The sequence below is a fragment of the Syzygium oleosum genome, unplaced genomic scaffold (genome assembly GCF_021117445.2).
Source record: "Syzygium oleosum isolate NSW1041296 unplaced genomic scaffold, Sole_v2.1 Sole_v2.04, whole genome shotgun sequence".
NCBI lineage: Eukaryota > Viridiplantae > Streptophyta > Magnoliopsida > Myrtales > Myrtaceae > Syzygium > Syzygium oleosum.
The window spans coordinates 13,518,163-13,587,432 of NW_026607488.1; the positions used below are offsets into that span (position 1 = coordinate 13,518,163).

General features: G+C 41.4%; 8 protein-coding genes across 10 annotated transcripts; 3 read left to right on the plus strand and 5 right to left on the minus strand.

Moving 5' to 3' along the window:
- The first annotated feature begins 3,804 nt into the window (after nt 1–3,804).
- Nucleotides 3,805–10,020, plus strand: LOC115681876 (plasma membrane ATPase 4). Its single transcript, XM_030605976.2, has 16 exons — nt 3,805–4,111; nt 5,228–5,347; nt 5,452–5,688; nt 5,854–6,615; nt 6,727–6,849; nt 6,946–7,050; nt 7,134–7,278; nt 7,375–7,539; nt 7,661–7,899; nt 8,083–8,115; nt 8,209–8,290; nt 8,440–8,600; nt 8,700–8,873; nt 9,008–9,190; nt 9,303–9,484; nt 9,643–10,020. Exons 1-16 carry the CDS (start codon nt 4,052–4,054, stop codon nt 9,737–9,739), a joined length of 2,868 nt encoding a protein of 955 aa, XP_030461836.1. The 5' UTR covers nt 3,805–4,051; the 3' UTR covers nt 9,740–10,020.
- Nucleotides 10,021–13,098: 3,078 nt separating this feature from the next.
- On the plus strand, nt 13,099–15,270 carry LOC115681904 (uncharacterized). The gene is made up of 3 exons (XM_030606008.2): nt 13,099–13,368; nt 13,467–13,637; nt 14,796–15,270. The coding sequence occupies exons 1-3, from the start codon at nt 13,196–13,198 to the stop codon at nt 15,037–15,039; spliced, it is 588 nt and encodes a 195-aa protein (XP_030461868.1). The 5' UTR covers nt 13,099–13,195; the 3' UTR covers nt 15,040–15,270.
- A 570-nt stretch (nt 15,271–15,840) lies between these two features.
- Nucleotides 15,841–18,098, minus strand: LOC115681909 (nifU-like protein 3, chloroplastic). 2 transcript variants are annotated; one of them, XM_056310828.1, is made up of 4 exons: nt 17,741–18,098; nt 17,544–17,617; nt 16,737–17,016; nt 15,841–16,428 (listed from the first exon to the last, which is right to left on the minus strand). In XM_056310828.1, exons 1-4 carry the CDS (start codon nt 17,813–17,815, stop codon nt 16,237–16,239), a joined length of 621 nt encoding a protein of 206 aa, XP_056166803.1. In that variant the 5' UTR covers nt 17,816–18,098; the 3' UTR covers nt 15,841–16,236. The 2 variants fall into 2 exon arrangements, with proteins under 2 accessions (XP_056166803.1, XP_030461875.1); XM_030606015.2 differs by having other exon boundaries at nt 16,737–17,035; nt 17,500–17,617; nt 17,741–18,096.
- A 3,276-nt stretch (nt 18,099–21,374) lies between these two features.
- On the minus strand, nt 21,375–24,730 carry LOC115681780 (peroxidase 45). The gene is made up of 4 exons (XM_030605854.2): nt 24,125–24,730; nt 23,820–24,017; nt 22,503–22,668; nt 21,375–21,999 (listed from the first exon to the last, which is right to left on the minus strand). The coding sequence occupies exons 1-4, from the start codon at nt 24,332–24,334 to the stop codon at nt 21,593–21,595; spliced, it is 981 nt and encodes a 326-aa protein (XP_030461714.1). The 5' UTR covers nt 24,335–24,730; the 3' UTR covers nt 21,375–21,592.
- A 7,100-nt stretch (nt 24,731–31,830) lies between these two features.
- On the plus strand, nt 31,831–32,857 carry LOC115681828 (pentatricopeptide repeat-containing protein At5g14080-like). Its single transcript, XM_056310414.1, has 2 exons — nt 31,831–32,205; nt 32,252–32,857. Exons 1-2 carry the CDS (start codon nt 31,831–31,833, stop codon nt 32,855–32,857), a joined length of 981 nt encoding a protein of 326 aa, XP_056166389.1.
- Nucleotides 32,858–46,483: 13,626 nt separating this feature from the next.
- LOC130138008 (uncharacterized) lies at nt 46,484–47,373 on the minus strand. Of its 2 annotated transcripts, none has more exons than XR_008816434.1 (2): nt 46,993–47,373; nt 46,484–46,841 (listed from the first exon to the last, which is right to left on the minus strand). XR_008816434.1 is itself a non-coding variant. In XM_056310852.1 (2 exons), the coding sequence occupies exons 1-2, from the start codon at nt 47,273–47,275 to the stop codon at nt 46,688–46,690; spliced, it is 507 nt and encodes a 168-aa protein (XP_056166827.1). In that variant the 5' UTR covers nt 47,276–47,300; the 3' UTR covers nt 46,484–46,687. The 2 variants fall into 2 exon arrangements, 1 of the variants encoding a protein (XP_056166827.1); XM_056310852.1 differs by having other exon boundaries at nt 46,484–46,911; nt 46,993–47,300.
- A 5,962-nt stretch (nt 47,374–53,335) lies between these two features.
- LOC115663567 (spermidine hydroxycinnamoyl transferase-like) lies at nt 53,336–55,525 on the minus strand. Its single transcript, XM_030585559.1, has 2 exons — nt 54,959–55,525; nt 53,336–54,139 (listed from the first exon to the last, which is right to left on the minus strand). The coding sequence occupies exons 1-2, from the start codon at nt 55,523–55,525 to the stop codon at nt 53,336–53,338; spliced, it is 1,371 nt and encodes a 456-aa protein (XP_030441419.1).
- A 10,254-nt stretch (nt 55,526–65,779) lies between these two features.
- On the minus strand, nt 65,780–69,046 carry LOC115663568 (spermidine hydroxycinnamoyl transferase-like). Its single transcript, XM_030585560.1, has 2 exons — nt 68,480–69,046; nt 65,780–66,580 (listed from the first exon to the last, which is right to left on the minus strand). Exons 1-2 carry the CDS (start codon nt 69,044–69,046, stop codon nt 65,780–65,782), a joined length of 1,368 nt encoding a protein of 455 aa, XP_030441420.1.
- Nucleotides 69,047–69,270: the final 224 nt, after the last annotated feature.

Sequence of the window (69,270 nt, forward strand, 5' to 3'; positions counted from 1 at the left end):
TGGATAATATGCCTTTTTCTTCTTGTAGTGGGAACTCAAAAATACATCAATATGTGTGTTACAATCTATGAATATTAAATTACTTTTTCATCTAACAATTTAAGCTTTTAGAATAGTTGATCCCATAAAATTTGTCAATGTGCACATGATTTTGACAGGCTAGTAGAATAGTTTTTTTTCATTAAGATATTAGGTTATTCACCGTGGCAACACAAAATTCAAAATGGTATTAGGATCGATCATATGTGTAAATTTTTTTTAAACTGTTGACTCTGCGTCCCTTTTTATTTATTTATCATTATTTAGCGTATTAGTAAAAATCTCGACTATATCTGAACTACTCGTGAAATCAAGTACTAAATTATTCAAACAATAAATTGCACCTTAATTGACATGCTTATTTGTCTAGAACGATCAATCTTACAAGAAAACGGTAAGGATTTCACAAGCAAGAATTAATTCATTTGATCAAAAGCCTAATGTCTCTATTTATGGTTTTAGGGCATCTGGAGAAGGACGGAAATCGAGTTCAGAACCTCTCTATTAATTCACGTGCGTGTGAAACGTATGTGCTTGCTGGCCGGCGAAGACATAAGCGGGCCAATGAACTGGGTAAGGTCCACTTTAGGTACTCATTTGAAGCAAGCTCCATTACGAGGACTATTTTTAAGAAAACGGACCTTACCTCGAAGGCTTTTGAAATTTTTTTCCTTTCTTTTTTTTGTCGATCACATTATTCAATTGCAAACTCGATAATTTTCACAAATGCCAAAGGCTGCGCAGTCAACGACTTTAAAAAAAGAAATTAAAGAGGAAAAATAAGCCTGACAACCTCGGATTGTTTGGCTGCCAAACGTGAACTCACTGTTTCAACCGCTGATTCAACTCTCCAGGGGATCTAACGGTCAAGGCCCGACCCGGCTGCTTTGACGCAGTTTCCGGCCAAAATCTCTCCGAAAAATATTTTCCTAAAAATATTCGTTTGGCCTTTTTTTATTTAGCGAAAAATAAATGATTTTAATAATATTTTCCTAAAAATAATTATTCATATCGCTTAAAATGATTAGTCAACGGAAAATATTTTCATTATCAACAATAATTTATATGTAAATATTTTGGTAGATGATAAAAATATTTCTCGTTCGTTCATTTTTGGAAGCGATCGTTTTTATGAAAAAATTTTCCAAACCATTCATTTCCCGAGAAACAAACGGAGCCTTGGTGAGCGTTTATTTCGCGAAAAATGAATGATTTGAAAAATATTTTCTTAAAAATTATCGCTCGTATTACTTTAAAAACGAATGGACGAAAAGTATTTATATCGTTCACTAAAACATTTAGATATAAATTCTTGTTTATAATGAAAATATTTTTCGTGCACTAATTATTGCAAGCGATAGAAGTAATTATTTTTAGGAAAATATTGATCAAATCATTCATTTTTCGCAAAACAAATGAAACTTTTTAAACGATGAACATATGCATATCGCCCCAAATAATAACGATAGTGTCATTTTCTTTATAAAGTCCGAATTTATTAATGTGGTTCGTCAAATACAATTTCACTTGAAAGTTAAGTTATTGATTTATGAATCAATCGACTGCGGATGTTGATTCCTCCCTGGCATACCATTCATCGGGTTGGATATTCTATTTCGCAAACATCGTCATGACGGTTTTTATATAGGATCACGTGAGACGAGGGATTAGAATTCTCCTAATTTAGTAGCTTAATTTACTTGTTAAGATCATGAGGGGACATCGAGTTAATCTTGTCCTTTCTATATCGGAAGGATCTACTTGTAACGCTCATGCCCCCGTGAGTCACGTTGATACGGCATTTCATGTAAAACCAAATATCCTCGTTCGGTTCGATCTTGAAGCACGTAACACAAATTGGCAACCTCGACATCATATCGGTTTGCCATGTATTTAGAATATTGGCTAGAGGACACAAAATGAGAAGATCAACATCTATGATATTTAATCTTAAACGACGATATCGTGTCGACATGCGACATGCTTTTGCTCGCCTCGATGGAAGAGAGTCCACGTTAAGCCGTAAGCAGCGCCACCACCACCACCTAGTGTGTAATGTTCGGCTTCTCCGAGCCATTGGAGCTAGCGGGTCCCACATAATGCTCGCGTGTTCCGGATGACCCCACGCACTGGAGCCGGCAAATCGTCCCCGGCCGATGCATGTGAGTTGGGCTCGCATGGTTGAGGCTTAGCTAACATTCTCTTCCGTGCATTGATCTCGCGGTATAAACCCGGGGCATGCAAGTATTGCTTCAACTGCTACAACTTTTCAGAGTAGACTCTCTTAATTTTTTATTAAACAGCAGCTCAAGAAAGGTCGCCAAGGTATCAGGCTGCCGAGGGCCACCAAATCTCCCTTTAAAATTAATGGATCAATTATCCCATAATTCTCCTTCGTTACGTATCTTTTATTATACTTTTCTTAGAGAAAATAATTCCAAGCATGTGCGCCTTGATGCGTTATCCAATTATGGACCGTCGCCCAATAATTCATATTATTAATTCCGACAATTTGTAATTTTATATGCAGTCCATGGTTGACTGCACTTTCTTCCCCGGCCCTCTTGTTTGGAATCCCGACCGCATCCTTAGATGTCAATTAGTGGTCCGATTCTGTCCAATTCACATAAGTTCCTTTCCATTTCATTAGACAAGTCTTGTTTGGCCCAAGGAATTTTCCACCGCTTTTTGGAAAGGGATTCGAGAAGAACAGTATTCCGAAAAAAGTTAGATGGATCTAAAATTTGGGTAGAGGTTTTGAATGTATCGTGTAGAGAGCTTGGTGATCACATAGGAGTTACAAAGAGATATGTCGAGTAGTGTTGCTTAGGACTCTGATCTTATGTAAATTTAGGATCCTGTCAACCTACAAGGATGACTTGAGAATACAAAGTGACCTTTTGAAATAATTTCTCGATTGAAGGGTAGATGATGACTTTCGAATTGCCCACCCCCGAGATAATGCCGTGACTAATCCATCCAATTGGACTTTGCGATTTTTGGATAGAAAACTCTGAACAGAGGACCTCTTGGTTTCTCTAGCGTCACAAGGGCTCGACCGACGTATTGCCTTGGCAGGGCGACGTTCCAATTGGCAAACACACCATTTATTTCGGAGAATGCCCTCGATCTCCAGAAAGAAAAAAAAAAGGTCATTTCTACGGGCGGGCGGGAAAAACCAAACGGTTCTCGGGACAAAAAGGGAAACACGATAAGATCCGAACCAGGAGGCATTTGGCAAATCATTTTGAAAAGCCTCTCAATTAGGAGGCATTTGGTAGATCATCATCACCAATTACAACAAGCAAGTCAATTGAAAACAACCCTAAGCATGCCAATGGAAAAGCCTCCACGAACAGTCAACGACTCATTATGTACAGTAACGTTCAAAGGGGAGGGCGTATGTGCAGAAAACAAAGTCAGACCCAAGGTGTCTCCGATTCGCGCCACGTTTCTTGGCCATGTTACAGGAACCAACTGGGCCTCCTCCTCTCCCACGCCAAAGATTTATCACTGTTGGGAAGGAAGGAAGGTACGTGAGGGGGAGGCTACAAGCTTTGGGAAAAACCCCAAACCCGAAAGTCATTCGAAGGTGTCATCATCCTCCCCATCATCTTCAATAATGACACCAGCAGGTCACTGGCCAGGAGAGAGAGAGAGAGAGAGAGAGAGAGAGAGAGAGAGAGAGAGAGAGAGAGAGAGGGTGGTGGGGTCAGCTTGGGGAGGGGGCTTCTGCGAGAGTATAAAAGGAGGGTTTCGGAGGGCCATTTGGAAGAGCCACACACGCATTAACCTCTTCCCCTCTCTCGTGTCTCTCTCTCTTTCGTTCTTGACTTTTGGAGAGAGATAGAGATATAGAGAGAGAGAGAGAGTCGCTCTCTGCAGGTCTATCCTCAACTTAAGATCCACGCACGAACATTAAAAAGTTTGGCATTCACAGGGGACCGGGTGTCTCGTGGTTGTATTCGCTCTCTGTTTCGGGTGACTTTCTGGCTTTCTGGGTCGATCCAAGATGGCCAGCGAGAAAGGCGTAATAAGCTTGGAGGAAATCAGGAACGAGACTGTTGATCTGGTACATCATCATCATCTTCTTCTTCTGCTCGCTCTCTCTTCCTCTTTCCTTTTCTTTCCTTCCATGGAATTCCCATTACATACATCATAGAAAATCTTCAACGTGTAGGAACAAATCACCAACGAATCTGCATGAAACTGCTTCTTTTTTTCCTTTTCGATCGTGTCATTTCTTGTTTTTTTTCTTTGGCTCATTTAGCATGCTTGATCGAATTGAATAGTACAAACAGAATAAGAAAAAATGGGCGAGTCAGTGATCGGACATGAGAAAAAACCCAGTTGGCTCCTTCTGTTGCACAAGCATAGGCCGCCTTCACATGGCTGAAAGAAGCAGCCCCCATAGTATGGCAGAAGTAGAAGAAGAGAGAGAGAGAGAGAGAGACTATGCAATTACTGGTTCGATGATAAAGAAGCTAAGCATCACGAGCCTGTGCATCACCCAGATTTCACGGGCGTATATATATATAGTATAAATAGTTTCACGTGTAGAAACAAGCATTCATTGCGGCCTTTAGCCTTCTTTTGATCCCCCTCTTCGGGGAAAAAGGAAGAGAGTTGCTGCCCTTTTGCTTCGAACCGTTGGTCTTTTTGCATCGACCGCCCGTGCCCAACCATGGCGCGTGGAGGCACGGACCAATCATGGGGGGAGGCAGCGGGGGTGGATGGGCCCCACCCTGACACGACCGCTTTGCGCCACCCCGCGGCGCGGCCCGTCAACGCTTTTGTGCTGACGTGGCTCGCACGCCACGCCTTAGCGTAGCCCCGTATTTCACCGACCGCAGAAGATTGGTTCTGTTCTGGCTGGTGTTTGGGCTTCTTGTTAGAAGTCAAAGAACCTATTAAAAAAAAAACAAACTAACTTTCAAAAAATATTTCAGCATAATAAGAACCTCCAACTTTCTCTGATTTTGTTATTTGAAGGAATTCTCCGGACAACCTTGTGTACGTATTTCCACCGTATAGCATACTGTATAATTAGTTTAAGGGGGTCGAGCTAGGACGCGAAAATGAGTTGGGTTGAAAACATGCAATTCTGTTAGGAAAATATAGCGTCTCTAGCTGACAATTTGAGGTGGGTACTTTGGAGTGTTGAACTGTGAAATGATGATGGTTACAGGAAAAGATTCCGATCGAAGAGGTGTTCGAGCAGCTGAAATGCACGACGAATGGTCTGACCACTCAGGAAGGAGAGAGCCGGCTTCAGATCTTCGGACCCAACAAGTTGGAGGAGAAGAAGGTAATTCGATCTTTTCCCGCTCATTTCGTTCGCTTACTTGATTCGCGAGGTGCGTCGGTATCCGGAAGTATGACTGTGCTGTCTTGGCGATGCGAAACGATCAGGAAAGCAAGCTGCTCAAGTTTCTGGGGTTCATGTGGAATCCGCTGTCGTGGGTCATGGAATCCGCCGCTCTGATGGCCATCGTGCTCGCTAACGGCCAAGGAAAGCCTCCGGATTGGCAGGACTTTGTGGGCATTGTTTGCTTGTTGGTGATCAACTCCACCATCAGTTTCATTGAAGAGAACAATGCTGGTAATGCCGCGGCTGCTCTCATGGCTGGTCTCGCCCCGAAAACTAAGGTAATAGACAGGTGCCAAGTCACACTCGGCTCGATAAATGGTTCGAGAGGGTCCGGTCCTTTGTGGTGCTTGTAGGAATTAAATCTGAAACAGCACCTGTGCATGGTGTATCATACCATTCGAGTTATTTTACTGTTTGTGATGTACTGTGGTGATTGTTTATAGGTACTCCGGGACGGCAAATGGTCTGAGCAGGAGGCTGCTATTTTGGTTCCGGGGGACATCATTAGCATTAAACTGGGAGACATTATCCCCGCAGATGCCCGTCTTCTTGAGGGTGACCCGTTGAAAATCGACCAATCTGCCCTCACCGGAGAATCTCTTCCAGTGACCAAAAATCCCTCGGATGAAGTTTTCTCCGGCTCAACCTGCAAGCAAGGAGAAATTGAGGCCGTCGTGATTGCCACTGGCGTCCACACGTTCTTCGGCAAAGCGGCACATCTCGTCGACAGCACGAACAATGTCGGGCACTTCCAGAAAGTGCTGACGGCGATTGGGAACTTCTGCATCTGTTCTATTGCGGTTGGCATGTTGATCGAGGTTATCGTGATGTACCCGATTCAGCACCGCGAGTACAGGGAGGGGATCAACAACCTCTTGGTCCTTTTGATCGGTGGAATCCCCATTGCCATGCCGACCGTTCTCTCTGTCACGATGGCCATTGGGTCCCACCGTCTGTCTCAGCAGGGTGCAATCACGAAGAGGATGACTGCCATTGAAGAATTGGCGGGAATGGACGTCCTCTGCAGTGACAAGACCGGGACGCTGACTCTCAACAAGCTGAGCGTAGATAAGAATTTGATCGAAGTTTTTGCAAAAGGAGTGGAGAAGGAACACGTGATCTTGCTGGCCGCCAGGGCTTCTAGGACAGAAAATCAAGATGCGATAGATGCAGCCATCGTCGGCATGCTTGGTGATCCGAAGGAGGTAAGATAAGATAGTGAATCCTCCGATTATGTTTGCCTGTTGAAGATACTGTTTTACATATGCAAGAGCTGAAACCTGACAGTTTCTTTGCTATAATATCTGTTCTTGAAGGCAAGAGCTGACGTTAGAGAGGTTCACTTCTTCCCATTCAATCCGGTGGATAAGAGAACTGCTTTGACTTATGTTGATTCTGCTGGAAATTGGCATCGGGCAAGTAAAGGAGCTCCCGAGCAGGTAATACTGTTAGTCCTATATTTTCAGTAAGTTAAAGTTGTTTCAAACTTCAATTGTCCGCTGTAATCTGTATTCCCTTTTTGGCTTCTGGTGCAGATTTTGAATCTTTGCAATGCAAGGGATGATCTTAGGAAGAAAGTTCATGCTATAATTGATAAATTCGCTGAACGTGGGCTTCGGTCACTGGCTGTTGCCAGACAGGTACTTTGATACAATCTTTTTATCTCCTTGAATAGTTTTTGCTATCGAAAGGAGAAAATCTCACCATTACATCGATCGTACAGGAAGTGCCCGAGAAAACGAAAGAAAGTCCGGGTGGCCCTTGGCAGTTCGTTGGCCTACTGCCTCTTTTTGACCCTCCAAGGCATGACAGTGCGGAAACAATACGTAGAGCTCTTAATCTCGGTGTTAATGTCAAGATGATTACAGGTACTTAACCTACTCACACTATGGCCTGATGAGTTCAGTCGGTACAATATGTCTTGCTAATGGCTCTAATGGCTATTTTTCTATCTCGTCGACTAGGTGATCAACTTGCCATTGCCAAGGAGACCGGACGGAGACTTGGAATGGGAACAAATATGTACCCGTCTGCTTCTTTACTTGGCCAAGACAAGGATGCTAGCATAGCAGCTCTTCCCGTGGAAGAATTGATCGAGAAGGCCGATGGATTTGCTGGCGTCTTTCCTGGTTCGTGCCTTTTTGGCCTTTTGGTCACTTGAAATTTATTTGTCCTCTCTGCCTTGTATGGGTTCTTCCTTCAGTAAAACTTGCTTCTCACCATTGCCTTTCCTTTATCTTCTCTGGACAGAGCACAAATATGAAATTGTGAAGAAGTTGCAAGAGAAGAAGCACATTTGTGGAATGACTGGTGATGGTGTGAACGATGCCCCTGCTTTGAAGAAGGCAGATATAGGAATCGCAGTTGCTGATGCCACAGATGCTGCACGAGGCGCTTCTGATATTGTCCTCACTGAACCGGGTTTGAGCGTTATCATCAGTGCTGTGCTCACCAGCAGAGCTATATTCCAAAGGATGAAGAACTACACAGTTAGTCCCTTCCTTTACTCTATTGTATCTAACCTAAGAACATGCACTTTCTTGCCCTTCCATCGAGTTTACCATCACTAACTCGAACATAACACGGGCAACCAAATATTCTAAGAATCACGATGCGAAGTTATATCTTTAAGAGGAGATTTTTTTATTTCAATTTTTTTTTCTGTCTTGCAGATATATGCAGTGTCAATTACCATCCGTATTGTGGTTAGTAGAAATGTCACTTTTGAGGCTTTTATGATTTTATTTCTATGTATCGATGGATGATTGTGACTTACCTGATTGTTCTGACTATTGCAGTTCGGTTTCATGCTCATTGCTTTGATATGGAAGTTTGACTTCTCTCCATTCATGGTTTTGATCATTGCAATCCTAAACGATGGTGAGTTGCTATACGGTTTCTCTTGCAAAAATTTGGAAGCTACTCGAACCCAAATAAACATTTATACCTTCTTTTAATGCTGGTCTCTTATCTTCATGGAATGATAAACACCAGTTCTAATTTCGTGCTTTAATTTCAAATTTCTCAAGGAACAATCATGACAATCTCAAAGGACCGTGTGAAGCCATCTCCTGTGCCTGATAGTTGGAAGCTGAGAGAGATATTCGCAACTGGCGTTGTTCTCGGAGGTTACTTGGGACTGATGACTGTCATATTCTTCTGGGCAATGAAGGAAACCGACTTTTTCCCTGTAAGAGCTCGATTCCTTGTCACTAAGACTGTCCCAACTCGAGCTCCTACTATACTCGAGTAACTTATCAAATGCTCATTCTATTTTGCCCAAATGCAGAATAAATTCGGTGTGAGACCAATAAGGGACAGTCCCAATGAAATGATGGCCGCTTTATATCTACAAGTGAGCATTGTGAGCCAGGCTTTGATTTTTGTTACTCGGTCTCGAAGCTGGTCATATGTTGAACGCCCTGGAACGCTGCTAATGAGCGCATTCATAATTGCACAACTGGTATGGATACTCCGAGCGCTTCTTCTCATGTTCTTTTTTCTGAGAAATGCCTGATATTTACGCCTCTGGTTCAGAGCAGTGCAAATGCTTCAGTTCATATAACATAATTTGAAACTTGTATACATATTTTCCAGGTTGCTACTTTGATAGCTGTATATGCCAACTGGGGCTTTGCTGAAATCAAGGGATGCGGTTGGGGATGGGCCGGGGTTATATGGATCTACAGTGTCGTCTTTTACGTGCCATTGGATTTCATCAAGTTTGCGATTCGCTACATCTTGAGTGGAAAGGCATGGCTTAACTTGCTGGAGAACAAGGTACAATCTTTTTTATTTCTCAGGAATATTAGGTGATACATATTCTCGTTTGCTCATTTCGAGTCAATTGATTGATCACACCGGCCCTTCACTTTTCTCTTTGCGAAAACAGACGGCCTTCACCACCAAGAAGGATTACGGTAAGGAGGAGAGAGAAGCTCAATGGGCACTCGCCCAGAGGACTCTCCACGGCCTCCAGCCGCCGGAGACTTCCTCCATTTTCTTGGACAGGAGCAGCTACAGAGAGCTGTCCGAGATCGCAGAGCAGGCCAAGAGACGAGCTGAGGTCGCAAGGTATGCAATGTACCATTCCATATGATGCAATGCACATGTTCTCTACAGGCCTATTAGCACTATGAGTAAAACACAATAGTTACGTTTTCTATGTGGAATCGATAGACGAAAAAGTGCTCAAAACCTTTCGTTTCGCTCTCTTCTTTATCCGATTTTAGGTTGCGGGAGCTCCAGACGCTCAAGGGCCATGTGGAGTCGGTGGTGAAGCTTAAGGGCTTGGACATCGACACGATTCAGCAGCATTATACAGTGTGAATTTCACAAGACGTGCACTCACTGCCTGAGAGGCAAAGTCCATGCCAAGATGATCCTAAGAAGAAAGCCTAACTAGTTCAACCACGGTGCATAGGGAGAGGATATCTATACTTACTTGAATAGTGCTTGCTCATGTATTCTCAAGCAGCATAAGAAGAGCTGATGTTTGATCTGTTCTTGTTCTTTAGTTGTTCTTTTTCTTCTTTTTTTTGGGGTCTCTGATCTCCTAGAAGCAATGGAACTTGGTTATCTATAATCCTACCTTCAATCTTCCTTCCTCAGTCTGGCCTGATTTGCTTTAACCTTGATCCTTTTCCGGGGTAATTTCTTCCTCGCACAACTATTTGAGACTCGTTGCCAAAAAGACTTGCAGCCTTAGGACAGTTATCTTTCAAACACGACAGTTACAAATTCCAACCCTATGCAATACGAAAAAGCCAATATCGATCCTAGTTAGATTGAATCAAATGCAAAATATGACGAAATTGTGTTGAGTGTCGACCCATTATACCCTCTAGGAGTAAATGTTCCAAGAGGGTAAGAAACATCAAATTGCTTGTGTCTATTGCATTTCTCATATGAACGTTGGGGACACTTGTTGGCACTTAAAATCGCCAAAATGGAAACGGATCGTCTTGAGAGAGACACTAGTTTTGTGAGGAATAGATCAAATCAAGTAAGATACCGGCTTTATAATTATAAGATGTCTTCGAGGCCATGCCAACCGGGTTGTGATTGGCACGAGTTTGACCAACAGGAGGCTTGGCATGTGCGAGCTTGGCATTGACCGAATTGTTTTGCTTTGAAATCTACATATTTTTCATGCATTATTTTGAGTAATAAATACAGTTTCTTTTCGGAAAAAAAAAAAACTTGAAGCTGATTAACATGACAGAACGTCTTTAGACCAAAAAAAAAAAAAAACATGACAGAACGTCTTAGGAGAGGAGGATACCCAGGAACATCCAAGTCCAAGATTTTGCCATTTTTTTAATGCACTTTACTTGCATTTCCAGCAATTCATTTATTGTTGTCCAACATCATAACTTTGCTGCTTGGAAAGTGTTGTCAACCCAATTTATTCCTGCTATGTATTTGGATTTCCAGCAATCCCCTTAGCACATCCTGCATGTATCTCACATATCCCAAAAACAGTGATAGCATTCGTTTCGCACCTTGTGCGCTCTTGTTGCACTAGAGACCATTCACTTGCAATTGTCTTCCTCAATTTTGTGTTTTTGGCTTTGTATTGCATCTGACATTTTAGTTATAGCTCGTTCTCATGTTTAGAAAGCTGACATCTTTCGTCCAAGTTTTGCCCATCCACTAGCTTATACCAAAAACCCATCTGTGATGGAAATGCTGTCCTGCCCCTAGCTCGGCCTCATAATCTCCTGGTCACTGTCGACAGCGATGCTCACCTCACTGTTGCCGCCTTTAGTAGAGACCCTGTCTCGTCGTCGACGGCTTCATTCCCAGCAACGCTTCTCTCTCTCTCTCTCTCTCCCCCCACCGTCTTCCCTGCTTATGAGGCTGTTGCGCTCGGCGGCTACTTCTTGGCTGTCAAGATTGCTCGAGCTCGAGCAATCATGCTCCTGCAGTGTCAACAGTGGATCCATTGTCACTGGACTTTCACCTGATTTAATGGCACCGGACCTCATCTCTTTCTGACTATATGTGCAATTTGTTATACAAGATTTGCGAAATTTCGTTTGATTCTAAACTCAACATGCATATCTACCATTGCTTCAAAAGTCCCATTTTATATATCTTAAGAACAAACTAGCTAAGCACCCAGACATACACGTTCAAAAAAGGGAAAAGAAAAATTAAGGAAGAGTACGGACAGTGTTACTGTCAAAAGTTAGAGTTTAATCGTTGCAGCGGAAGAGATTTATATGACTCGAGACGAGTGAGCCTATACCTGATGCGAGCCACTTCTCGGGTTTGTAACTTCTCCATTCAACATTCAATTAGTGTGATTTTTTACGGTGTCAGAATGCTTGTATTGAGCGTTTTCCGACAAGCTCGATATGATTTGGTAAAGTCGTGAAATCGATTGTTTGACCAAAGTTTGATCAGTGATTACTTTCTCGTATGATGTCCGAATGACCCAATTTTTGTTGCGCTTGTATACTTGCAAATCCCTAGTCTCATCGTAATTGAATTTGGAAATTGCAAGCTTCCCAACTCTGCAAAAAATGGGTGACTAGTTACGAAGGGTAAAAAATTCCACCATCGCGTACCGTGGGTATCAAAATACCCATCGTAATGAGCAAAGCCCATTTTTAGGTTTAAAATGCATTTTCATGCCCATTAAAATATCATCGCTCAAATCTTTGTCGACTCTTTGTTCCATCTCAAGCTTAAATTTATGTTTTAAAATGGAGGCAAGTTTTGAGGTATCAACGTAAAGGAAAAAAACACGCGAAATTGATGAACGAGGCCAAGGGGCGTTAGGAAGTGGTGCATGTGAGGGAGGGCTGGGAAACGGTGAAAATGGAAAATGGGAGACAGCCGATCTAGAAAACATCTTATTTTTTTTTCCTTTTTCTCAATGGTCGAGCGGGACTCGATCATCCCTCGTAGGTAGACATGGCTACGGTTCGGAACCGGCGATTCCGGTTCGTGGCCATGTATGAACCGGAACCGGCGGTTCCGGCCCGGTTCCGGTTCCGGCCCGGTTCGGAACCTGCCGGTAAAAATTAAAAAAATAAATTATGAAATAAAAAAATAATGAATTATCAAATTATGAAATAATGAATTATTCAATATAAAACCCACCCATCGGTGGCCGCGTTGGTTTGCGCTCAATTCCTTTCACGAGAGGTCCTGAGTTCAAACTCGCCCATCGGTGATTTAAGTGGGGGGTCGTGGCGGTGGGATGCTGCTCTAGCCCCCCTCGAGGACTAGTCGGGCATCACCGCTGGTTTGAGCCCTAGCTCGCCGGCCGCGCGGACACCTCGATTATCAAAAAATAAATAAATAGATAAATATTCAATATAAAATGTAATCAAAATAATGAATTGTTGGAACTGGACCGCGGGCCCGATCAACGGACTGGTCTCGAATTTGACCTGTGCCGGTTTCGGGCCGAAACTGGCCCGTGGCCATGTCTACTCGTAGGTGCGAAAATTTTGGCCTCGGCCAATTCATTAGGGCCAACGGGCTCGAGCCAACGGAGGTGTTTTGCTCACAACCTCCAATTTTTTGGACAGGGAAAAGGAAGTGAGGAGGATCTAAGCCAAGGCCCGGGGGGGGAGGGGGAGGGGGAGGGGGAGGGGGTGAAATATCATGGAGAAACTCCGACACGACCACTAACGCGACGCCACGTGGCCGTCTCAGGATCAGAAGAAATAAGATGGAAAAAACAATGAGCAAATCGAAGAACTCGTTCCAGTTCGAACTCCGGAGCAGCAGCTTTGGCGAATCAGCTGATTTCGGCAGAAGGAAAGAATGTCAGTAGCCTCGTCTCACCAAGCTTTCCTCGCCAACGCCCTCCTCGCTCGGTCCACCCACAAGCCCCAGAAGAAGTTCCTGGGCTCTGTCAGCACAGTCTCCTGCAGACGCGGACACCCATCATCATCATTATCATCATATGATCACGATGGCTCCAATGATTCTTCGAGGTGAATTTCCACTGTCCTTGGCGAATTCTTTTGTCTTTCGGCTGAATTCTTGACATATGTGTGTACTGAATTCATGGGTGTTTCTTGGTTTTTGGAAGGAGGAACGACAATCAGCTGGCGAAACTGGCTATAGTGACGCTCGCGGCGGGGGTTTTGACGCTTGGGTCAGTGCAAGATGCTTCGGCCGCCAAGACCGGGGGTAGAATCGGTGGTCAGGCGTTCAGGTCGTCGGCGCCGAGGCCATCTGCTCCACGAGGCAATAATTCGAGGTAGTCATCAACGATACGCTGATTTTTCCTGTCCTTGTGTGCTGCTGCTGCTGCTGCTGTTATGGTTTGTTTGAATTTGCGCCTGATGAATGATGGTAATCACCATTTGAAAGTGAACTTGGTGTCCGGCTCCTCGTGCCCCTGGTTTAGGTCCTGTAGTTTAACTTAAAACTTTTCTCTTTAATGGATGAAATGATGGGGTCAGTGGAAGTTAGGCTGTCAAAAAAGAATAATCCCTTTCCTGGTGTGCTGGTTGAGTCGACCTGAGTTTCGACTGTTCGGTTCCGGTCAGTCCATTTTTCTTCCAACCTGAGGAATCCTGAGCCAACCGGTTGTGGGTTTTTGTCCTTAGCTTAGTTTTGTAAGTGAAGATTTGAGTTCCATTTGTGCAAAATGGGATGGTGCTGTTGAGTTAGTAGGGTACAGGCACAGGATGAGAGCTCTGAGGAAGGCGCATCGTTTGAACCGTGCTAATGAAGGATCGCGTTACTTTTTCTTACCCATAGCTGGATCATATCCCTTCTATAGTTCATGTTTATCTTTATGTAGTGTTTTGACAGATGAGCCAAAATAGGCTCGAACATATACAAAAGGAACTAGGGCAATGACAATGTTATATGGAACAGTGCCCACCTAAAGTTGCATGCGATTTTCTTCTTGGTTGGTAAAAACTGAAAAAGTTCATCCATGAGGCCGTAAGGAGAGGTACCACCACCTTGAAGTGAATGAAATATTGATAGTAGATGAACCAACAAGAAGAGGGTAGTCCATGTGACTTCGAAAGCTGTTAGCACACCATCATGGACTTAATTACGCAGAATTATCCGCCCTAGAGGGCTGCTCAAAATTTTCATCCCAAGTCCTACTTAAGAAACCCTGAATCTGAATGTATCATCACGTGTACCGTAGAAAGCAGCACAAACTCTTTAAGTGAAGTTATGTTTCCTAGCATGGAAGGGATCTTCAGGCTTTGCCTAGCATGGTACATGAAATCCCAAACTGGCCTTTGAAACTCCATTCACCTAGGTCATAACCATAAATCTGGGGGCTCGCTCTCTCTCTACCTCCCTCCCTCCCTCCCTATCTGTGTTCTCAAGATATTGACACAAAGCATGCTATTACTTTACGTAGAAGTAATATTATCTGTTCCTTTTGCAGGACAAATATTTACATTAATCCACCTGTTGCCCCACCCTTAATTGGTGGATATGGGTACGGTTATGGTGTGCCATTCTATGGAGGCTGGGGTTGGTCGCCGTTTTCATTCTTTGCTCCGGGTCCTAGTGTTGCCGTCGGTGTTGGAGGCGGGTTTGACGCCCTTGCTTTCTTTCTGATTCTCGGTGCTGTTGCTGCTGTCGTGAGGAGATTCACGGGACCTCGGGATGATGAAGATGATTACTAGTTACTCTGAAAATTTTGTATTGGCAAAAAGTTATCTATATATGATCTTCATGGAGAAACTGCAGGACGTGTATGGTTGGCCTGATTGTGTATTCTAAAACAAGCCACAAGAAGCAACCCGGAATATGGTTCTGAGAATCATTTGGTGCAAAAAGATCTTATGATGTAAATTGTTATATCGAAAGTTACTCTTATAGTTTGAGCTTGTTATAGAAAAGCAACTTTTGCTGTCTGATCCGTACGTGATTTGAAGTGAGGATAAATAATGTTCCACTTCATATTTTGTCAGAATTAGTTCTCTAAGTTTCCCTAGATCAATTGAATTTGGCGAACGCGTTTTCTCATAAAGCATCTTCTCAGATGATGCTCTTTGCTCTCATGCTCAAGTAGTGACTCTGTGGGACATCAACAGGACAGAGCCATTGAAGAAGCAGTTAAAAAACTTATCGAAACCATCTTATCGTTGAAGATTTCCTGGCAAGAGTTTCTGCAAGTTTCGCATGAATACGCCAGCACGCTACGAAAATCGTATTTGGAGCGATATCTCTACCTTCAAAACAGATGAAAACAGCCTTTTCTCTGCTGAGCAAGTAGAAACTGCACAACAGGAATACTCTAACTAATAATATGCAACACAGAAATTTTTTTTCTGCGGTAAGTGAAGAGTTTCGGTGGCTCGGATAATCCTCCTTTGTTTCTGGGTTTATTTGTGTTAGTTTCTTGTTTCCAATCTTTCTCGGTTTTATACACCAGCAGTCCAAATACACAAGGGAAACGATAAAGGAGAAGGAGCACTTCGCTAGCGCGTTTAAGATCACGATCTGGCCAGTACTTTCATACTCTCGCTTTTAACTTGCTGCTTACAGGTTTAAGTAGGAAGGAACATCTATGCCCTTCCAATTGAACTCATGCAATGATCATGGCATTCTTGCTCAAACACGAGCTCGATGTCATGATTATTGCAGATTTCAATAGAAAATCTGCAGAGTTCACGCTGTAACCATAAAACAACCCTATCACTGGTATCAATAGAAACACAGAAAAGACTATTCCCTCACCTTTCCCTGTCTATTTCTTAATGCTTCCCCAGTATATGATTACACTGAAAAAAATAAGATCCTACAAAAGCACTTTGCATATACTTTGTTGGCTCTCCAACTTCTGCTCAACATAGCAAACATATTCCAGTTGCATCCTATCATTCTACAAGCTGGACAGCTGCAATAGCCGGAATCTTTTCCCTCAACTTTTGCGTCAAAGCGATGCGGACAGTCATAACCCCTGCTGCAGGTCCACTCAGCCGAACTGTGACGACATATCCATCAATCTGAACAAGCTCAAGTACACCGCCACCGGTTCCCGAAAGGTATGGTCTTATCTCCGCCAGCAGCTGAACATAGGTCACTCAAACTCTTACTAACCGATTCTCAAGATAAGAAACTATGCCACAATATATTTTGGGGGAAAAGTTAAAAAAAAACCAATACCCGAGATTCCAAAAACCGAATAATTTGCTCAAGTATGAGATGGATCTTATGGTTGGCACAAGGCACAAAAGTGTAAAGAAGGACCAGGCAATTAGTACTGTTGATAACGAACTTCAATTGCGATTGACCTTTTACTCGGGCGTCATGTTGCAATAACGACTTAAAGAACATACAGAAGAAAAATAATGCAGGGTATGTTTCTTCATTTTACCTTTTCGATATTTTCTTCATTCAACTCGAGACCTGTTTCAGTGTCCATGATCTGCTCGACGTCCATAATTTCCGGTATCTTGTCCCGCAAGCGAGTTTCAATGCCCATCTTCAGAGTCCTTGTCGAGCTCGGGCACGACCCACATGCTCCTTGGAGTTTCAGCACCACAACAAGGCCATCTATCTCGTGCAAGGCTACATTGCCTCCGTCGGCCATCAAACCAGGCCTCACCTCATCCAAAACCTTCTCCACATTTTCCTCGGTCAACGGGAGAACGCACCTAGGCAAAACGACATGTCCTACAACATTAGAGTTTGCGACCAGAATCAGGAGATCGGTGTACCAGCCAAAATCAGAAAGCAAATATCGTTGTACTGACACACGCTTGCCAAAATGCAAATGACATATCCGATTAGATTGGACTGGATGTTCTTAACCATTTGGAGTTGCCTCAGATACCAAATAATAAAGGTACTTGCTACTGCTCGAGTGCATTAACGTCCGCCAAAATCTTTCTACAAAATTGAAATCAAGCAGTCTGAAAATCTTGCGCTTCGAACCCAGTTCATACATGTACTAATACCTCTTCCTGCCTTACACTCGAAGCAACCTAACAGGACATGCCAATGATGCAATGATGTTGATACAGACGAGCAAGATCTGTGAAAACGCACTTAACATGTGCAGGATCTATTTCACTTCTGATCAATTCGAAAAGAACAATCCAAGGCACAAATCAAATATCTTCTTTTTGTTTTATTACCTTCTGTTTTACCCCGGAAATGTTTCGACTTGCATCGAACCCACCTTGTGGTGTCCAGATGACCTTTAAGAAAGGAGCATTTTCTTGAAGAGAAACCTCCACAGTCTGCACTAAAATTCTGGAAGCAGAAAGACAAAAGAAAATTAAAGAAGAGAACCTATATTCATCAAGCGCATTATCATCACAAAGACAGCATGAAAAGACCAACATGGGATCCAAAGGAATAAAAAGAACAGAGGACCTTGTAGAGGGCTGGGGAGTAACTGCAGGGTGAGGCCATTTTAGAACAAGAAAGAGGCGCTTCAAGTATGCGCATTTTCTCGATTTTCTCTTCTTCCTCGGACGATTTTATTGCTTAAACATGATACCCATCAGAGTGAAGAAGGTGAAACTGATGGAAACAGGCCAAGAAAGCACCAGCAATGGCCGACTCAACGCAATTCGTCAGTTTCTTTTCTCAGTTTCCGGTGTCCGCTCAGTCACTTCTATCGTTGCTGCCTTTTTTTCTGGTTGAAGATGGTGATAAAGGTGAGGATGAAGCAGAAATTGAAACTGCCAACTGATTTTTGCGCCATGATCTTGTGGATAGAATGAGAATGCCAACAGCACCCACGAATGAGAGAGGACAGGAATGAAGCCACGTCGGAGCATTTCCAAAGTGGGCCTCTTGGGCCTTTAAAGTCCATTTCAAACCACCCAACTTGGTTTTTTTCCTTTTTTTTTTATCAGGGAAAAGGGTGGGGAGTGGCGACTGATGCTAGAGATTTCCTTTGAATGTACGTAATCACAAGAATCCCACACCCACTGCAGAATATTCCAACAGCTAACTCATTTGAGGTACTTGAGGACTTGTACGATTGCGATACAAAAAAATATGATGGGCTTTCGGAATTTGAATGTCGGTGCAATATCCCCTTCAATTCGAGAGTTGAACATGTTATAACCTTTGTGCTGAAGGGAAATCTTGGTTGCTTTGTTTTTGTACATTCTCAAGTAATGCTATAGATAGAGAGAGAGAGAACATTGATGGGGTCCTTTATCATCACTCTGAATCATCAATGCTTCAAATCTCATGTTGATGGCTACTGATATATCTCAACATCCCTAGGAGGCTGACATGAGGATAGTGCTGGCGAGTGATATGACCCAATGCTATGGTCTGTGGGATCGATGGATGATTTTGCTGCATTGTTAATTAGTCGATCTTACACCTCGTGGACTCTTGAGAGAGAGTGTTAATTGTGGTCCTGTTAGGAAATTTGCATAATCTTTGCTGGTTCTTATAGCAATCTCAGTTTTGGACCAGTGATGGACATGGCCCATTTGCACAACCCACATTCCACACGAAGCACAACGCGAATTGCAGAAAGAAAATTAGAATATATATAATATATTATGATACACATTAATATGCTTTCATCGTAATTCAAGACTGGCATATAAAATCAAAACTATGATGTTTTATACTCACACAAACAATAAACTTGATTATCACAAGTCAACACGAATTGCCAATCCCACTTCCATGTACTTAGAAATAGAGCCACAACCAATAACAGAAGAACGACTCAAGCGAGGCGCCCTAGTCTTCTCTAATTGACACTGTTTCGTGCCTTCGACGCCAGTGCCTACCCCATCAACGCAGCCCCTCCCCCTCACCACCCGCATGACCAAGCCTCTCTCTCTTTCTCTCTCTCTCTCTTCCCTGTGCGCACCTCAGGTCTAGGGTCACCTGAGGCTGGGTCATCGCACATGGTGGTTTTTGAGGTTGCTACCACTGCGAGCCCCTCCATCTTGGCTGATAGAGAGCACGACGGGAGGGGGCAATTGGAAAGTCGATGACTCAATTGCGATAGCTAGCGACGGGCGGCATAGTCGGTGGAGACCTAATGATAACTTGGTTGTAGTGCCATAGTAGGCACTGGCTGACGCGGGAACATATATCTATTTTTATATCTAGGTTCAGATCTGGGTAATTTTCAGTGAATTTCACAAGGAAAATAAGGGTAATCTAGTCATTTCGGAATATTTTTTCGTGAGAGCTTTCCTTCAATTTTACAGGATCCTTATTCGAGGTATTATTCCAAACATGCAGCACAACCTAACATCAATCCACACTTTAATTATTGTGGATCGCCATGTGACACGGCTATCAATCAAGTTCCTTTCAATCGGGATGCTTCATTGATTCGAGACGTCTCCTTTGTCCTTTCCATGAACTCCTTTCAAAACAGCTCACCGGTTCTATTTTTCTAAGGGCGGAAACGATTTACTTTGGCTGCTGTGCCTTGTATTTATATTTTACACGCTAGGAGGAAACTTCGCAGCCTTGAGGAAGTATAACAAGCCCGTGAACCCACGTTTCTTTCACAGTTTTTGTCTACTTACTCGCCATATCCGGAATTATAATATAATTGATCTTCTCGACCTTTGTACATAGACGAACCCACTTTGTCCGACAAATCAAGATCGGACGTGATCAAAATATTGTCTTGACTAGGGAGGCAGAAGCAACAACATCTATTCCGTGAATTAGACTTAAGGGATAAGTGCATTAGAAGTCCTATAACTTATCATGAAAGTGCAATTGAGTCTTGAAACTTTCAAAAAGTTCAATCAAGTCCTGAAACTTGTCCCGAAAGTGAAATTGAGTCCTAAAGCTTTCAAAAGATGTAATCAAGTCCTGAAACTTATCACAAGAGTGAAGTCAAATCCTAAGACTTTCAAAAAATGCAATCTATGGAAGGACTTGATTGAACAAATTTGATAAGTTTTATGACTTGATTGCACTTTTTGAAAGTTTGAGAATTCAATCGCACTTTTAAGACAAAGTTTTAGGACTTAATTGTACTTTTTGAAAGTTTTATGACTCAATTACAATTTTGTGATAAGTTTTATGACTTCCAATGCACTTATCCCTAGACATAAAGAATCATACATAGATGATTCTACTGTGCATTTTACTAGTAATGAGTTACAATCATGCATACACTATCCATGGTTATATTCCTAGCCGAAGGATTTCGGGGAAAATTGTCCAAAAAGTCCTATACCTATTGTACGACAGCCAATTTGGTCATAAACCTTTCAGATGTGTCAATTCGATCATAAACCTACTGCACGGCGGCCAATTCAGTCCTAAACCTTTCAATTGTGCTAATTCAGTCTTAAACTTTTTGACGATTTGTTAATTTATTCCTATATCTTTTAACAATTTGTCAATATAGTCCTTTGGCAATTTTCGGTCAAAATTACCCGGAAAGAATACATTGGCAAATCGTTAAAAGTTTAAGACTAAATTGTCACAGTTTAAAGGTTTATAACTACATTGGCTGCCGTACAATAGGTTTGGGACTAAATTGATACAATTGAAAGGTTTAAGATTTAAATGACCGCCATACAATAGGTTTAGGACTTTTTGAACAATTATCCCTTATCCAAGGATTTCGCTAGATCTGCTTCTCTCAAATAGAAGTTGCTCACTTCATACATCCATCACACCATGTATCATCGACACGTGTTGTTGCAAACCAACGACAATTCCAATACGAAGTTAGTTTCTTTCGTAACGCGTCAATCGCTTTCTTGAAAAGTCGTCCGTTTGCTTTTCCACATCGACCATGCAATTGATACATAAAATATTTTTCTCATTATATGGAGGTGTCACTATTGAGAGGGCGCTTCTTTCTTTGAAAAGGAGGATTCAACTTATCCAGGGCAATCCCAAATTCAATTGGCCAGGATGAATGAGCAATTTAAATTAGGAGTATCTATCTGCATTGATTTAAAGTCTGCATGTGGAAATTTTGCTCAAGTTTGACTTTTGCTGTTGATATTATTCTTATTATAATCAAATAAGCCCTGCTGGCACATGCTACCACCAACAAATAATGCATTCATAAGTATGAATTTCTTGGAATTCCTTATTCGTCAGGGGATTTGATCCATCATACAAAGTCATCGCCATGATCAAATCTCACTATTTTCGCCAACAACCTGTTATTCTGCTCTCTCACGAAATACTGACTACTAGAATAGAACTCAAACTCATAAAATGGAAACAACAAATAAATCATAGACCAAAGAGATAGTCCTAGTTGGGGCGAGTGCAATCAATCCTAATCTCGCCCTGGTTCCCGGTCTTGACCCCGACCCGACCCATCTTCGTGATCGCGGTGATGAAGGCCTGTTGGAACGCCGCGTTGTTCGACGCGAACAGGTTGACCGTGGCCCTCGATCTCGGATCGCTGAACAGCGCCTGGTCGGAGACGAAGAGGCCCTTTCCTTGTTGGAGGTTCTTGAAGTAGGCGTTGTCGAACGTCTGAGGCGTTGTGGGGTCCATGTTGATGGCGATTCGGGGGTCCACGTTGATCGGGCACATCTGCCTCAGCTGCAGTGCGTAACTGAAGTTCAGGGTCGGGTCGATCCGGCTTGTTGGGCTGAAGCTGTAGATCCGCTTGGAGAATTTGCCGCAGTGAGAGAAACCGATTGTGTGCGCACCTACATACGCAACGGTTACACTGCTAATGTGACGTTACCCAGGAAAAATCAGCTTTAGCGTTTGCAATTGAATAATTTTGTGCACTTGTCAATGACAACCGGTTTAATAGTTACATAAGACATTCCATCATGAAAGATAGTGTGATTATTTTAGGACCATGATAAACATTAGACTACAAACATCTGAGCTATGATATGTTATTTACATGATACTATAGCTAATTTAGTGGCCTACAATGCTTACCTAGTGGTCTAGCATAACATTGCTCCAATAAGAGGCCATTGGGTATCTATGAACACTATTCTTCCACTTCCTATGATTATAATTAGATGATCGACAAGGATGTGTTGCATAAAGTGAAAGTTGTCATGCAACTTTAATTGAAGGCTTACCCAATGTATGCAAAAACCAATTTTCTCTTTCATGTAGATTTTGCAAAGTACATTAAAAAGAAAAGATTAGAGCTTATGCTGCATTAATTCTGTAAGGTGAAATTAATTACCTGATAAGGCGATCATATCGGTTTGGGAGAGACCGTTAGAAGCGAACATAGTATTGAGCTGGTCCAAATTGAAACCAGGCTGAGGAAGCTTGCGTTGAACACTGGCTTCAGTTGATATTCTCCCATCACGTCTCCCCAATTCAACACTATAGAATGGCCCCCCTGCCTACACAAAAGTTTCAAAATTTTGCTAAGAATAGCTAGTGATTTATAACATGATCGTGCGACATTATCAAGATTGCTTAGAAAAAAAATAAGAATAAAAATGAAGAAAATCAATTGCAATTGTTAGTAATTTAACAGGGAAAAAGTGGCGTTGGGTGGTGCTTGTGGTCGATCACACTTCCATACATAATATTTATGTGGAGGAGGGAGAAAAGGACAACCATTTTGAAAGTGACCCGATGGTTTTCTTAGCGTAACAAGAAAAGAAATTTATATTAAAAAAAATGTAAATGATTAGACTAGTATTTTTGTACAAAACAAAAAGCATATTATAATTTCGTCATCTTGTGGAATAGAGTAGCATATTGGCATATTCTTAGTACGTAGTCGAGCACTCTATAAGAGTTCGAAAACTATGTGCCTCTAAAGTAATTTTTTTTAAAATAAATTCTCGAGTTTAATATGAATAGTCTGCTTTTGATTGGATCGGAAAAGTTAGATCGATGATCGATTTTGCGAAATGAACAGAGTTTGGAAAAAGGATTGGGAAAATACCTACAAAAATCACAAACTATACCACTTATGATAAATTTACCATGAATTTTTTTTTGTGACACAAAAAATTTCAAACTATGCCACTTGTGACATATTTACCCTACAATACTTTGGCCCATGGGCATTTTTGTCTTTTTCCTTTTTCTGTTTTTTTTTTCTTTTCTTCTCTCTTCCCTCCCCCGGCCATGGCGGAGGGAAGCCGGCGAGGGCTGCCTTTGCTGGATCCGACGATGGCGACCCTCGCCGGGGTTGGGTGACCCTTGCCGGATCCGGCGAAGGCAGCCCTCACCGGCTTCCCTCCACCATGGCCGGCAGAGGGAGGAGAGAAGAAAAGAAAAAAAAAGAAAAAAAAAGAAAAACGAAAAAGGCGAAAATGTCCATGGGCCAAAGTATTGTGGGGTAAATATGTCACAAGTGGCATAGTTTGGGGTTTTTTGTATCACAAAAAAAGTTCAGGGTAAATTTATCACAAGTGGCATAGTTTGGGGTTTTTCGTATCACAAAAATAAGTTCATGGTAAATTTGTCACAAGTGGCGTAGTTTGGGATTTTTGATGGTATTTTTCCAAAAGAATTTGGTGGAGGGTCCTTATCATACCAACGAAACGATATCTCTAGTGGCAAGAGCCAAGATGTCGGCACAAGAGACTTTGTTCTTGCACTGAGGAACACTATCCACTGCTGCCTTGGCTTTGATCACCGTGTCGAACCCGTCGCCGGCGAGCGACAGATCATCGGGATGGTCTTTCTCGGCAGTGTTGGTGGGCGACGCTATGAGGACCGAAGCATCACATCCCTAATCAAATCCCCAAAAGACAAAGAAAATCAACAATCACAACATTAAGTATAGAAGCTAACGAATTTATGGCCCGATGTATAGAATTCTGTTTATCGAAAGCTGACCCTGACGAAGCAGTCGTGGAAGTATAGGCGGAGTGTCGCGGGGGCGGTGACGAAGGTCTGCTGGAACTTCTTGGTCACGGCCGACCGGACCAGGGACTCGACGTTTGGGCACGTGTTCTGGTAGAAACCCGTGCTGAGCTGAGCCGAAACCACGCTCAACAGAAGAGCAAAGCTCAGGGACGACACCAGAAGAAACCTAGGAGCCTCCATTGTCTTCTGAAGAAGAAGATGATGATGATGATGATGCCTGTTTCGCGTTGTTGCTTCACATGCCGATGGGTTTGGCCATGAACCCTAAGCTCACCTATTTATACCCAAGATCTGGAGAAAAAAACCCTGAAGGCTTTAAAGAAACTGGGGAATGATTCAGCGGAACGTGGTGGCGGGGGATTAGAGAAAGATTTTCTTGGCAGGTCACACACTGCACAGTGGATGAACATGCTGGTGCTCTTCGGATTGAGGTGGGAATGTGGCAAGAAGGGAAAGCATTTGTTTATATGGCTATGTAGGCATGTCGTGTTCATGCAAATAAACAACGTTAAAGATAACGAGGCTCGCACATGAACATGACGACGAGCCGGCCTCTCTGGAACGAGTTCATCTGCTTCCTTTCTTTCTTCTCATCTTGTGGGCTTGGTAGGACCACGAAGCATGTAAGCCTGCATACATGCAATTAAAGCAAGGAATAGCAAAAATTAATTTGCTTTCAATTATATGCACACTGACAAACATGCAGAAGATTCTCATGCATGGGGTTTTTTTTTAAACTAAGTCAAGTTCTTCTTCATTAGCACCCCGAATCACGAAAGGACGAGACCTAAAACCAGGTCCCTCCAAAGTTATGGTCGTTGATCATGTGATTTGTACAGTGTTAACTTATGCCATTGCGCAAATTGGGGAAATCCCCTACTTTTCTCATTAAATTGTCTGCATAATATAGTACAAGTGTGGGGATACAAGAAGGAAGTAAATAAATATTAAAGGAAATAAACATAGTGGATCTACAGATACAAAAATTTCATATTTACACTTTATATCTACAGTAGGCAACTATCTGGAGTGGGAAATGAATCTCTATTTAAGGGGAAAATTACAAAAAAAGTCTTAAATCTATTGCAATTGTGCCAATTTAGTCATAAATCTTTTCTTTTTGCCTATTGAGTCCTAAACCTTTTGCATTTATGTCATGCCGTCCATCCTGCATATTTTGGCTGGAAATCGCTGACATAGACGCTAGCCATCCTACGTGGGACGGTTAGCGGTGACGTGGACATTTTTAAATAAATATTTTATTAAAATTTTCAATTTATTTTTTATTTTTCCTTTTTTTTTCTCTCTTTCTTTTTTTTTTTCCTTCCCTTCTTCCTCTTCCTGGTCATTGAACCTCGGCGATCTGCTTAGGCGAGGGCCGGCGAGGTCGCTGGCTACTAGCAAGGGGGAGCCTCGTTCGGTGACAACGAGGGCACTAGCGAGGCTCACCTTTGCCGGCCCTCGCCTCTGGCTAGTTGTCAAGGTCCGGCGACGGTTAATGGAAGAAGGGAAGAAAACAAAGAAAGAGATAGAAAAGAAAAAAAGGAAAAATAAAAGAATAAATAAATCAATCAATCAAAAAATTATTAAAATATTTTAAAATCGTCCACGTTAGCGTCGGCTGCATCACGTAGGACGGCCGGCATCCATGTTAGTGATTTCCAACTAAAATTGGCCGGATGAACTAAATTGATACAAATGCAAAAGATTTACGACTCAATTCACAAAAAAAAAAGGTGTATGACTAAATTGGTACAAGTGTAATATTTTTAGGACTTTTACGGTAATTCTCTATTATTCAAGTATTCCAACCGAAGTTATAGGATAGTCGGCGGTGACTGAATTGTCACATCAAATTAGTTAGGCGGGATTTGGCTGAGAGAATTTGATTACACTTTCCCTCAAATATTTGGGACCAAATTGATTTTGTTAAAAGGTTTAGAAATCGATTGATTTATGTACAATAGATTCAGGAATGAGTGAGCAATTTTTCCGTCAAAATTTGGCCAAGCCTGTCGTCACCGCCGGCCAACATATGTTAGTTCTGACATGCGGATCGCCTTGTAAGAAAGCCAATTTAGCAAAGAACTTTCCCTTTTTATTAAGAGAAAAACATTTTGTTATTAAATTAAGTGAAAGCAACAGACTGCTCGATTGGGCCCAATTTGGTCAGGGACATGCGAGCCCAATGAGGACCTAGACGCTGTGCTAGGCCTGCGATGACACCGTGAAATGGTCCCGATAGCGCGAGATTGAGCTTTGTAAGCCTAGATCTGATATTCTCTAACCCTTGTGTTGTGCATCACTTTAAACACTTTCGAGTCAATTTCGCACCATTTCCCTTATGCTATGTATCGTTCCCCTTTTAAGGTAAGATTTGCTTATAGATAAACTCCCAAATTTCTCATTTAGGCAATGTTTGCTCTAAGCTTTCTCTCTTGTGATTTTGGCTCTCTTGAACAGAAAATCTCCCTCATTAGATGTTTTCTTGTTCTTGGGGTGATTTTCTTGCAGGTGTTAAAGCTACTTCAGGCAAGGGACTAATCTTTAAGAAAAAAATTAGAAAATTTGCATGTATAGGTCGTAACAATGTTGAAATAATTTTTGAAATTATGAAACCCTGTCGTATGCTACTAGATGTAAAAATAAAACTTGATAGAAAATAGACCATTGTTCTATTGAAATTAATTATGAAACAGCCACATTTTGTAACAAAATAAGCCCTTCTGTTGTTGAAATCAATATGGATATGATTTAGATTATTAAAGTGTGATTGTTATACTGCTTCATTAAAACTTGAAGTTACGGGAAGTTGAGGAGAATATATTGAAGTGTTTGCATCTGTAGAAAGTCCCGTTAAATAAATCAAGGGACAAGTGCACAACAAGTCCTAAAACTTGTCACAAAAGTGCATTTGAGTCCTAAAACTTGCAAAAAGTGTAATCGAGTCCTAAAACTTGTCAAATTAGTTCAATCGAGTCCTAAACTTAACACCGTTAAATTTACTAACGGAAAATATTGACGTGGCGCTGACGTGTAATATTTTATTACTTTCTTAAGACACTTAGTAATGATGTGGCATCTAACAAGCGCCACGTCAGCAAAAATAAAATAAAAATTAAATTAGAAAAAAGCTATAACAAAAAAAAACCAACTAGCGGCTGTGGCGGTGGCCAAACCCTCGCCGGTGGCCGCCGCCATAGCCACCGAGAAGGCCCGGCGGCTGTGGCGGTGGCCATCGACGAGGGCTTGGCCACCGCCACAGTTGCTGGTCCTTGGTTTTTTGTCCTTTTTTTGTTTTTGTTTTTGTTTTTTTATAGCTTTTTCTAATTTAATTTACATTTTTTTCAATTTTTCTGACGTGGCGCTTGTTGGACGCCACGTGTCTCAAGAAAATTAATAAAATAAGACATGTCAGCGCCACGTCAGCATTTTCCGTTAGTAAATTAGACAGTGTTAAGTTTAGGACTCGATTGAACCAATTTGACAAGTTTTAGGACTCGATTACACTTTTTGCAAGTTTTAGGACTCAAATGCACTTTTGTGACAAGTTTTAGGACTTGTAGTGCACTTGTCCCATAAAATCAACTCCAGGTATATGTACTGAGGGGACCAAGTCGATGAATAGGAGGAGTGGAGGCACCAGAGGTCTGTCTATCCTTTAACTGAGGCTAGACTTGCTAAATGAATGGGTGGGGTCGGATCGGGTCATAAGTGGTTTGATCCAAATTGACTTATTAACCGGTATATATCCCACTTATTTGTAATGCAAATTCTCGACCCATATCTGACCCAGCCCACATTGCTCAAACAATTTCATATTTTACCAAATTAAGAAAACTTGTTTCTTACGACTTTTTAAAAAAAATTATGTCGTTAAAAAATTCCACACAATACAAATCTAGTGGACAATTTTTATAATTTTAAAAAATTGATTTTTTATATTTTTACATATTTATATTTTCTTTTCTCTTTTTCTTTCTTTATTTTCCTTTATTTTCCTTCTATGTATGGCGAGGGCTGTGACCCTCAACTGCGTCGGTGAGGGTTGACTGGCCCTCACCTATGACCAGCAAGGATCACCGTCGACCCTCGCCGGACTTCATAAAAAAAAAAAGGAAAAGAAAGAAAGAAAAATAAAAAATAAAATAAGATAAAATAAAAAATATTTAAAAAATTCAGAAATTTTTGTAAAAAATAAAAATTATAAAAATTGTCCGGACATCTCCAACTCCACCTAATATGGGTTAGAAATGGGTTGATTATCAATCCATGTAAAATCCATTAAGTTGTTACACAACTCATTTATAACCCACTTAAGTATATTTTTAAAACGTAAGACAACCCATTTACAACCTGCATTATCAAATATGGTTTCTAGACCCATTTCGTCACCTCTAACCAAGGCCCTATGCATGTGACTACTTTCAGTAATTATTTTTGAAAATTATAGAAGTTATTGAAAAATGATTTGTTGATAAAACTGACTCCGCCTTTCAAAATATTTGACATCCATACGTTGAATGTCACTGGTTGGATTTTGGAATGTTGATTAAAAATATGAGATTAGATGATCGAAGGTCCTTGCATTAAGAACTAAAAATTACATCGGAATCGAGCATCTCATGATTATGCACGCAAAAAATGCATAAAGGTGCGCTTTGTTATGAATAGCATGTGATATTGAAAATGCATCTGTTTAAAGAAATCACCCGCTGCCTTGAAATTACATGTTCCTGGGAAATCATAGGCTGTCTTGATTCTGCACCGCTGACTTAAGAAAAAAAAATTATTTTCCATTTCTGATTCTTGTTCCCAGAATCAAGAAGCAACTTTTTTTTACTAATTGATTTTGTTCCAAAACTTATTCTTGGAACAAATTTTTGCAAATTTGTGCCTGGGAACAAAATATTTACCAAACGGATTTCTGTTCCAAAACTAATTCTAGGAATAAAAGAATAGAAATAGTTACTATTTGGCCGGTTGCCAAACGCGCCCTAACGCGCTACTCACTTAATTTAATATAATTTTCCTTTAAGTATAGAATTTTGTGAATGCCTTTATCTATTATGTCGATGAATAAATTTAGTTTTGCCATTAAAATTACTTGCAATTAATGAGCCACTACTTGTGATTAATGCTCTATCTCCAATAAATACATGGATTACTAGTTGAATAACCCTCCACTTTGCATGGGTCCACGATAGAATTGAGAAATGGGAAAATTAACCGATCCTAGAATCATATGAATGTCAATTAAACTTTAAACTTTTCAATTTTATCAATTTAGTTCTAAACTTTTGTGAGAAATTTTGATATATTCATTTCGGTTATTTTTCCTGAAATTGCTTACATGGCAACTAGTCATAGCTGGCCATTTTGTGTGGCACACCACCACGTTAGCGATTTTTGACAAAAAATTAGCTTGAAGGATTACGTTGTAACTTTGCATAAAGGTTTACGACTAAATTATCAAAATTGAAAAGTTTAGAACTGAATTGACGTCCTTACAATAAGTTTATGAATGATTTAATAATTCCCCATTAAGAAATCATTTTGGCAAGTAATTTGTGTTAGAAAGTCCAACCCCAAAACTTAACACTACAAAAAAATATGAATTTTGCGACGAAAATTTGCGACGAAAATTTTTCGTCGCTAATTTGCAACAAACTTTGCGACGGATTTCTAATTCCGTCGCAAATTAGCGACGAAAATTTTCCGTCGCAAATTTGCGACGGATTTTGCGACGGATTTATTTTCCGTCGCAAATTTGTGACGGAAAATAAATCCGTCGCAAATTCCGTCGCAAATTTGCGACGGAAAATAAATCCGTCGCAAAATTCGTCACAAATTAGTGACGGAAAAATTCCGTCGCAAATTTGCGACAGAAAATCAATCCGTCGCAAAATTGGTCACAAATTAGCGACAGAAAAATTCCGTCGCAAATTCCGTCACTAATTTGCGACGGAAAATAAATCCGTCGCAAAATTCGTCGCAAATTTGCGACGGAAAATTTTCGTCGCTAATTCCGTCGCAAATTAGTGACGACTAATTTTCCGTCGCAAATTTGCGACAAATTTTGTGACGGATTTATTTTTCGTTGCTAATTTGTGCAACAAAATTTACCATTTTGCGACGAAAGTAGAGACGAATTGGATGATTGTCACAAGTTCAAATTCAAAAGAGATTGGACGATTTGCTACACATCCAATTCTAAGAGAGATTAGATATTACAAATTCAAATTAGATAAGAACATCTATTATAAACTCAAGATATTAGATAATCTCTTAAAATGTTCTCGTCCCAAATAAGCTTTTTTAGATTCGATAGGTGCAAATCTTATCTTCTTCTTTTTTTCAAGACTTAGATATAGATAACGCAGATATCTATTTAGTTGAATATGGCGGTTTCCTCCGCACGTAGCTCTTATGTATGCGTAAATATATGGGTAAATAAATTATAGCAATTTTCAAATAGATCGGAATCGGGTGGATGTATGAAATGTAAAGTCAATGTATCTATATGGGGATATCTATAGGAGATCATATAAAAGAGATATTCTTATTTAGACCTAACCAATTTGATCTAACCAATTAGATGAATTATTTCTAAAGGGTTACATCCGAATGATGAGTGAATAGAGGGCATGCATTCCATTAGAGAAATATTTAGAAGATTCCCTATATTTCGTTTAATTGATTGTAATTGATATTTTCCCTTTTAGATAGTCATCCTATAAAACCGATAAATAGGTTCGTATACTCTTCATTTGACAATGATATATATATATATATTGCTCTTAATTTTTTTTATCACATTCTTGACTTGGTATCAGAGCCCTATTGTTATTTGAGAAAGCGTCAATCGAGTCTGTTTGTAACAACGACATCCACATCAGTCATGTTTCTCCACAGTGTTCGTAATGCTAGTCACATCGGCCCATTTCGCAACAACCTCCCGTAGTTGTTTGACATTCCTCCGCTGCTCTAATGAAAAAAAAAAATCACCAGACTTGTCGCCCTTAGATGAATTAGATCATGACATTTACTAATTAGTCAAATATGAGTAATGTGTCATTGTAAGAAGCATATCTACTCAAAGTTCCGATGGAATTAGCGACGGATTTGAAAAATTGGTCGGTATAAACATTTCCGTCGGTAATTCCGTTGCAAATTAGCGACGGATTTGAAAAAATGGGCGCCAGTGTGCCGCAAAGATCACTTCCGTCGCAAATTAGCGACGGAAAATAAATTCGTCGCAAGATTTGGAAAATGCTCTTTATTTTTGGAATCTATCCCAAAATCAGTCGCAAATTTATGACGGAAAAATAAGTCCGTCGCAAATTTGCGACGGAAAAAAAAATCTGTCGCAAAAATTTGCGACGGAAACAAAATCTATCGCAAATTTGCGACGAAAAAAAAATCCGTCGCAAAAATTTACAACGGAAACAAAATCCGTCGCAAAAATTTGCGACGAAATATGAAGTTCGTCGCAAATTTAATTAAAAAAAGTGCGCCCCAAAGTCCCGCCCTGACCCCCAATTTCTCTCTCTCTCGCTCACTGTTCTCCCTCTCTCTCGCTCTTCTCCTTCTCCTTCTCGCTTCTGCTTCTTCCCTCTCCCCCACACCCCCAAACCTCTCGCGATCGCGCTTCCTCCCGCGACTCCTCCTCGCCCATGGCCTCCGGAGCCCTAGAGGCCGCGGAGCCCCAAGGGGCGGCGGCTCCTCCCCCCGTCGAGGGCAAGGAGGAGGAGCTCCCCGAGAAATCAGAGGTGGAGGAGGCAGATCAAGTGGACCGAGAGATCGCCGCTCCGGAGGAGAAGGAGGCCGAGGCTTCCGACGAGGAGGCCTCGGCCGAAGATGACGACGGGGACGACGACGCCCCCCCGAAAGGGAAGGAGAGCGAGGAGAATCCGAAAGGAGGGAGCTCCGTGGAGAAACAGGGCGTGCCCAAGAGGAGGAGGAAATCGAGCGCGGCGAAGAATAAGCAGAGCTCTCATTTCAGCCTCCAGTCGCACCGTCTCGGTGCGCACATGGACGGCCTCGCTCGAGCAAGCTCTCCACCGTCTCGGCTGCCGCGACCTGCTCACCCCTCAGCTCGTCGCCCGCGTGATCGACCCTTTCCTGATCCCCCACCCCTCGCTCGCCCTCGGCTTCTTCGACTGGGCCTCCCAGCAGCCCGGCTTCGCTCACGACCCCCTCACGTACCGCTCCGTCCTCAAGTCCCTCTCCGCTTCCCGACAGTCCAACGCCGTCGAGGCCCTGTTGAAGCGGGTCAGGGCCCGCGGGATCAGCCTCGACGCCTCGGCATACGGGCACGTCATCGCCTGTTTCGTCAGGAACAAGAGGACCCACGACGGGTTTTTGGTTTTCAGCGAGATTGGTTCGTTAGTTGGGGACGTTGGGCCCGACGTGTGTAACTTGCTTCTGGCTGCCCTCGCGTCTGATGGGTATATCGATAATGCAAGGAAGGTGTTCGATGAAATGATGCAGTGGGGTGTTCGTTTGAGCACTCTGGGATTGGGCGTGTTCTTGTGGAAGTTTTGTGGTAATGGGGAAATTTCCGAGGTTCTGAGCGCGTTAGATGAAGTTAGGAGGCGTAATGCAGGGATTAACGGGTCAGTTATTGCCGTTTTGGTAGTTCATGGTCTTTGTCAAGCTTCAAGGGTATCAGAGGCTCTCTCTGGGTGCTGGACGAGCTGAGAAGTAGAAGCTGCAAACCTGATTTTATGGCGTATAGAATTGTTGCGGAAGCTTTTCGAGAAATGGGTGATGTGGTGCAGAAAGAGAGAGTTTTGAAGTTGAAGCGGAAGTTAGGAGTAGCTCCGAGGGCGAATGACTATAAAGAGTTTTTATTTACTCTGATTTCTGAAAGACTAATGAAGGAAGCCTCAGAGTTGGGTGAAGTCATCGTTAGTGGGGACTTTCCCCTGGAGGATAAATTGTCGCTAAATTCGATCATGAATAATGTTAATGGCAAAAGTAAAATTTTTTTATGGCAAATTAGCGACGAATTTTGCCACAAATAAGTTCGTCGTAAATTACTGACCAAATTTTTTTTTTTTGCAAATTAGCGACAAATTTTGCGACGAATAATTAGCGACGAATTTTGCGACGGATAATTAGCGACGAAATGTGCGACTAAATTTGTGACGAAATTTGCGTCGATATTTGCGACGAATTTTGCGACTACATTTGCGACGAAATTTGCTACGAATAAAGTTCATGGCTAATTTGCGACGAAATTTGCGACGAATTTCGCGACGAAATTCGCGACGAATTTTGCGACGAAATTCGCGACGAATTATTCGCGACGAATTTTGCGACGAAATTTGCGATGAATTTGGCGACGAATTTTGCGACGAAATTTGCAACGAATTTTGCGACGAATTATTTGCGACGAATTTTGCGACGGATAGTGTTTGTGGCTAATTTGCGACGAATTATTTGCGATGAATTTTGCGACGAATTATTGTCCGTCGCAAATTTGCGACGAATTTTGCGACGAATTTTTGTCCGTCGCAAATTTGTGACGAAAATTGAAATTTTCCGTCGCAAATTCGATTTGCGACGGATTTTTCCAAATTTTTCGTCGCAAAAATCATGTTTTTTTGTAGTGTAAGCTGATAGGTAGAGAAAGACCACATGTATATAAAGAGTATATTATTAAGCCTATTGACACATGGAATTTGACGAACGGGTGAACACACATGGAAAATAAACTGGGGCAGAACCTAAAGCTTAAGCTAATAGGTGGATGGTGTTTGCATGTACATAGATAACATGTATATTTCAACATAATATCAGAGCAAGAGGTCATGCATTCAAATCTTCTAGACTTTATTTATCTCCTCTATTACATATTTCCACACCTATGGCTTAGGCCAAAAGTTCAACCTACGCATAAGAGAGTGTTAAAATATTTAAATATCAAATCACGATTTCATCCAAAAGCTTAAAATAATAGGTGGATAGAAACTTCATGTACATAAAGAGTAAATAAATCCTATCGTCAAGCGACATGGGCAAAATCAACTCTTCATAAAAACTAGCTAATGAATACATGTCGTTTGACGGTAGTACCTCATTTTCATTTCATCTCCGATGGATTATTGAGTTTACTGTTTCCCGAACATCAGCTCAATAGAACGACACTTAACGAAAGGATGTTTAATGTCGACTTGCATATCTGGGACATATCCTAAGTCATCACAATGAAAATCCAGACAGAGGAAAGGATAACAAAAAAAGAAAAAAAAAACGAAACAGGCTCTTATTGATTGTTATGGAAAAGTATCATGTATAATACGATAGAACATTAAGAGACCTTAAAAAGTCCTCCATTAGCCTTTAGAAAATCAAAGAGTCAAGTTATCACAATTTACCCTTGTCTATATACGTTGAAAAAATTGTCTAATCAATTATAAATTTATTATATGAATGCCAATTCGATCCCAAACACTTCAATTTTTTCAATCGATTCCTAAAATCTTTGTTCAAAATTCCAACATACACATTCCATTGGTTCATCGAACATTACTCTTTGGCAACTTGTTACCGGATCAATCCGGCTACAAAACAACATTGACCCATCGCCGTACGGATGGAGCTGGATCCAAGGACAGTGCTGACACTGTGACGATGTTACAGATAGAATTGAATTAAGTAACAAGAGCGATGATGATAGTTTCGTTGACTCTGATTGGGTTGCGGGGGGGAGGTGTGGTCAACTCAATCAGGTTGTCAACTGGGAATGTGATCACATGAGTCCATGTCATTGGAAAGAGGAGATGATAGCATCGTCGGTCGATCTGTCAATGTTCAAAAAAACTTGAATCGATGCGTCCACTGAATATAGACTTCGTAACCGGTGGAATATCACCACCGCATTGGACTTGAAGAGCATAAGGGCGCAAATGACAACTATTCTATTTCAGAAATCAATTTCTAGTTAGAAATAGATTTTTATATTTTTATTTCATGATTTAGTTTTTGAGCAAAAATACGTATTTGATAACAACACAAAATGTATGTTCCCCGAAACAAAAATTTGTTTGATAATGATATAAAATTTCTCTTTTTGGCGACCGGTTAGTGGGCGGCGGGCGGCTAGCAGGAGGTGGCGGCGAATGGCGGCGCAGCCAATGCGGAGGATGGTGGCAAGAGACAGCCAACATCGGGCAACGGCGAGATGCAGGCGACAGTTGGCGGCCGGCAGTGGGAGGCAGGTGGTGGCGAGAGGAGGGCGGCGGCCACGACGGTCGGCGGTGGGAGATGATGGCCGGTAGATGGCAGGAGGCGGCGAACGGCAGGTGGGCAACGGCAGGAGGTGGGCGGTGGCGAGAGGAGGGTGGCGGCTGGTGGCGAGAGGCGGACGATGGCCCACAGTGGCCGGCGAACGATGGGAGTTGGCGGACGGCAGGTGGGCGGCGGTGGTCGACAGTTGGGTGACCGGCTAGTAGCAAAGGCGAGCGATGAGAATAATTTTTATTTCTCATTTTTGTTATAGAAATAGAAAAGTAGAAAATTTTTATTTCTCATTTCTGTTTCAAACTTATTTCTGAAATAAAAATTTGTTCCAGAAATAGAAAAATGCAATTGCGTTACCAAACAGATTTCTTTTCTAAACCTGTTTTCAGGAATAGAAAAATAGAAAAATAGAGAAACAGAATGGTTATCATTCGCAGCATAAATATACTTGTAGATCACGTGCCGCATCCATAGCGAAAGGGGATGCCAATAGGTTAAAAGAGCACAAGATATAAAGAAAAAAGAGCAATTGAATGAGCAAATGAAGAAACGAAGATAACATCTGCTGACTTGGCGGATTTTGTGTTAATTTGGCTGTTGATTAGATTCTTTTACGCAGTTCGATGTCTGATTAATACACTGTTTAGCCAGATTGGACCGATATCTTTTGCAACGTCAGAGACGACAGCAAGAGAGATAGCTTCAAACTAGGATTTTGGAAGAGAAAATTTGTATTAGTGTTCATCTACATGCTTTCATGCCTTTCTTAATCAAGTCTTCTACTTGCACAAATTATCTGATTAAGTTCTTCCAATACTAAATCCGTCCAAATCTAACTAATGTGGTTGTTGGACATCGTCTAAGTGTGATGTGAGCAACATTTTGGGAATGTCAATCCCCATATGGAGTCTATCGTGGATAATGTAAAAGGATAAAATATTTTTTTTTTCATTTTCCACTGTGCTTTCAGGTCGGCATTGTCCATTTCATATTCCGGTATGAACCGACGACCATGTCAACTAGATTTGCTGAATTTGGTGTGTCGGAGGGACATGATTAGACAATTGTGCAAGCAAAAGACTACTAGAAAAACATAAGAGAGTAAGGACTTGATTATGTGAAGTACAAGGATAAAGTACGAAATTTTCCTTTGGGAATTGGCCATATTTTCCTTCCCTGGTCGTATTCGGATAAGTGATGGTGGCTTGTATACTAAGAAATATGAATGAATCCACAGGTAAGCTCAAATATATGTTATTATTAATACATAAACTCAATTAAAAGAATTCCTCTCTCTCACTACAAAAAAACTGGGATTTTGCGACGAAAATTTGCGACGAAAAAATTTTCGTCGGAAATTTGCGACGACTTTTGCAACGAAAACTAAAATCGTCGGAAATTAGCGATGAAACACTTTTCGTCGCAAATTTCCGACGAAATTAGCGATGAAACACTTTTCGTTGCAAATTTCCGATGATTTTTGCGACGAAAAATTTTTCGTCGCTAATTTCCGACGATTTTGGCGACGAAAAATTTTTCGTCGCTAATTTCCGATGAATTTTGGCACAGAAATTTATTCATGGCAAAATTCGTTGAAAATTTCCGACGAATTTTGCCACGAATGTAAAGTTTCCGAGCAATTATTGGACTATGTACTATTTTCGTGGCAAAATTCGTGGGAAATTTCCCATGAATTTTGCCACGAAATTCAAACACCCAGTATGATGTCTTTTTTTTTTAAATTCGTGGCAAAATTCGTGGGAAATTTCCGACGAATTTTGCCACGAAATTCAAAACACCCGGTATGTTGGGGGCTTTTTTTAATTCGTGGCAAAATTCATCGGAAATTTCCGACGAATTTTGCCACGAAATTTAAATATGCGGTATGTTGGCGTCTTTTTTAAATTCGTGGCAAAATTCGTTGGAAATTTCCAACGAATTTTGCCACGAATTTAAAGTTTCCGGGCAATTATTGGACTATGTACTATTTTCGTGACAAAATTCGTGGGAAATTTCCAACGAATTTTGCCACGAAATTCAAACACCCGGTATGATGCTTGTTTTTTTAATTTCGTGGGAAAATTCGTGGGAAATTTCCCACGAATTTTTCCACGACTCTGTTTTCGTCGCAAATTACCAACGAAAAATTAAAATTTTTTGTCGCAAAAAATTTCCGACGCCGAATTAGCGACGAATTTTTTTTCGTCGCTAATTTGTCGGAAATTCGTTTTGCCACGAATTTTACCACGAAAAATTACTGACGAATTTTGTCACGATTTTTGCAACGAATAATTAGCGACGAATTTTCCAACGAACTTTGCAACGAAACGAACTTTCCCACGAATTTTGCGACGAAAAAATTTCGTCGCAAATTACCAACGAAAATTTAAATTTTTTGTCGCAAAAATTTGCGACGACGAATTACCAACGAATTTTTGTTCGTCGCTAATTTCGTTGGAAATTCGTTTTCCACGAATTTTGCCAAATTTTTCGTCGAAAAATTCGTGGCAAAACTCTTGTTTTTTTGTAGTGTCTCGTCATGGGACATTGGTGGGAGCTCTCGCGCGCGTACATAGAGAGAGAGAGAGAGAGAGAGAGAGAGAGAGAGAGAGAGAGAGAGAGAGAGCATTTCTGCTAAGATGGGGCGGATGGTCGGAGGCCGTTGTGGGACTACCATTGGAAATCCGGCCCAGACTGCTAGCTCGGAGCAAGGAGAACATACGGGAACGAACAATCTCGTTCGGGTTTAACCCTATACGGACTATCTGGTGTCATTCTTACTTCTCCCTACGAGGGTCTTGCTGACCCTCTCAACCATTGTACTGGAGCGATTCGAGAAGAACGATTAGGAAGACCGGGCTAGCTCCTCCGCCTTTCACTCAGCTTCTGCCTCGATATGGGCTATGCTTTGACAGATTGAACTACAAAGCGAGATCCGCTTTATGTCCAATGTGGATGGCAGCAACGATACACCGATAAATGGCAGGCTGTCTCCTTACAGACTCTTTAGAAACCATATTTAGTGGGGCTTGGTTTGTGCAAAAGGCACTTCAACTTGCATTTAAGATTCCATGTAATGTATATTTCACCAGATCCATTAAATTTGAGGGTCATAGGCTGGTTCGTCACCTCTATTGAGCGAGCTCCGAAGCGAAAATCTCTCTATCTTTTCATGCTCTTCAGCTCTCCTTCCATCCACTGCTCACAGAAGTGACGTCCGTCGTTGCAGGACAAGGATCAAGTGTCACAGCTCGCAATGATAGGCGTCGTTGTTGTTCGGCAATGGCTAGATCTAGTCATGTTCTCTCAAGGCCAAACTATTCATGCACTCAGCTTTCAGTCGTGTGGCATGAATCAGACGTTGATCGCTGGGTAGATCGATAGTAAGCTATCATATTAGCTGTAGAGGTGACAATTATGTAGGCCGGACTAGACTGAGCCTTACAATCGGACCTAAAATTTTGCCTAAGTCCACCCATCATGAACTAATTATAGACAAATCTTTGGGTAGGACGGGCTTGGCTTGGCCCCGATCAGGTTAGGTTTAGCCTTCTCACAAAATGCCTTGATCCAAACCTATCCAAAAAAGTCATCGAGGCCTTATGGCTTGGGTGAGGCCTAGCCCCGCCGTTAGACTCATGATCAGTTCTAATTAGTAGCGACAATGACCTTCTCACTAAATGCCTTTATTCAAACCTACCCAGAATAGTCATTGAGGCCTTATGGCTTGTGCGAGGCCTGGCCCCACCATCAGGCTCATGATATAGTCCAATTAGTAGCGATAACAAGGCTGAGCCTTCTCACTAAATGCCTTTATCCAAACCTATCAAAAAAAGTCATCGAAGCCTCATGGCTTGGGCGAGGCCTCGCCCTGCCGTCAGACTCTTGATCAGGTCCAGTTAGTAGTGACAATAGCCTTCTCACTAAATGCTTTTATCCAAACCTATCCAAAAAAGTCAACGAGGCCTTAGGGCTTGGGTGAGGCCCGGCCCTACCGTCAAGCTCATGATCAAGTTCAATTAGGAGCGACAACAAGGCATGGGTCTCTCTCTCTCTCTAGTTGTCAAAGACCCCCACCATCGCTAACCTCTTTGCTCTACACACAATATTCATTACGAGCTTTAGGCTTCGTTACTTGTGAGGCTTCGTGCGTCATCTCCTCCACCTGCAGCAAATCTCTTTGTTGCGAGCATGATATTCATTAAGAGGTAGAGGAGTCGCCACTTGTGAAGCTTCGCTCGTTTAAACTATTGTGCTGGTGCAGATGTATCTTGTGTGTTAGAGAGTCGGAATTGATTTGCATTTTTATTGTGATTCTCCAATCGGTCGTCATGTCGTCGTTGACGCCAACTTGAGAGCTATCCTACGCATTGCCGTCCCTCTTCTTTGGAGGCATGACTTCGCCCAATCACTCTTTTTTCCCAGTGAGAGCCGTCAAAATGTTGAGGAGCTTCACAATCAATGTCCATTATCCTTGTGAAAAAATTAAGGTCACCCGTGGCTAACATCGAAAGTGGGATGAAGTAGAGAAGGGGAGATGTAGGATGAGGGGACGATTCTTGTAGACTCGAATGTCGTTTGGCAGGTGAGAAGATTTGCGTTGCTTGGAGTCATTTTGAAGTTAGGAGAAGCATATATTCAGATGTGGAGAGTTCTTTATAGTTCGAGCTGCCGGAGTCGTGCCATCAAGACATCCAGGATTTCAGAAGTCTAGGATTGCTGAAGTTTCGAAGTGCCAAAAGTCCATAAATTAATGAATTAATTAGGTATTCATAGTGAGAGTGATAGGATGTTTAACAGACAAGATGGGAAAAGTGCCAAAAAAGTCCTAAACCTTTTGCAATAGTTCCAATTTAGTCCTAAACCTTTTTTTGGTGTCAATTCAGTTCTAAACCTTTTGCATTGGTGCCAATTTAGTCCTAAACCTTTTTGTGGTGTCAATTCAGTCCTAAACCTTTTAAATTGGTGCCAATTCAGTCCTAAACCTTTTGTTTTTGTGTCAATTTAGTCCTTTCGGCCAATTTTGACCAGAATTTGCCGACGTGGCGCTGACGTGGACAACTTTAATAATATTTTAATATTTTTTTGAATTTTGATTTTTTTTCCTTTTTTTCTTTTTTTTTTCCACTTTTTTTTTGGGTTTCTCCTCCTTCCTCTGGCTGGTCGCCGGTCCGGCGACCGGCCATTGGCGAGGCTCGCCCTCACCGGCCACTGGCGAGGGCGACCTCGCTCGGCGAGGGCGAGCTTGGCCTTGGTCGAGCGAGGCTCGACCTCGCTAGATCCGGCGAGGTCGGGCCTCGCCCGACCATGGCGAGGCTCGAGCCCTCGCCGGAGGCCGCGGCGAGGGCGAGCCTCGCCATGGTCGGGCGAGGCCCCACCTCGCCGGATCTGGCGAGATCGGGCCTCGCCGGCGGCTGGGAGAGGTCGCGGCGAGGGCAAGCCTCGCCATGGTCGGGCGAGGCCCCACCTCGCCGGATCTAGCGAGGTCGAGCCTCGCCCGACCAAGGCCAGGCTCGCTCTCGCCAGTGGCCGGTGAAGGCAAGCCTCTCCAGTGGGCGGCGAGGTCGAGCTCGCCGGCCTCTGGCCTCTAGCCGGTCGCCGGACCGGCGACTGGCCAGAGGAAGGAGGAGAGACCCAAAAAAAAAAAAGTGGAAAAAAAAAAGAAAAAAAGGAAAAAAAATAAAAATTCAAAAAAATATTAAAATATTATTAAAGTTGTCCACGTCAGCGCCGGTGACCGGCCGCCGGCCGGCAAGCATCCACGTCGACAAATTCCGGTCAAAATTGGCCGGAAGGACTAAATTGGCATAAAAACAAAAGGTTTAGAACTGAATTAGCACCAATTTAAAAGGTTAGGACTGAATTGGCACTAAAAAAAGGTTTAGGACTAAATTGGCACCAATGGAAAAGGTTTAGGACTGAATTGACACCAAAAAAAGTTTTAGGACTAAATTGGCACTAATGCAAAAGGTTTAAGACTTTTTTGGCACTTTTCCTCGGACAAGATCATGCTATGTGGCAATCCTCGTGTAGGGAAATCGGGGGTGGATAGTTTGTCGCGTGTCAGGAAGACATAGGCCTCACGTGTCAAGAGATCATGGACAATGATGGGCTGCCGCGAGTCAGGAGGATGCAGGTGATACCGAAGTGGTCGAAGATTTAGAAGTTAACACAAATGTGACAAAGTAAATCCGTTCAACAGCAATTTGGTGGTGCTCGGGGATGTCGGTGCTCGAGTGGCTCCCCGTTTACTTCAATTACTGAGGTGTCAGTGAGTGCACACCAAGTGTTTGCTTTATTGCCTGCTAGAAAGTCGTCAGAGGAGTGTGGTGTTTTCTTTGACGGTGGTTGGTGATTGAGGAGTAAATCTTTGTCTATGGTTAGTGGTTAAGGGAGGCGGGGTGATGTGTTCTCCTCTCTCGGTAGAGCTTCCCTTTACCCATTGGGGTAGCCTAGCCAGTGGAAACCCTAAATGTCCCTCTTCTTCCTTCCCCGATCTAGCTCAGTCACCATGAATCATTAACAGCTCCTCAGTAACCTAATGCCTCGTCAACTCAACACCCACCCACAACCCTTCAACTCGTTACTCTAAAATCGCTCTCTGGAGCGAAACTCAACTGCGAAGACCAGTAAATCTTGTGTCCTTCAGCTCGTGGAACTACAGTAGTTGCGATTAAGTTCCACCTCCATGGAACCGGATGAAGATGCAAACCACAGGTTGGCCCTGCTCTGCAAAAGATTAGGAAGAATGTGGTCAGACAAAGTCACTAAGAATGTCGAAGGGATTCTGGCTTCAGCGAAAGGCAAGGATGGGAATTTAACTCTGATAGGGCAGCTCCTCAAAAATCCAAAAATCAACTTTCAAGCTTTCCAAAACACAATGCGGAGAACATGACAAGTGGAAAATGCTGACTTTACTTCGTTAGAACAAGGAATTTTTGCTATAACCTTCGACTCTCAAGCAATGAGGAAAAAAGTGATGGACCAAGGTCCATGGTCTTTCATGAACAATCTCTTGATCTTGAAACAATGGGAACCAAATACCACAGCTTTAAGCTACAACTTTGACTCGTGTAACTTCTGGGTACATATTCTGGGGCTTCCTTTTGAGTGGATTTCAGAGGAAGTTGTTCGAGAGGTAGCTGGTAACATAGGACAAGTGCAAGAAGTTAAAATTGAGACAAAAGGAATGGTGTCGTATGGAAGGGTGCGAGTGACATTGGATCTTAACTTACCCCTGCAGTCAGGAATGCTTGCTGACAATGAAGGAAAGAAAATCTGGCTAGATTTTAAATATGAGAGGCTCCCATATTTTTGCTTCTCTTGTGGGAAAATAGGCCATTATGCTTCTGACTGTGAAGAAGTGTCTTTTAGCGTCGATGATGTGAACACTAATGAGGACAGACTATTTGGCCCTTGGCTGAAGGCCGAGGTAAGTAGCAACAGCCCTTTCAGGAAGTTATTTCATGGGAAAGACTTAGTTGAACCTATGGAAGAGGAAAGTATCCCGGAGACACCTACCCACTCTGGACAAATAGTGATCTACAAGGAGAGCAGCTCCAGCCACATCCAGAAAATTCAGCATATTAAGCAGGACAGCACAAAGACTAAACTTACTACAATGAGTATTCCAGCAGGTCAAAGTGAACATTTGGTTAAATTCCCTGTTACATTGGCTGGAAATCCGGCACCTCCCAAGAAACCAGATCTCATTCTGGTACCAACTAGTGCCAATAAAAAGAAATAAAGTGGGCAGAAAACTCCCGTACGCAAGAGGATTAGAAGGTTCAGCCCATACAACTCTCAAGGGGACAAACCGTTACTCATAGATGAAGACCAACTGCTTGAAGTGCCAATCCAGGTGGTGGAAGGCTCGGGACAATGGGCTGTGGTGGCTAGCCCCCTAATAAGCCACCGGGATCCATATGAAGATTTTGAGTTGGAACTGTCAGGGGTTGGGCACACCTCTGACAGTCCAAGCTTTGAGAACCCTAGTAGCTCAAGAAAGGCCCGAGGTACTATTTCTTATGGAAACAAAAAACAGAGAAGAAAAGATACACTGGGTAAGGAGGATGTTGAAATATGATGAGTGCTTTGTTGTCAACCCAACGGGAACAAGAGGCGGCTTAGCGATTTTGTGGAATGTCCCTGCTGCTTTATCAATCTTATCTGCTTCAGAGGGATTAATAGACATCGAATGTGAAGAGGACAACTATAAAATGAGAATGCGAGTCACATTTGTCCATGCACCAACAACCTACCGGGAAAAAAACAAGATGTGGGAAGAAATATATAGAATTAGTCAGGTAAACCAGCTGCCTTAGGTGTGCTTGAGGGACTTTAATGAAATTATGTATCATTGGGAAAAGGTAGGCAAAAGAATGGCTGAGCATTATAGACTCCATGCTTTTAGAGAGTTTCTGCATAACTGCGAACTAATGGACCTCGAAAGTAAGGGTTGTGGCTTTACCTGGTCAAACAATCGTGAAGGAGAAGAGCTGGTGAAAGAAAGACTGGATAGAGCAGTTAGTAATCTGGATTGGAGACTACAATTCCCTGAGGCAGAAATATATGCATTATCGGCTATTGGTTCTGACCATAGCCCGATCCTATTGTCTACCTATCAAGCCCGTAAGAGGAGGAAGAAAAATTTCAGTTTCGAAGCTTTTTGGCTAGAAGATGAAGAATGCAGAGGAGTTATACATACAGCATGGAATTCTTCAACGCTTGCAAATGAGGGCCTCTTGATCAGGATGGGAAAAGCTGCAGCTGCCTTACAAAGCTGGAGTAAGAAGAAATTCACAAATGGGCAGGACAGGATTAAGCTCTTAATGGAGCAAATACAGTGCATAATAAACAGTCAAGCTGCTGAGAAGGAAAAAGAACAACTACAAAAGTTGAGGGATGAAACTCAAAGGCTATGGAGTCAGGAGGAGATGTATTGGGCAATGCGTTCGAGGATTAATTGGCTCAAGTGGGGCGATCGAAACACTAAGTTCTTTCACGCCTCTACTGTACAGAGGAGACAACGAAAAAGAATTTCTATGCTGAAGGACTCGACAGGAAACTGGACCCGAGACCAAGAACAACTGAAGAGGATGACAAATGACTACTTTAGGGAACTGTACACTTAGTTGGACATCGACAGTTTACTCCACTGCTTCAATATTCCTCTTGCCGTGTGAAGGAGGAAACTAATCTCAGGCTGATTGAGGACGTAACACTAGAAGAGGTTAAGCAAGCAACGTTCCAGCTTGGAACCTCAAAGGCCCCGGGTCCGGATGGCTTGAATGGCCAGTTCTTTCAGCATCATTGGGAAGTCATAAAGAAGGACGTATTTTCAGAGGTCAGAAACTTCTTCCAAACTGGTGTGTTAAACCCCCTTCTGAATCGAACACTTATCTCTTTGGTGCCAAAAGTTAAAAACCCAGAGAAGCTGGAAGAGTTTAGACCTATATGTTTGTGCAATTTCGCATACAAAATCATTTCCAAAGTGCTAGCAAATAGGCTGAAACCATGGCTCCCGGAATTGATAGAAGTTGAACAGAGTGCCTTTGTAGGAGGACGACAAATCCAAGCTAACATTCTTGTAGTCCAGGAAGTTCTGCATCAATTAAGGGTTCGCAAGCGAAAACAAAAATTTCAGGCTGTCCTAAAGTTAGACATGCAAAAGGCATATGATCGGATAGAATGGGATTTTCTGAAGGCTTGTATGATTACAATGGGGTTCAATGAAAGATGGGTGAATTTGATAATGCAATGTGTTACAACAACCTCTTTGAGTGTCAAGTTGAATGGGGAACCCCAGCCTTCCTTCCAACCTACAAGAGGGATAAGGCAAGGGGACCCTTTATCCCCATACCTATTTATACTGGTTGCAAATTTCCTGTCAATGCTGATGAAAAGAGCTGTGCTAGATGGCACTATAAAAGGAATACAACTCAATAGACATTGCCCTGTACTATCTCACCTACTCTTTGCAGATGATTCAACATTTTTCCTCGATGGTAAGCTACAAGAATGTCAGAACCTAGTTGCAATCATTCACCAGTATTGCTTTTCCTCAGGACAAGCAGTTAACTTGAACAAGTCAGGGATATACTTCAACAAGGACTGCCCTAGTGAATTAAGAAGGAATATGGCTAGAGAACTAAGAGTCCCAGAGATTGAAAAGACAGGGAAGTACTTGGGTATTCCTTCTGATTGGGGAGCATCTAAAAAGCAAATGTTTGCTTGGATCCTAGCAAGGGTAAATATGAAGCTTGAAGGGTGGAAAGAGAACACAATGTCTAAAGCGGGGAAAGAAATTCTGATCAAAACTGTTGTCCAAGCATTACCACAATATGCCATGTCAATTTTCAAGATTCCTCTTTCAGTATGTTGAGCTATTGAGGAAAAAATCACAGCCTTCTGATGGAAGAACCAACCAACAACAAAAGGAGTGCACTGGAGGAAGGCCAAAGTTCTCAAACAGAGAAAAGACAGGGGAGACCTTGGGTTTAGGGATTTAATATCTTTTAACAAGGCCATGCTTGGCAAACAAGCTTGGCAATTAGCACAAAATCATACAACTCTGTGTAGTCAAGCTTTAAAGGGCATTTACTACCCAACCAAGAGCTTCTGGAAGGCAGAGAAGGGATCTAGACCATCTTGGGGATGGCAAAGCATACTCATGGGGCGCACATCAATTGAAGACTCGGTCATGTGGTCAGTAGGGAATGGGCACAATATTAACATCAGGGAGGATAAATGGCTCAAAAGAGGAATTATAGAGGGACCGGCTAATGTAGGGGACCCAAAAAAGGTTGATGAATTGATAGACCAAGGGGAAAGCACATGGAAGGAACCGCTTTTGCGACGACTATTCAATGAACAGGTAGTACGAGAGATCCTCACAGTACATATCAGACCACAAATGAATGAAGACAAACTAATCTGGACTGGCACGAAGGAAGGCGACTACATTGTTAAGAGCGGCTACAACACCCTTCGCAAAAATGTAAACACAGAAGCACAGCCTGCCTCCTCCTCTCATCAAACTCCTACTAAACTCTGGAACAGGATATGGAAAATGAAAACTCCCCACAAAATCAGAAACTTTGTATGGAGCATATGCCAAAACGCACTACCAACGAAGGAAAATTTGTACAGAAGGAAACTGGTACCTGATCTGAATTGCCCATTCTACCGAGTTCATGCAGAAACCACAGAACATCTACTTCTACTATGTAAGTGGACGAGGGAAGTCTGGGATGTTCCTGCACTCAACATCCAGATCTCTAACTACCAAACTTCCCGAATTGATGAATGGCTGATAAAATACATACCCAGCAGCAACAACTCTCCCGAATTTGAGTTGGTCTCTGTTGTCCTCTGGGAAATATAGAAAGCAAGGAATAGCCTCGTCTTTAGAAGGCTCCTCCCGGACCCACAGTTGCTGGTTAAAAGAGGACGACAATTGCTCAAAAATTTCACCAGATGGAACAACTTCGACAGACCAATTGAAGCTGTAAACCACATAGAGGAGGATGTCTGGAGTCCCCCAGAGAGGGGCGAAACAAAGGTAAATATGGATGTAGCTGACCAACCTGGTTCCTTTGAAGGTTCAATAGCTTGTGTATGCCGCAACTCAGCTGGGATCTTAATCGATGGCTTTGCCAAGGACGTCCTCGCCTCCTCCACCGAGCAAGCCAAGAGCCTAGCCATGGTGAAAACCCTCAAATTCCTCTCTCCTCTTGCGGGTGAAAACCTAATTCTGGAGTCAGACTTCCTAAATCTGGTCAACAGCTTGAAGTCTCCAGAAGGTATGCCATGGGAACATCGTGCTCTCCTCAGTGAAGCACGTGAGCTGCTGTCTTCGTTTTCTAACATAAAACTGCAGTTTTGTAATAGGTCCAGGAATAGTGTGGCAAACTGGGTAGTTAAGACACACAGAAAAAAAGCACTCACTAAACACTGATTGACCCGTCCTCCGCAGGCCCTTAGAGATCTACTCTGTTTTGAGACCCCGAAAGTGGGTTCTGTCTTTACTAGATATCAATGAACAGTCTTTTCTTCCGACCAAAAAAAAAATGCTCATGACCTAAGGAGTTGTCTCATTTTTTCTTGCTTTACTGGGTGGTCCGGATAAAACTACAATCGATAGGATTTTCCCAGCTAAGGATACATCGCATATACTGGGGTAGAAACTTACTTCCTAAAAAATCCATCTTAGAATATAGGAAACGTAACTTGCCACTCAATGGAATCCAACAAAGAGGTATGAAATTAAGTAAAAACTCTAATCCAAGAATTCTATCATTAATCAAAATACTCTAACCCTCAAGGAAACCTTAGAAAAGTTTAAATTGATTCAACTTCCAAGGTGGAAATTACCAAAAAAGTCATAAATCTATTGCATTTGTGTTAATTCAGTCATATATTTTTTTAATTTGGCAAATTAAGTCATAAACCTTTTGACATTTATCCAATGTAGCATATTTGATCAATTTTAGCCGGAAATTGCTGACTTGGACACCGATCGTCCTACGTGGTATTGTTAGCGCTGACATGGACAATTTTTTCAGTTTTTTAATTATTTTGAAAATTTCATTTCATTTCATTTCTTTTTATTGCAGCCGAGGGTCGTGGCCCTCACCTAGATCGAAGATCGCCAAGGTAATGACCGATAATTTACTCCTCGGCCTCAACCATATGGCATCGAAACCATAAGATGTTCAAATTGGGCGGTGTATTCTTCCACAGATAGCTCCTCTAGTTTGAAGTTGTGGAATTTGAAGAAAGCATCTCGCATATAAGGGTCTGTTTGTTCCGCGGAAAACATTTTTCGGGAAAACATTTACCTCGCTTTTCAACGTTTGTTTGATTTTCCTAGGAAAATGAATCAACACAAAATGCTTTTCAAGTCAATGGAAAAGCTTTTCTTACAAAAGCTTAAATTTAGGAAAATGATTTTCTCTTTGATAGAACCGGAAAATGTTTTTCGAAATATGACTAACTATCGACGTTTGGACCCGAAACTCTTCGCTTGGGCATAGAAACCTTAATGTTGGTTCCTAGGTCCAGGCATTTAGGACAAGATCTCCGACGACCGGGCCTAGGCCTCCGGCGCCCACGCCCCAGGTCCATCAAGGCCAAGCCCGAACCCCGATGTTCGTACCCAATGCTCCGATACCCAAACTTGGAGGGAAGAACAGCATTGGTGCCAAAACTTGTGTACGGAGACCACTTTGGTGCCAAAAGTTCCATTTGGATCACTTTAGTGCCAAATCGGAAGAAAAATGATCGCTTTGGTGTCAACGGCGAGAAATTCCGGCCAAATTAATAGGTGGCATTTATAATTAAATTTTTAATCTTAGTTGGATTTTTTTTAAAAAAAATTAGTCTACGTGGCATTTCCACGTATATATTTCGATTTTTTAAATACTTTTCTGAATTTTTTTCTTTTTTTTCTTCTTTTCTTTTTTTCTTTTCTTTCTTCTCCCTTTGGTCACCGCCGGTGACCGGAGGTCGGCCACCGGCCGCCTGGCCTAGCCCGGACGAGGCCACTGCCGCCTGCCACAGGCGAGGCTCGGCCGACCCTCGCCCGGGCGACGGCGGGCAAGCCCCGGCGAGGTCGGCCTCGCCTCGCATGGGCGAGGGCGAGCCCCGGCGAAGGCTCCCCTCGCCGGGCGTCGCCTTCCCCCGGGCGACGTTCGGCGAGGCCGCCGTGGCCGGGCGACGGCCGGCCTCGCCAGATCCGGCGAGGGAGCCCTCGCGGGGTTCGCCCTTGCCCATGCAAGGCGAGGCCGACCTCGCCGGGCGACGTCCCGGCGGGGCCGCCGTGGCCCGGGCGACGGCCGGCCTCGCCGGATCTCGGCGAGGGGAGCCCTCGCCGGGCTCGCCTCGCCTATACGAGGCGAGGCCGACTTCGCCGGGGCTTGCCCGCCGTCGCCCGGGCGAGGGTCGGCCGGGCCTCGCCTGTGGCGGGCGGCGGCGGCCTCGTCCGGGCGAGGCCAGGCGGCCGGTGGCCGGCCTCCGGTCACCGGCGGTGACCAAAGGGAGAAGAAAGAAAAGAAGGAAAAAAGAAAGAAAAGAAATAAAAAGGAAAAAAGAAAAAAAAATTATTTAAAATAAAAAATGCTGACTGTGCGTGCTCACTGTATCTCCGGCGAGCCACGTCGGCTTCAAATACTAATAAAAAATTACCACGTCAGATTTCCGACCAATCAGATCGGAGATGGCACTTAAAAGATCGTTTTTCAAATTTTTTGGCACTAAAGTGATCCAAATGGAACTTTTGGCACCAAAGTGGCCTCCGTACACAAGTTTTGGCACCAATGCTGTTCTTACCCCCCCAAACTTGAGTCCATAAAAGCCGTGCTCGGGTCTACGACGCTCCAACTCTAGTTCGTCCCTCAGGCCCAGGTCCACAAAGGCTATACGTGGGTCCTCGGCATTTGGGCTTGGGTCCTTAGTTAATGAAACGTTTATTCTTATAAAAATATTTAAAAATATCAAAATTTTAACTATTTTTTCAAAAAACGGACTTTTATTATTATAAAAAATCAAATTTTATTATTATTATTATTATTATTATTATTATTATTATTATTTTCGTTTTCTTCTTCCTCATTCGATCGCCAGCCACAGCAACGGCTCGAGAGGTCGGGCCTTGCTAGATCAGGCGAGCTCATGGCATCTGACAACGAGGCTTGAGCTTGCGAACTCTAGCAGCCAACCTTGAGCTCGCCCAAGCCTGGTGAGCTTAGGCCTCGCCATATCGGGCGAGCTCGCGGCCTCTAGTGGCGAGCCTCGAGCTTGCCCGGGGACACCTGGCGAGCTTGAGCCTCGCTGACCTTGGGCGAGGCTAGAGCTTGCCTGTGGCCAGTCGTCGGCCCATCGTCGTGGCTAGCGACCGGCCAAGGTAGAAGAAAATAAATAAAAAAAGAAAAAGAAAAAGAAAAGAAAAGTATATAAAAATAAAAAGTAATTAAGAAAATACAAATTATTTGATAATTTTTCTCATCAAATTTTTCTTACCAAATGACGGAATATACTTTGTAGGTTTCAGCCAAACACTAAAATTAAAATCGTTTTCTTGAAAAATATTTTCTAGAAATAATATATTTTTCGCAAAACAAATTCACCCTAAATTTCGGGAAGAAACTTTTTCATGAGCTCCTTTTTCATTTTATCCCACATGCTACTTTCCTTCACAAGCTCTCCGACGCTTCAGATTTTCTCACCAAATCGAGGCATGCTTTTAAGTTTGATGGCCACAAGTATCACATTTTAATTCTCTGCAATATTCTTATAATTGAAAACTTGGTCGATTGTGTCGAGCCAGTCGATGAAGTCTTCCGGATGCATAGTGCCTTCAAAGTCTGGAATGTCGAATTTGACATCGAAATCGTGAGATCACAATTCAACGGCGACGCAAAGGAGCCTGTTCACACAAGATGTATCAGAATGGTCATCATGGAAGCAGTTCATCTCCTCTTCATCTCCTTCCTGTCATGACGGGAATCGCCATACCTCGACAATTAAGATTACTCCAATTGTTATTGGAGTTGTGGCACTTATCTTCTCAAATCATCCAATTGGACATCACGGTAGTCATGCACGCAGTCTGGGGGGTGCAGCGACATTTAGTCCAATACAACGACCTGCCACTAGGCTCCGTTACCAACAGATACTAGAGTGATCGGAGATTTAAAGGGTAACATAAGTGTGACAAATTAAATGTTCAACACCTAAGTAATCAGCTCAGGATATAGGGGATATGACGGGGTAGATGCTCATCTCCTAAGGAATCCACCTTAGGAGACTCAATCAATGGTAAACCTAGCAGCACTTAGTAAATTGAGCATATTATCTTGAAGACTCCAAATATCATCGAACTGGATCCATTAGAAACTAGACACCTTCAACATTCCAAACCGTATCTTGTGAGACCAGATTGAAGTATGAAATCCTCATCAAAATGCCAAAGAAAGTGCTCTTAAAATTCTGCCAATAGAGTTGAACTTATGCCCCAAACAATTTTACATTATTTGTTGGATAAGCCTTAGTCCTTTTTGTAATTCTTCCTCAATGGGCCGACGCCAAACGCACTAGAAAGAGTTGGAGGTAGACTAAGGCTGCGCATGACAACTTGCCAAACAGTGTTTGATTCTGTTTTTTTGTTCCCAGAATCAGTTTGGGAACAGAAATGCGTTTGTTTAATTTTTTGATTCTTGGCACAATTTTGTCAAAAATTGTTCCCAGAATCAGTTTTCAAGAATAAAAAAAAAGTAGCTTCTTGATTCTGGGAACAATTTTGAGAATCAATTTTTTTTTCTTCTTCCTTTTCTTGGTTTTTAATGTAGCTTCTAATGTCTGGCTCGAGGACCGCCCTCGCCGGATCTGACGAGAATAAAATATTTTAATAAAAAATATTATTAAAATAAAAAATATTTTACCGGCCATGGCTGGCGACTAGGCCATGGCCAAAAAAAAGAAAAATATATATTTTTAATAAAAATATTATTAATAAAAAAAATATTTACCTGCCATGGCCGGTGACCAGGCCATGGCAAAAAAAGAAAAAAATATATATTTTAAATAAAAAAAATTTAATAAATTTTTTTTTACCGGCCATGGCCAGCGACCAGGACATGGCCAAAAAAAATAAAAATGTATATTTTTAATAAAAATATTATTAATAAAAAAAATATTTTATAGGCCATGGTCGGCGATCAAGCCATGGCCAAAAAAAAGAAAAAAATATATTTTTAATAAAAATATTATAATAAAAAAATATTTTACTAGCCATGGCTGGCGACCAGGCCATCGCAAAAAAAAATAAAAATATATATTTTTAATAAAAATATTTTAATAAAAAATATTATTAATAAAAAAAATATTTTACTGGCCATGGCCGGCGACCAGGCCATGGCCCAAAAAAATAAAAATGTATATTTTTAATAAAAATATTTTAATAAAAAATATTATTAATAAAAAAAATATTTTACTGGCCATGCCAAGAAAAATAAAAATATTTTAATAAAAAAAATATTTTACCGGTCATGGCCGGCGACCAGGCCATGGCAAAAAAAAAAGAAAAAATACTTTTAATAAAAATATTATTAATAATAAAATATTTTACCGGTCATGGCCGGCGAGCAGGCCATGGCCAAGAAGGAGGAAAAGAAAAAAAGAAAAAAAAAGAAAGAAATATTAAAATATTTAAAAATATTATTAATCAAAAGAAATTTTGTGGCGTTACCAAATGCATTTCTGTTCTTTTTCTATTCCAGGGATGGAATTTTGGGCCGTTAACAAACGCCTTAAAATGCTCAGAATCAATTCCGGGTACAGAATAAAAAGGAATCATTTCTGAGCAGAATCTGTTCCCGGGTACAGAATTGTTGTCATGCGCAGCCTAAGCGTCTCTAATGAGCCCTGCTCCGAACTTGCAAAGCTAAAACTCTCTAAGATATCCCAATCTAATAGAGATAACTCGGAATCCTACCACTCTTACTCAGTTATCCTGCATATAGCAATACTCCGTGAAACAAGCCAACAAATAATACTAACAAATAAATTACGAGCCTAATATTAGCAAATAATATACTTATTTCACATCGAAATAATATTACCAAATTGCATATATTAATTTAGAATTCTAAAGGTTTCCTCAGCTAGACGAATTCGGATTATTAGACTTTGAGTGGTCTAATATATCAATCAGGGAAATTAACTTTTCTGTAGAGAGAATCCGGATCTGGTGAGACATTAACAATTGATTCCATATCTCTATAAAAAGACATAATTCAAACCCTTTTGTATTTGCTAATTTGCTGGGATCTTAAAGTCGTTTTTAGATACGTTATAACAGGTACCTTTTTCATCCCCAGATTTAATAATATATCGACTAAAAGCATTATTAAACATTAACCGGTTCTTGAATTAATCAACAATATCCTCATAGAAGAACTTCTTGAAATCTTCCATGTGCGCGATTTGCAAGCACAAAGCCACCACCAAGCCACCTTCTTCCTCAAGACTTGGGAGAACCAGAGAATCGCCATCGAAATCGTGGTTCCCTGGCCCCATGTGGACCTCTCTTCCCCAGCCGAAGTCGAGGCCGTATATCGGCAGCGTCAACCAGCTCACCACCCCGAGATTAGGGTTTCCATAGAAAGGCCCTCGTGTGCTCCCTAGGGCATGCACATCCTGAAACAAGGTCAGGTCCGGCTGTCTCCGGATGTGCTCGATGGCCGACCTCACGTGGTCGTGGGTCACCCTCTCGATGGCCTCTCTAATCTTGCTCGAGGCGCACCCGAGTGGGCTCGACACCAGCTCGCCGGACGTGCCAGCAGCGATCACGTCCAGGGTTGCGTTGCCAAAGTATCCGAGCTTCAGTGGCGGATGCAGGCGGCGGCGGGAGTCGACGCAGATGCCAAGTGCAGTCGGCTGCTCAGGCATGTGTTTGCGTGCCTTGCACGCACACCGCCAAATATGTGCAGCCATCGTCTCGTATCGAGTGTACGGGCGCATATGCTGGCCGGCTCGGTCCTTGTTCGCTGCGTTCTTTAGTGTTTCAACTTGGGTCTTCGTCAGCTTTAGCATGGCCACGGTGGTCTTCTTCTTACGCTCTTCTAGGTTGTTAGTGTGGCCGATCAGCAGCGGTGGGGGGTTGAACTCGGAGTGCTCCAATCGTGGCGGCGGCGGAGGCAGTGTGACAGATGGGTCTTCGCCCACCCATAAAACCTTGTTGAAAAATTAGTCGAGAAATTAGTACTTTGTGCATCAATAATGCAAATAGACGACTGTCATGGATGAAACGATGTTCTAAGTGTTTATGTAGAAAGTTTCTGATTAATATTAAAAGATAGAATCGAACAACCATAACGAAGATCAACTTTTCAAATGAATTACTGAATATGTTGCATAATCTACATAGAATCGACGAAAAATTGAAAATAAAAGTCAAACTTTTCAAGTTATCGAAGTGGGGAAGCTTGCAAAAAATTTTTGACAATGCGAGTTGATGTAAGAACACATTAGACAACGGGCAAATAACATAAAATTACAATAGGTGGAACGATGGAAATTGTAATGCACTTGTAGTAACACGTTGCCAATTGAATTTGGTACTTTTGTGATCACTTATTTGCATGCAAGGGTAATAATAGTGTAGATATAGTTATAAACGTTCGATGTGAAGATAATGGTTTTGAAAAAGAAAACATAATCATAGCATATAAAAAATAGATAAAAATGACCGAGCGACTAACTGTTTAACCATTTATGTAGTTAACTTCATTAAAAATTATATATTAGTTCATAAAATTAAACAATTAATATGAAATATTGTGTATTCTCGTGACAAAGGGTGTTGGTTTATTTAATTCAAAAATGTTGTGTCCCCTCTTAGTACCCCAAAAATCTTAGTTTTCATGAATTTTTTTTAAAATTTTCATGGGTCTCCAAGTAATCGAGTTTTGAGGCCATGACCTTGGTTCTGAAAAAATAAAGTTTGGATGCTCTGTGTATTTAAAAGAAAACCCTTTACATACACCAACCGACCTTTCTATTATAGTACGGCTCGACACTCAGTTGCTCGCCGCGAGCGAGCCGGGCCCACTCGGTCATGAAATGAAGAGCACTCGGCCCATCGGCAACCGCATGAGATATGGAGAAGCTCAGTGTGAGCCCACCACACTTAAACTTGGTGACTTGAACCAACAACAGCGGCAGCTCATGAATCGGCTTCGTGTAGTCCACACTCGGCACGAGCTGTTCGAACTCCGGACGCGGAGAGAAATCGCCCAAGTCGTTGAGCTCGCCTTCGGATTCGGCCTCGATGAGACAGACGCCCATGGCGTTGCACTCAAGCCGGAGCCGTCCCCCGTCGAGCCACTTGAGCCTGCCCGCGAGCGGATAGAACGGGACCAGCGTGCGGCTCAGTGAACCCTGAAGAGTGGTGAAGATGGCGTCGGCCGGGTGGAGCCATTCGGGAGGTGGCTTGTAGAAGTAAATGGTGGGCACATGAGTGATGGTGCCAATTTGGTCCAGTTCTGAGAGTGGTAAGTGGCCGGTCCACGTCGCCGTTTCTGGCTTTACGGTGTAAGTGGCTCGGTACCTCACAGTCATGGACATTTTGCTGGATTGTGCAAGAGATGATTTCGATTTACAGATGTTGTAATAGAAGGAGGACAAATTTTGATGGGGGTGACAAGTGAGCCCTCGACTTTGCATATAAATTGAGGGTGACAATTTGAGAGAGAGGTGATCTTGAAGACGCAACAACTTTCGGGAATAACACGAAGCATGCTTTGAGTGAAGATTGCTGAGGATGTTTCCGAAGTTGTGGTGGAACAGATTTTGCATGAACTTGGTGGTTGCTTCGAATGCTCTGAAATTTTGGAGATGGTTTCGCTCGTGACATACTTGGTTGGAACTCACCAAAAAGGAAAAAAAAAAGGAAACGAAAGAAAGCTGGAAACTTGGAAGTTCACGGTTCATAGTTGATACTGGTCTAGCAATGTCGGACTACTTGTTCTGTCTCACAATGGCAAAACACCAAAGAAAATATAGGGACAAATGCATTGGAAGTCCTAAAACTTGTCACGAAAGTACAATTAAGTCCTAAAACTTTCAAAAAGTGCAACTGAGTCCTAAAACTTGTCAAGAAAGTAGAATTGAGTCCTAAAACTTTTAAAAAGTACAATCAAGTCTTAAAACTTGTCAAATCGGTCCAATCAAGTCCTTTCGCTAATTACACTTTTTAAAAGTTTTAGGACTCGATTGCACTTTCTTGATAAATTTTATGACTTGATTGCACTTTTTGAAAGTTTTAGGACTTACTTGCACTTTCATGACAAGTTTTAGAACTTCTAGTTATATATGTAGTTGTAAATACAATGAAACTCCACTTAATGGAACCTCACTCATACAGGCTGGTCGAGATAAATCACAAATGTCATTCTGAAAGTCGAATTGAACTTTTGTTTCCGTTGCTTGCTTTATCAGATTAATGAATAGTTAGGAAACATTTATTTCATAATATGATCATTTGGAGTTTACACGAGTAAGAAGAAGACCTTTGATAATATATATTAAGTTTTTTTATACTTTATTTTTAAGTGGAATCTTATTATAGGTTTGTGACAATTAATCTGGTACCATGAATGATATACTATTTTACTGTAAATTGGTGGTCTTGTTCTGGGTTCTTTAAATTTATATCTAAAATTCCAATTTTATCTAGATTATTATTGAAATTGAAAGTCATCCTCTTAAATTTCGTCATTTTCTTCCTAAGGACTAAGATTGCATTTGGTCTCTGGAGTATACATGATAAGTGGGTTTTTACAATTCAAAATGGTCTTAGAAAATTGAAAAGTCATTGTAAGAATTTCATAACCTTTTTCCTTAGGACTAATATTGCAATTTGTTTGAAGCGTAAAGTAGAAATCCGATACCTATCACCAAGGGAGAGTTTAAATCTAAACCCGTCCGTTAGACCCACTTTCACTTAAAAACTCAATGGATTTGCTCTTGTAATCGCCCAAGAATCCAAAGCCCAATATATAGGTGCCTCTTATTTGTTCTTGTGCGGCTGAAGAAAGTTGGAGGATAAAACCCGCTTAACAGCTTTTGTGTTTTTTGGTCGAAACAAGATCATTTCATTTCATCAAGATGAACTTCAGCACATACAAGATTCCAAAGGGTTGCGGGAGGGTTAAAGACCCAATTATAGGACAAAGATTTACACTTTTGAGTCTTAACAATCCAGTCTGCCACTTGATTTTCTTCCCTCTTATAGTGGGTCAAAAGAACATTAGGTAAATAGGCTAGCAGAAGTTTGCATTCGATAATTAGTGGAGTGGCTTCCCATGGAGAAATATTTAAGCCTAAAAGGCAATTAACAGCTTTTGTTGACCGACCATTCACGGCCAAAGAAGAGACGTCCACTGTGCGGCCCTTCTAAAGAAAATAGATAAGGCCAAGCAACAATCCTTCTCTTGGTTAAACTCGAACAGCCATGAAGACTCCAACAGTTAAGGATTCAGTCAAGAATTCCCATGTACATTATCTAATTCTGGTTAGGATTTACACACGGGCTCTAGTATGAAATATCATTTAACAATTTTTCACTTGACTCAACGTTTGTAATCAAGTCATAGTGCTCATCAATCATGTCAGCTCTCCTAACACTCCGACGAGTGTTCATTTTCCACGGATGTTAATTGAGCCCTAGCAAAACTCGAGTTTTGTCAAAGGAATGGGCTTCGTAACCATATTTGCCGAGTTCTACACTGTTGCAATCTTCTTTGCAACAACCTTACCTTTCGCTATAACATCTCGGATGAAATGGTACTTGATGTCGATATAGTTCGATCTCTTATAAATCATATTATAAACCATATATATCGCACCTTCTTTGTCATAGTATATAGAAATGTTTTTCTACTCCAACCCAAAGTCTGAGAGCAAATCTCTTAGCCATATCACCTCTTTCACTGTAAAGGTTAGTGTCATGTACTTTGCCTTAATTGAAGATAAGGCAACATCATCATATAAGAATACTTTCCAACTCACTACACCACCTGCTAGCATAAACACGTACTCTGCTAAAGACATGCACTCAACAAAATCAGCGGCATGATTCGAATCCATGTAATCGATGGTCTCATTGCTATTACCGTCCCTCTATTACATTATATCAACATCTTTTGTCCCTTTTAAATATATGGGGATCCACTTTACAGTTTTGCAATGAGCTATACCAACACGCTTCATATACGGCTATAACACTTACAGCTTGTGAAATATCAAGCCTAATGCATACCATGGGTACATAATACTACTCAATGCATTATAATAACGAACACATGACATATGCTCCTCCTTATCCTCAAATTTGTTGATAATGGGAAAGTCTAAAGTGGTTGGCTAAAGGTGTACTCACAAATTTTGCTGATTGCAGTAAGGACGTGTCACAATTTTCTCAAATATATTTCCTTTGGGATAGACGCAAAACTCTTATAGCCATATCTTGTGAACTCTCTATACCAAATATATTATTTACAGCATCTACATCTTTCATCTCAAACTCAGCACTCAACTTTTTTTATGCTTTATGGCTAGTCAGGACTATTCGAAAAGCCAATTGGATAGCTATGTTTACTTTAGGAAATTTGACTTTTTAAATTATAATTTGATGACACGTTGCAACATCTCTGGAGCGGCCTCATGTAAATCCGCTTCTCCAACTCATTGTGAAGAAACATTGTTTTCACATTTAGCCGCTCTAACTCGAGATCTTTGGCAACAACTCAGGGAAATAACACTCGAATAAAAATATGTCTTACCACAAGAGAGAACACTATGTTGAAGTCAATGTCCTCCTGCTGTGTATAAACATTAGGAACAAGTCTTGCTTATACCTCGACACCCGAATGCCCTCATTCCATTTGTAGACCCATTTGCATCCAACAATTTTCTTCCCTTGGATACTTTAACCAGCTCCTATGTCTAATTCTAGAGTGATTTATCTCTTCACTATATTGCCACTAGCCACTAAGATGACTCAACATTAGCCTCGCCACAAAGTTAGATAAAAGCTCATTTTTCTCCATCTTATCACCTACAATCTATGTATAAGCAATATCTATTCAACCATAAAGAATCGATAGTTTGATTTGCCTTCTCTGTCAGCCTACTACTATAGTATGCTATGACTATATTGGTTGTTCTATATCACCGTCTTCAAGGATCTGCGGCCTCATCGGCAATCTCAACTTTTGTTACCTATGATATCTGCGAAGGCTCCACCTGAAGCTCCATCTCACTCTGAGCATCATGATCTGTTTGCTCTGCTAGTTGTGTCTTAAGGCTCATCTACCAAGAATAGCAATCTCGTCAAAGCATCAACTGAGCTCTCTCAAGTAAAGTTCTATTCTTATGTCCCGTGACCCCATGGTGCTATGTTGTCCAAGGCACCATGCGATGCCTCATAATTCGTTCTTTCTAGCAGAAATTGGTGAAATTTTTATCACATAACTCCTTACTATTATTGGTTCTAAGGTACTTGCTCTTTACGTAACTGCTTCTCAGTTAGTGCCTTAACCTTCTTGAACTAATCAAACATCTCGGATTTGTGCTTCAAAAAGTATACCCTTATTTTTCTCGAATAATCATCGAGAAGACATATGAATGAATATAATCAACTAGTTACTTGGTCAACTGCATATTTCTATTGAATTTAAGCCGCCGTTACTTCCCAAATATGCGATGCTCCCACGGGTCTATCTTCCATGTTTTTTTACCCTTCAACAACCCCCTCTTACCTAACATCATTTGCCCAAACCGCATATGCCATAATTGAGTTTAGTTTGAGTCTGACTAACCTGATAAAATTGTAGCAGCTCCTATCACGGTCTCTCACACTAGATGATAGAGAGAATTCACCTTCTTCCCCTTAATTAGTATCATAGCGCCACGAGATATCTTTAACACTCCACTATTAGTTGTATACTTGCACCCGATGTCATCGAATATCCCCACAGAAATAAAGTTTTTTTTAGTTCTGATTGATGTCTCACGTCTATCAGTGTACGCTCTACCCCATAGTACATCCAAATATGAATTGTCCCTATTCCCACAACCTCAAAAGCTACTTTATTTTCCATTAGAATTCTACCACCATCTTCAATCTTGTAACTAGTAAACCGATTTCTATGCTGCGTCACATGATTAGAACAACAACAACCCGAATCTAGCACTCATTTGTCTCCTGACAAACTAGTAGTCACATACAAAATGGCCTCCTCATCCTTGGTGCTCCTCCTCGACAATGTCCGCCACACTACTTATGGCATTCTATCTATCACCTTTGCTTCTTCAGATAATTTCTACTCACGTATCTACCCTACTGACACTCAAAGCACTTCATGCAGCCTTTGGACTTTTTGTGGCGTGACTTCAACTTGCTTTTACCTCTATGACTAGACCTTCAATTTTTATCCCTACCCCGAACCACTGGTCCCCACATAACATCTTGTGCCAAACCGTTGTCTCGTAACTTCCTCAGCCACCTCTTAGAGAACAAAGCAGATTTTTTTCTCTTTCGAGGTAACCACAGTACGCCCCCTATAATAGTGAATCAATACGGTGCTCCTATGACTTTAGTTGAGACTCCAACAATATCATGCCCTATTTTTCATTAGTTAGGGCCTCTTCGACATTCTTTAAATCCATCAAGAGTTGGCTAAGCTCATCAAAGTGGGCTCTAATGGATGTACCTTTCGCAAATCAATATTGAGACAACTATTAAACATATATAAATGAATATCTAAACCCTTTGTTACATAGAGAGTCTGAAGTTTGCCCACAATTGCAACATCCTTCTCCTCAGCCAATTTTATTAACACCTCAGCCAGTAGGTTCAATGTGATTATACTCTTTGCCCTCTCCATTAATTCATCCTTCTCGACATCTTTCATTGTTTCCAGTTACTTAGCTTTGCCATCTAATGCCTTTGTCAAATCTTGAGTTTTTAATAACATACGCATCTTAACACTCTGCAAGCCAAAGTTGTTTCTCTTGTTAAACTTATCAATTTCTAATTTCGCTCCAGAAATAAGGGGAACGACATAATTTATGGACAAAGACCGAGCAAGCGAAATCCCCAAATCAATTCCAAAAATCCTAGCTTTAACTCCGATACCAATTGTTGGAGTGGAAGCTAACAGATCTTGCATTTAAATCGACACAAGAGAATGAGATCAATGGAGAAATCAATGAGGAACAATAGTAAAACACAAGAGATTTATGTGGTTCAGTCCGAGTGTCGGTACCTACTCTATGGAAATAGCCAGTCGCAAATAATCCACTAATTAATCGAAAAAGTATAGAGTTACAATTGCTCACATGCTCAAGCGTTTTCCAACCAAATTACACCCAATTTCATAGTATTTAACCTCATGTAATTGCTTGATATGTGAATCACTGAGAATTACCTCACGGTTTGAAACACTCACGTCTCCACGAAGAAAGCGTCTCAATTGAATTAGAATTCTCTGCACAAAAGTCACGGTGTTCATAGCTCTATGTGCGGCCAAAGAGAGAGTCCACTATTCGGCTAAATCAAAACTCTATTTTGTGTGGCTGAAAATGTCACATTTGGTACAACAGTATATACACCTAACTAGTGTGTTTTTATAATTGATGAACAACTATCGAGTGCAGTTCTCTCTCTTTCCCCTTCTTTTCTACCATCTATACGTACGGTTCATTTATAAATAGATTATTTGGTCCTTCACATTCTTTGTGTTTTTGCATACCTCATCTTTTAAATTCTTAACATGATATATATTTTATTAGAAAAAGCGAGGCATTCACTTCTTCTTTACTCTGCTAACATGTATCGTGGTTTGATTTGTTGCATTAACAACTGATGTTTCATGTGCAGAGAATGTGAATTTGAATAATACTTTGGGACAAAATCACAAAAAAACCTCAAATTATACCAACTGCGACATATTTACCCAGAACTTTTTTTTGTAATATCAAAAACTCCAAACTATACCCATTGTAATACATTTACCCTAAACTTTTTCTTGTGATATAAAAAACCCCAAAATTTCTACCTATGTGATACATTTATCCATCATCAAGGTTCCGTTAAATGATTTTTGAGTAAAAAAACGTCGTTTTTATTTCACTTAAGCCACATAAATGCCATCTCAACAACATTTGCTTTCCGGCATTAATATATGTAGATTTTTAAGGGTCTTCTTTGATGGAGAGTAAATGCGTCACGCATGTACAAGTTTAGGATTTTTTGTGACACGGAAAAAAGTTTTGAGGTAAATATATCACAGTGGGCATAGTATGGGGTTTTTTTTTGTAGCTTTTGCCCTAATACTTTTTACATTCCACTCCCATATGAATCTAGCAACTTGTTGACATGTTCCATAGGGTTATTCACATGTTCTATAGGTGTTTTAAAAGCCATCACGGATCATCCTTTAATCATACAACCATGGTCACCCAAGAAGTAGATGACATACATACATAGGAACAACATCACACATAACCTCATCTTTATATTCTTCGCCAATTGAGATAACAACAAACCATCGCTTATTTGCGTTAAGCTCATTCCTTTCTTAAGCCAAAAAAGCTTGTAGGGATGTCTGATGGTCCTCCACCTTGAGATGCAATTTGTCTACCATGGTGGTGGCAACAACATCCTCCCAACTTCCACTATCAATGACGATATCTCATACCTTGCCGCGAGAAAGTGCACTGAGTGTGAAATACGTTGTTATGAAGTCAATTTTCATCCTCTTAGATGAATAGCATTTGAGTTCCTTTGAGTGACAAGAGATTCTCCTTAATCTCTAAAAGTGATTTCTTCTTCACTCCTTGAGTCTTCTTGGAGCAAAGTGTCATATTGTGGCCCATCTTCTTGTTCATCCTCCACAAGAGTAACGATTTCCTATTAAGACACTCTGCAGCAATTTGACCGAATCCATGACCCTTAAGGCAGTATCTTGAGTTGGTGCTGAAAGCGTTACGATGGTCATTTTGAGGTGTTATTCTATAGTTTTGAGGAGGTCACCTTTAATGTCCAGAAAAGGCTCCGAGGTCGAATTTCCCTGGTTAGAAGATCCCTCTTTGGTCAACTTACGACTTCTCCCGCGTTTCCCATTGAGTTGCTTTCCACCTTCATGGCTAATTTGAAAACATCATTAAAGGTTTATCAATAGGGTATAATTTGGACAACATCGGCAATTTTCGATCAAAGACTGCCAAGGTAACAAGCGATAGTTTGCTCCTCGGCTGCAACCATATCACATTGAAGCATGAGACGTTCAAATTCGGCGGTCAAATTCTTCCACAGGCAGCGTCTCTTGTTTGAAGTTGTGGAACTTGAAGAAAGCGTCTTGCTTATAAGTTTCGGGAACAAACTTCTTCTTGAGCTCCTCCTTCAAAATCTCCCACATGCTGCTTTCCTTCACGAGTCGACCCTTTAGATTTCCCACCAAATAGAGACAAGCTTTTAAGTTTGATGGCCACGAGTTTCACTTTTCGAATCTCTGCAGTATTCTTATAATTGAAAACTTGCTCGATTTTGTCCAGCTAGTCGATGATGTCTTCCGGATAAGTAGTGCCTTCGAGTTCCGCAATGTCGACTTTGACATCAAAATTGTGAAAATCACGGTTCCAACGACAGTGACGCCTCTCCACTGTATGTATCGGAATGGTCATCATGGAAGGAGCTAATCTCCTCTTCGTCTTCTTCCTCTTCTTGGTCATGACGGTAAACGCCATGCCTCAACAATTAAGATTGCTCAAATAGTTATTGGACTCATTGTACTTGTCTTCTCAAATTGTGCAATTTCACATCACAGTAATCGCGCATACGGGCTACGGGTGCAACCACATTTAGTCCATGACGATGACCTACCATAGCCTAGACTCTAATTCCAATGAATACTAAAGTGGTCGGAGATTTAGAGGGTAACACAAGTTCGAATAAACGTTCACCATCTAAGGAATATACCTCAGGATACATGGCATATAGTAGGATAGTTTGCTCACCTCCTATGGAATCAACCTTGATAGACAAGACATGTACTAACCACTAATAGTAATCCAACATATGGATATAGGGTTAAGATTAAACTTTAATCCAAGAGTCCAAACTCGTACTTATATTAGTCTATGTTGTACATTATATTTTAGATTGATGAACATTTTAAATAACATAAATCTTCATTCTAATTTTTTGGATTGTTAAAATTATCAATCTTTTGTGTTTCGTGCTTTAAAATGTATGATGAACAAGATTTAGATTCATATTAGTATGAATATCTATAGATAAACTAAAATCATTTCCAGATATTATGATGAAAACATTTAGACATAAACTAACAAGAATATCAACCTGTTATAACTCTAAGTTGAGTTTCTCCTTTTATATTATAAAGATAATAAGCTAAAATTTACTTAAATGGAAGTATCGTAGTATTTGTAAAAGCCAATAAGGTAAAAGGGAAATAAAAAGATAAAATAGAATATGTTTTGTTAATTTAGCAAATTGATTGAATTAAAAAGGTATTCCAAAATCTGGGCAATAATTTAATTATGAAAACTTTTGAATAGTACTAAGTGACTGATTTGACTTGGTTATGGAAAGTTGAGCGACTAGATTGAACTAATTGATAGTTTAAAGACTATATTGAACATTTAGAAATAGCTTAGGACCACATCGAACAAATTAATATTCTCATGATGACATTGCTCATTAAGCCAAAGTATAAGGACTATCGGTGTTTATTTTTCAAACTCTCAATGAAACCTTGGATGACTTTAAATAGACTCAACTGGGAACATCCCTCCAAGCATAGACATATTTCGATACACCTTATCAATCATTCTTAAGAGAAGACCAACGATCCCTTATTAAAACAAACAAGATTGGCTCTTGATTCGATATGACTCTAGGAACAAAATACTACGTGCATAGGACCCAACTAACTCGTAGAAAGATGCAAAGACGCAATCTTACGTAAACTTGGTAACACTTACATTGGGCTGGACTTCTCTAGAAGGCTCCAAACATCATGGAACTTGACGCATCAGAACCTAAACACATGGAACTTTCCAACCATGTACTGTAAGACTAGATTACAGTACGAAATCCTCATCAAAATGTAGAAGAAAGTGACTCTTAAAATTTTCGTTATACTAATGAACTTATACCCCAAGCAAATTTACATTAGGTGTTAAGATCAGGCTTAGTCCTTTTGATAATTCATCGTCAACAGGCTAACACCAAGCTCACTAGAAAGAGTTAGGGGTAGATTAAACCGTCTGTAACGAACCCGCTCCGAGTCCACAAAACTAAAACTCTAACAAATCCGTATAGCATAGAGATAACTTAAGATCCTACCACTAATCCTTCGTCATCCCTGCACAGAGCACTGATCCGTGAAGCAAGCCCGCAATTAATCTCTAACCAAGGCATTGGTTAGTAAATTCTATGTTAAACAATAATATACTCATTACGCATTAACACAAAATGACCTAATTACATATCCATAGGGGGTTAGAATTAGGTTGCTTCTGTTATTCGAATTCGCATTATTAGATCTTGAGCGGGCTCATACATCGATCGGGCATATTAACTTCTATATAGAGAATCCCGATCCAGTGAGTTGTTGATAAATGACTCCATATCTCTTACAAGGACATAATTCAAACCCTTTCGTATTTGCTAATTGCTAGGATCTTAAACTCATATCTAGATACATTATAACACGAAGCCCCAGATTTAACAATATGTCGACCAAAAGCATTAGCAATATTAAACATTAATCAGTTCATGAATTAATCAACGATATCCTCATAGAAGAACTTCTTGAAATCTTCCATGTGCGCTATTTTCAAGCCCACGGCCACCACCAACCCACCTTCTTCCTCAAGACTTGGAAGAACCAGACAATCGCCGTCGAAATCGTGGTTCCCAGGCCCCATGTGAATCTCTCTCCCCCACCCGAAGTCAAGGCCGTACACCAGAAGCGTCAACCAGCTCACCACGCCGAGATTAGGGTTTCCATAGAAAAGCCCTTGTGTGCTTCCTAGGGCATGCAGATCCTGAAACATGGTCAGGTCCGGTTGTCTCCGGATGTGCTCAATGGCTGACCTCACATGGTCGTGGGTCACCGTCTCGATGGCCTCTCGAATCTTGCTCGAGGTGCAACCAAGCGGGCTTGATGCCAGCTCACCGGATGTGCCAGCAGCGGCCACGTCAAAAGTTGCATTGCCGAAGTATCCAGGCTTTAGGGATGGCCGTAGGCGGCTGCGGGCGTCAACGCAGATGCACAGCGTGGTTGGCTGCTCGGGCTTGTGTTTGCGAGCCTTGCACGCACACCGCCATATGTGCGCGGACATCGTCTCATATCGGGTGTAGGGACGTGGGTGGTGGCCGGCTCGGTCCTTGTTCGCCGCGTTCTTTAGGGTTTCAACTTGGGTCTTCGTCAACTTTAGCATGACCATGGTGGTCTTCTTCTTACGCTGTTCTAGGTCGCTAGTGTGGCCGATCAGCAGCGGCGGGTGGTCGAACTCGGAGTGCTCCAAGTTTGGCGGCGGCAGCAGGGGGCCAGTTGGATCTTCGCCCACCCATAAAACCTTGTTGAAAACGAAAAAATCAGGCAAGTGAATACAAAGACTGAAGTCATAGTATAAGAGACGATATGCTTCGAGCTTTGCGAAATAAGATGTCAATTTCTATGTTTTGGCACGGAAATTGAAAATAAAAAACCTTTTGAAAGTAATATAATGGGGAAGCTCAGTGTTAGAATAATTAAATATAAACCACGCTTTCATCTAAAAGTTTACATTTTTAGAACAATTGGTTGTGATCCCACAAAATCTCATATGGTATCAAAGCTGGAGGTTATAAGTTCAAATCTTTTCATGCCCCTAATTGCCTTCCCAATTACATATTTCCCAGCTTTAGGCTAGCTTAAGCTTCTTCCCAATTACATATTTTCCCGCTTTAGGCTAGCTTAAGTTTTTAGAACAATTGGTTGTTGTCCCAAAAATCCGACACTCGAAAATGAATTTAAAAATGCAAGTTGATGCAAAAAGGCATTTGAGAATCTGTAACTTTATAAAATTACAATATAAGGAATGATGGAAATTGTAATGCACTCCTAATAACATTTGCACTCTGCCGGATTAAACAGGGCACGATAAATAAGATTTATAAAAAGAACGTAACTTAGTTTGATGATGGTAACAAAAATATGAAAAGAGTTTAACACTTCTCAACCGAGCATAGACACTTCCTTTGATTGGTGACGACAAAAGAAAAACTACATAAATAAATAAACATAATAGTTTACCTACAAGGCGACAAGGAACACTAGATAGGGTGGAGAAGATGCAAGGAGACACAAAAATCAAAATTTGAAAAAAATTTCCAATAAAATGTTAGGGTGAATAATTGTTAGGGTCAACCTCCGGTTAAAAAGAAAGGGAAATGGTGAATAATTGTTAGAGTGCGTTTGTTTAACAGAAAATTCAAAATTTGAACAAAAATTTTAAAAAAATGATTGGTTATGTTGTTTAGAAAAATTAGTCAATGGAAAAAATTTTCCATTGTCGACACAATTTATACTTAACTATCTTCGTCAGTGAGGAAAATATTTTTTATTCATTTATTTTTCTAAGCGATACAAAGGATTATTTCTTGAAAAATGTTTTTCAAATCTTGAATTTTTCGTGAAACAAATGCACTCTAGTTTCAATTGCATAGAAATAAAATGTTCTCGAAGGTGATTCCTTGTTGCTTGTAATGCCAAAAGGCAGAGGCATCTGTGAGAAACCATCCTCTTGTAATGGGTAGTGAGGAGCTAACTAAGACTAAGGAAAAGTCCTATTAGTCAAAACTATATGGTCAACCTCGGATGTTTTGAATGGGTTCTTTGGTTGTCATTTATTTGCAAGCAAGCAGGTGTAATAAATTATATGATTCCAAAGAGCGTTGGTTTAATTCATTAAAAAAAGTGTTGTGTGTCCTCTTGGTACCCCCAGAGTCTTAGTTTTCTTGAATTATTTTATTAAACAAATTCATATTAATAATGTCAAAAAGTTCCGATACTCTTGCATGGTGTTTCATCAGCCTTTAGATAACCGAATCTCCAGTTCCTACATCTAGAGGCCTAATTTTCTAAAAAACCCCAAACTTTAAGTTCAATCCCGATTCTGCCCCTAAAAGAAATAACCAACTTTCACTTAGTCTCAAATCTGTTTCGTGTCCAAATATTGCCACTAGTTTCTACAAAATTATCAATATCAGGAGGTTGTTGATAATTCCATACGAATGTGAGGGTGTTGGTGAAGATACATGTTCTGATAATGAACTGCTAATTGGCCTTAGAGTTTGGAGCAAAATTGAGATTAGACCTAAAGTTGGGATTTTTCAGGAAATTAAGTCTACCTCTAGATTATATTTCGAAAAACCAAAAAAGATTCAGATGCTCCGTGTTATAAAAAAGAAAGCTCTTTAAATCACTGGCTAACCTTTCTATCATAGTACGGCTCGATGCCCAGTGGCTCGCCGCGGGCGAGCCGGGCCCACTCAGTCATGAAATGAGCAGCGCTTGGCCCATCAGCAACCGCGTGAGATATGGAGGCGCTCAATGCAAGCCCACCACACTTGAACTTGGTGACTTGAACTAGCAATGGTGGCAACTCATGGATCGGCATCGTGTAGTCCACGCTTGGCACAATCTGTTCAAACTCCGGACGGGGACAAAAATCGCCCAAGTCGTTGAGCTCGCCATCAGATTCGGCCTCGATGAACCAGACGCCCATGGCGTTGCAATCGAGTCGGAGCCGTCCCCCGTCGAGCCACCTGAGCCTTCCCGCGAGCGGATAGAATGGGACCAGCACGCGGCTCAACGAACCCCGGAGAGTGCCGAAGATGGCGTCGACCGGGTGCAGCCATTCAGGGGGTGGTCTGAAGATGTAAATGTTGGGCACATGGGTGATGGTGCCTATTTGGTCCAGCTCCGAGAGTGGTAGGTGGCCAACCCACGTCGCGGTTTCAGGCTTTACGGTGTAAGTTCCCCGGTACCTCACAGTCATGGACATATTGTTGGATTGTGGTAGAGATGATTTTGATTTACAACTGTTGTAATAGAAGGACAAGTTGTCATGGGGGTGACAAGTGAGCCCTTGACTTTGCATCTAAATTGAGGACTATTTGAGAGAGAGGTGATCTTGGAGACGCATCACTGTTGATAAAAAAAGGGGTAAGGAAAGAAAGAAAGTTGGAAACTTGGAAGTTCAGTGTTTGATAAATGGAAAAA

Coding starts and splice junctions, on each gene's coding strand:
- LOC115681876 (XM_030605976.2), top strand. CDS start 4,052: ATGGCCAGCGAGAAAGGCGTAATAAGCTTGGAGGAAATCAGGAACGAG. Junction 4,112..5,227: donor GGAACGAGACTGTTGATCTG/GTACATCATCAT, acceptor TGATGGTTACAG/GAAAAGATTCCGATCGAAGA. Junction 7,900..8,082: donor AAAGGATGAAGAACTACACA/GTTAGTCCCTTC, acceptor TCTGTCTTGCAG/ATATATGCAGTGTCAATTAC.
- LOC115681909 (XM_030606015.2), bottom strand. CDS start 17,815: ATGCGCATACTTGAAGCGCCTCTTTCTTGTTCTAAAATGGCCTCACCC. Junction 17,618..17,740: donor ACTCCCCAGCCCTCTACAAG/GTCCTCTGTTCT, acceptor TTCTGCTTCCAG/AATTTTAGTGCAGACTGTGG. Junction 16,429..16,736: donor ATGAAGAAAATATCGAAAAG/GTAAAATGAAGA, acceptor ACCTATGTTCAG/CTGCTGGCGGAGATAAGACC.
- LOC115681828 (XM_056310414.1), top strand. CDS start 31,831: ATGGCCTCCGGAGCCCTAGAGGCCGCGGAGCCCCAAGGGGCGGCGGCT. Junction 32,206..32,251: donor ACATGGACGGCCTCGCTCGA/GCAAGCTCTCCA, acceptor CTCACCCCTCAG/CTCGTCGCCCGCGTGATCGA.
- LOC130138008 (XM_056310852.1), bottom strand. CDS start 47,275: ATGTTAGAAAACGAAGACAGCAGCTCACGTGCTTCACTGAGGAGAGCA. Junction 46,912..46,992: donor TGAACCTTCAAAGGAACCAG/GTTGGTCAGCTA, acceptor TGTGGTTTACAG/CTTCAATTGGTCTGTCGAAG.
- LOC115663567 (XM_030585559.1), bottom strand. CDS start 55,525: ATGACTGTGAGGTACCGAGCCACTTACACCGTAAAGCCAGAAACGGCG. Junction 54,140..54,958: donor AGCCGTACTATAATAGAAAG/GTCGGTTGGTGT, acceptor TTTTTCAACAAG/GTTTTATGGGTGGGCGAAGA.
- LOC115663568 (XM_030585560.1), bottom strand. CDS start 69,046: ATGACTGTGAGGTACCGGGGAACTTACACCGTAAAGCCTGAAACCGCG. Junction 66,581..68,479: donor AGCCGTACTATGATAGAAAG/GTTAGCCAGTGA, acceptor GTTTTCAACAAG/GTTTTATGGGTGGGCGAAGA.
- LOC115681904 (XM_030606008.2), top strand. CDS start 13,196: ATGTCAGTAGCCTCGTCTCACCAAGCTTTCCTCGCCAACGCCCTCCTC. Junction 13,369..13,466: donor GGCTCCAATGATTCTTCGAG/GTGAATTTCCAC, acceptor GGTTTTTGGAAG/GAGGAACGACAATCAGCTGG. Junction 13,638..14,795: donor CCACGAGGCAATAATTCGAG/GTAGTCATCAAC, acceptor TTCCTTTTGCAG/GACAAATATTTACATTAATC.
- LOC115681780 (XM_030605854.2), bottom strand. CDS start 24,334: ATGGAGGCTCCTAGGTTTCTTCTGGTGTCGTCCCTGAGCTTTGCTCTT. Junction 24,018..24,124: donor TCCACGACTGCTTCGTCAGG/GTCAGCTTTCGA, acceptor GGATTTGATTAG/GGATGTGATGCTTCGGTCCT. Junction 22,669..23,819: donor CTAGAGATATCGTTTCGTTG/GTATGATAAGGA, acceptor ACTTTTGTGTAG/GCAGGGGGGCCATTCTATAG.